General features: G+C 41.0%; 1 protein-coding gene across 1 annotated transcript; it reads left to right on the top strand.

Annotated features, from left to right (window-relative positions):
• Positions 1 to 42301: 42301 nt before the first annotated feature.
• On the top strand, positions 42302 to 70129 carry blacat1 (BLACAT1 overlapping LEMD1 locus). The gene is made up of 3 exons (XM_075461991.1): positions 42302 to 42738; positions 44243 to 44385; positions 67971 to 70129. Exon 3 carries the CDS (start codon positions 68002 to 68004, stop codon positions 68134 to 68136), a length of 135 nt encoding a protein of 44 aa, XP_075318106.1. The 5' UTR covers positions 42302 to 42738; positions 44243 to 44385; positions 67971 to 68001; the 3' UTR covers positions 68137 to 70129.
• The last annotated feature ends 1960 nt before the right edge of the window (positions 70130 to 72089 follow it).

The raw sequence follows: 72089 nt of genomic DNA, 5'->3' as shown, positions 1-72089 counted from the left end.
AGATGGAGTGTCTAATCTCACAAACACTTTTCTAAGACTCTAAGACAGTCCTGGGTGGACTGTCCAGATATCCTTTTAAGATCAGGTCTGTGGAGATATGTTTATGAATAACATTGGACAATTCTCTGGCCAGCAATGAATATTGTATGACACAACTGACTCTGATGTCAATTTTTCTTTTCATAGTCATGGTTGGACATTCAGAAGTTTGAAAGCTTGAGTCGCCCACTCCTGTTTGTAGCCCTTCTATCTGTTGCAAATCTAATTTTTTTCTTCAAAATCAGCATCAGAGCTGCTATTGTGGTGAATGTGATTTAGCTAAGAAATACTTTTCTTTGAGGGTGTAAGATGATACAACTAAATGCTAAAGATCATGCTAAAATGAGTTTCTGTACATACATTTTCTATAGACTTGTTCTGGAATGACATGTTCTGTTGATAATCAACATGTCCAAATTGATAGAGCATGCACCATAAGCCATTCAAGGTAAACACAAGAAACTTGTGCTAAAGAAAAAATGGACCAGAGTCAGTGAATAATTCCCTATAATCCCTATACAAAATCCCTATATTTGCACCATGCCAGCCTGAAATATTTCAACATTTTTTTTTTAAAATGTAGTGTCAGGGTCTGTATCTGTCTCTTGTTTTTCTCTGTCTGTGTGTCCCTGTGTCTTATGGGTGTGGCGGTTCTGGAGACTTAATTGCTGATTTCCTCCACCTGTGGCTCATCCTGTCTGCTCCAGCATTTAAGCTCCAGTCTTCCCTGTGCTCAGTGCCAGATCGATTGTTCAGCTACAGTGGAACAATGCCAGCCAAGTATTTACCCCTTCAGAGAAGCTGGAGACAAACAGTATAACACTTCAGGAAGCCAGTCAGTAAAAACTCACTTGGAAAACCAAATTCATCATTAAAGTAACTCACCTCTTCCCTTTCAGAACTACAAACTTTACAAGGACTTATTCGGACCACAGTTACTTGCAGTCACCATTGGATATATGTTAATTTGTCACTCCTTTGTAAATAAATTCACTTACTGCAAGGCAAGGCAAGAAATGTGATTTAGCTAAGAAATACTTTTCTTTGAGGGTGTAAGATGATACAACTAAATGCTAAAGATCATGCTAAAATGAGTTTCTGTACATACATTTTCTATATAGACTTGTTCTGGAATGACATGTTCTGTTGATAATCAACATGTCCAAATTGATAGAGCATGCACCATAAGCCATTCAAGGTAAACACAAGAAACTTGTGCTAAAGAAAAAATGGACCAGACTCAGTGAATAATTCCCTATAATCCCTATATAGACCTAGCCTGGGCGAAAGCTGACTGTTGACTCCGTCAAACAGTCTGGAAAAACCCAAGAGGAATCCGTTCCCATGGAGGGTGGGACCTTACTCAGCAACTTAAATTCATTGGAGTTCCCTTAACCAATCAGTAATGTTTAGAAATGACGTAGGTTATGCGCCGAGGTTCATGTTTACTCTCGCAAGGCTCTACCTCGCGAATCACGCCAGTTGGAAGGAGAGCAACGACATCCTTGCCACTAACAAAATTGACGAGGCATTCCTCTTGCTCTTGTTTTAATTGTGTAATGCTCTCCAGAGTCGAGACAACTTCATGGATAGCTTCTAGCGTCTGTTCTTCCGTCGCCATGTTTATTTCCGCTGCGGTTGAACTACAATTACATGTACTACAATGGACTCCGCGGGTGAGTTCTGCGTCACCACTCTCAACTGTTTGCTGGCGAAACACTGAGCGAACCGAGGTAGGGGGATTGGGCCAGACTATGTGCGGAGCCAAAATCTTTGGGCGGAAGTACGTAGGATGGCGTTGCCAGGCTAATATAGACCAGTTAGCACTGCTGACCAACATGTCATTGGGGTCATCAGGTGGGAACCTCCTTGTTCCCTCATCATTGTTTTGTCTAGTTGGGCCCACGACACCTCCAGGAGGCTAGACAGTGATCACTGGTGTCCCAGAGTCACTCCCCTAATGCCAGCCATCACTGCTCCTCACACCACCACAACCATTTTTTTTCCCCACGACCACAAGCTACCCCAGCCTCTCACCAACTGCACACCAGTCATGGTGGGGTGGGGATTCAAACCCTGGTTCGGGTAGGGGGTAATGAAATTATAGAGGATGCCAGAGGTGGAGGCAGGACAAGACACACTAGCATATTCAGCAGACAAACTCACCTAAACAGTCCTACAATCACTAAAAATGCCAGCAAAAACAAGGCCATACATGCCAACTCACCTAAAATGGCCACCTGGTTTCAAAAGGCTCACATGGGCCACACCCTCCACTTAAATATATCCTGGATTTCTTCCTTGCTTCTTCCAAGAGTCTGTTTACCCTAAGGGTTCCCCATGCAGGGCCCCCAACTACTATTGCTTCTTCTAATCCAAATCCACTGACTGGACTTTACTGCCTCATCTGACACTTCCTTCACTATTTTCCTCACACTCTGTCCACTTACACCCAGCTCCCTCAACAATGAGACAACATAATTTGCAACAAATCCTCTACATCTTACTTCCACTGGACAGATCCTAACTTTCTATCCTCGCTGCTCTGCTTCTGCCCCCAACTCCACATACCTAAGCTTTTTCCTTTCATATGCTTCTGCTACTAATTCCTCCCAAGGAACAGTCAGCTCTATGAAATAGACCAAGGGTGGCCAACCGGTCGGAGACTAAGAGCAGCATTTTTTACTGTGTTACCACAAAGAGCTGAAATAGACTCTCATTCTACTCCTAAACCACACAACTATATCAGGCCTTAGATTTGTAGAGGCTATTTCCTGAGGAACAACAAGCTTATCTCCTAAATCTGCCTGGATCTCCAATCACAAAAAGCTGCCTTGCCTCCTTATTGTCTTAGTAAGTCTCCCCCTCTTCACCTTAGACCCTCCTAAGTTTACCTGCCTTTGTTTATCTTCAATACCTCCAGCTAAGCTTCTTAATACATGGTTATGTCGCCATGTATACCGGCCTTGTGAAAGACTAACTTTACAGCCTGATAAAATATGCCTTAGAGTTTCAGTACCTAAACATAACGAACATAACGGGTCTCCATTTACCCAGAGTTTTAGGTTCTGGGGAGATACATCATATGTTGCCCTATCAAAAATCTAATACTCATTTCCTCCATATTCCAGAGCTCTTTCTAACTAAGCTTTTTCTTCTCTACACCTTCCCAATTCAACCACTGTCCCTGCTTATCCTGAGCCACTGCCTTTGTACCCCTTAACATTTCCTCCTGTTTACGAACCTGCTCAACAACTAGCTTTCTCTTCTCTTGGGACCTGCTCTACTCCACACTGGTTTGCCTAGGCCAAGCCCCAAGCCTCCCCGGTCTATTTGCACATTACCCACAATCTCTGCATGTCTCAGAGTTGCCGTTCTTGGATTCCACTTCCTCCCCTTGGTTGGGTTTGGAACCACCTTACTAACTACCACATCTTTACTCCCAGCGAACAGGAGCTCTGTCCTAACTTTAGGACATTTAAACTCCTCTACTAGACTAGATACTGGGAGCTGGAGTGTGCCTTTCCCATACAGTCCCACTGTATTTAAGCATCTAGGAACACCTAGCCACTTCCTTATGTAAAAGCTAACTAATATTTTAATTTCTCTACAACAGATAATGCAATCTCATACACAGACAGTGACCACATCAACCTAGGAAACAATCCAAACTGCAGACACCACAGTTTCAATTTTCCTGGAAGCTCTGATTTATCTATTCTATCCAGTCCCTCAGCAACATCTTTCCGAAACTGCACTGCCTGCTCTCCATCATTCATGTCTGCCTGGTACCACCTACCTAAACTTTTTATTGCCTTTTCCCTAATTATTGGGAAATTTTTCTTTAACTATTAAAAACTTTCTATCATTTAATTTCCCTCTACTTACTGAGATACTTCTAGACTTAGTAGGTTTGATTTTCATACCAGCCCACTTTAGATTTTTATTAAGTCTCTCAAGTATTCTCTTCATACATGGCACTGTTGTAGTCACCAACGTCATATCATCCATGTATGCTCTAATTGGTGTAAGGCGCATGCCATCCTGACATCTCTCTCCACCTACAACCCACTTGGAAGCTCTAATAATTATCTCCATGGTCATTGTAAATGCTAATTGTAAATGCGGTAGCAACACAGTGTGTTGCTACCGCATTTAGTGCATTTTCTCACACCTTACCCGAAATACATAAGACTCTTGATGGAAAGCTGATAGTAGAAGATGAACTTCTGAATTTTATTGTTGTGAAAATGAGGACTTTGAGCCAAGATGAAATCGTCACATTGGTGACAAATCATTTCACGTCTGAGAGGATTGAATCTTCAAAGAAAGTCCTATTCGAGGTCTGTACCAAGACGACACAACGGTTGGTCTCGCACAAAGGTGCACAAAAGGACATAAACAATGTTAAATTGTGCTTCAAAGTACTGAATGAATGTGGAGACGATATTCCTAAATTCGTCTCCCACTTCCTGGATGAACTGCCTCCTGTCTCATTCACTAGCATTGATGTGTCAGTGCTGATGGGGAAAATGCAACAAATCAACTGTAGCATTGCTGGTATGCAAAAAGTTATGGAAGCGCAGGTTGACGCCTGCGAAAGTTTGCGCGCAGCTACCGAATCTCTGGACAAACGGATGGTTGCAGTGGAGAGGCCGTGCGGCTTTCTTGGGGACACCGGGCAGTCCAGTGCATCCAATGCAGAGAACCGAAGCCGGCCTCCAACCAGGAATGAAAGTGCTGTTGACCAAACGGACCGTGCACCGTCAAGGCGGACAGTTTCAGAGAAGTACGGCGCTGAAGGAAATTCGGCAATGGATAACCACACTGTTGCGTCTGCGGTGCCCACAGATCATGCACTGGCACTGCCTAACTCACTCCCGTGGAACCGGGCAGTGAGTGAGGGGAAACGGCGGAAAAACGCGACACTGGATAGCAGAAAACTTTCTACGGACTTAACACACCATAAACCCTTACGCAAGAAACCTGGCATCTTTGGTACCGGGACAACGAGTATACAGGCAGTCCAAACGAAGATGGCGAGTGTTTTTGCAACGAAGTTCGATCCTAGCTTTGAAGCTGATACACTCAGTGACTATCTCAAGAGTAAACTTGGGCGAGCAGTAGTGTCGGAAGATAGATACATTGCAGGGAAGATTTAGCTCATTTCAAGTCACTGCGGAATGTAAGGAGGTGGCAGAGATGTATGACCCCAAACTTTGGCCCACAGGCTCGTTTGTTCGGCGCTATTACGAGGCGCGTCAACGCAGAGTGCCTGGCGTTTCGGTGCCAGTGACGCTCCCAGTTGGGTCCAACTGTTCTGAGATCAGAGGTGCAGATATGAAGGAGAGGCCCTTAATGGATTATCGCAAAACACCTGAATGAGGATTGCTTCATACAACTCCCGTGGACTGCGGAGTGGGCATAGCGATGCTGATAAAGCAAGAAATTTCAATGTCAACCGCTTGTTAGGTATGTGTGACATTCTCTGTCTTCAAGAGACTTGGCTCCCCAAACAAGACCTGGGCAGACTGAATGCTCTGCACAAAGACTTCCACGGAACTGGTGAGTCCACCACTGACCTCAGCACAAGGATTGTGTGTGGTAGAATACCGGGGGGCGTTGCAATATTGTGGAACAAAAAGTATGACCCTATAGTGTCTGTTACAAGACTGAATGTGGACTGGGCCATCAGCCTTGATATTAATGTCGATAATAAAAGAATGATCATCATAAACATTTACATGCCCTATGAATCTATCCAGTCAGAGGATGAATTTTTAAGCAGACTAGCCTTTTTACGGTAATTTATTGAAGATTGTGATTCTACATGTGTATACATTATTGGTGATTTTAATGCTGACTTATCTGATAGCAAGGCCTTATTTACCAGAGATTTGACTGAGTTTTGTAATGATAATAATTTGTTTTTAACTAGCTGGCTCTTGCTGCCTGACAGTAGTTTTACTTATGTGAGTGATGCTTGGCAAACTACCTCCTGGCTTGATCATTTGGTGTGCACAGCAGATGCTCATTCCTCAGTGGTTAATATGGAGATTAAGTATGACTTGGCCATTTCTGATCATATGCCTATATCTATGACACTGAATGTTGAAAATGTTCCTGCTTTGGTTCCACACAATGATGTAAGTGATGCTAGAAAATTAGACTGGTTAAAGGTATCTGAGGAAGAATTGTACAAATACTTCTCCTCTACTGACAAGCTGTTGGGTCTAATTGATTTACCTAAAAATTCATTGCTGTGCCAGGACATGAATTGTAAGAATGCTGACCATGGGCGTGAATTATGCTCTTTGTATGATGGCATTGTCAGCAGTCTTACTGCAGCTAGCACCCCTATAACTACCAAGAGAGGTAAAATACATAGTAATGCCAAACCTGGATGGAATGAACATGTTAGGGATCTACATACTGTAGCCAGAGAGGCTTTTAAACTTTGGTGTGATGCAGGTAGGCACGACAAGGTCCCCTGTTTCAAAGTAAAAAGGCCACAAACGCTAAATTAAAATATACTCTTCGTTTTATCAAGAGGAATAAAAGCACCATGAGAGCTGATGCACTTGCTAATAGGCTACAGAATAATGATTATTATGACTTTTGGAAAGAGGTTAAAGCATTGAACAACTGCAAAACCTCTCTTCCCTCTGATATAGAAGGGGTGTCAGGTAGTGTCAATATTGTTGAGAAATGGCGTAAGCATTACCAAGAACTGTTTAATTGCATTAGGAATGATCCCTTTGAAGTAAATAGCATTGATTCAACTGAAAACTTTGTAATTAGACCTGAAGAAATTCTTGAAGCAATATCAGCACTAGATAATAATAAGGCGTGTGGCATGGATCAAATCTGTCCTGAGCACCTTAAGTATGGCAGCAAGAAACTCTGTCCTCTTTTAGCAATGTGTTTTACTGGGCTCCTTATCCATGGAGTGCTACCTGAGTCACTTTTGTCTATATTGCTTGTTCCAGTTCTTAAGGACAAAGCAGGGAAACTGAATAGTATAGACAACTACAGACCAATAGCACTGTCTAGTATTCCCTCCAAGGTTCTAGAACGGGTCCTCATTACAAGGCTTGATGTTTTTCTAGTAACAGCAGATAATCAGTTTGGTTTTAAAAAGAAATATGGCACCGATATGTGCGTATTTGCTTTAAAGGAAATGGTTTCCAAATATGTGAACCAGAACTCCACTGTTTTTATGTGTTTTCTTGATGCCTCTAAGGCTTTTGATAGAATCAATCATAGTAAGTTATTTATGAAATTACAGCAGAGAGGGGTGCCTAAGGTCATCATTAGGATCCTAGTGTACTGGTACAGCCACCAGACAATGCGTGTAAAATGGGGGTGTGGAATATCCTCCCCATTCCACGTATCAAATGGTGTCCGCCAAGGTGGGCTTCTATCTCCTGCACTATTTAATGTGTGTATATGAATGACTTATCAGTCCAGCTGAGTTTGTGTTCTACAGGCTGTCTAATTGGTAGCTCTGTGATTAACCATCTCATGTATGCAGATGACCTGGCCATTGTGAGCCCATGTAGTGCTGGTTTACAACAACTTCTTAAGGTATGCACTCAATATGGTCTTTTGTATGACATTAAATTCAATGCAAAGAAGAGCAATGTCATGATAGTGAGGAGTAAAGAGGATAAGAAGATGACATTCCCTGTTTTCCATCTGTGTGATAGTCCACTTATGGTGTGCAAGGAAGTTAAGTACCTTGGTCATATAATTTCAGATGATCTCTGTGATGATCGTGATATATACCGTCAACGACGTAAATTGTATGCCCAGGCTAATATGCTACTTCGCAAGTTTAGTATGTGTTCTTTTAATGTCAAATGCTCTCTGTTCAGGGCCTTCTGTACACCCATGTATACTGCCCACTTGAGGTGGAAATATAAGAAAAACAGCTACCAGAAGCTCACAGTTGCATATAATGACACTATGAGACTACTGATGCAGTTACCTAGATGGTCCAGTGCCAGCTACCTGTTTGCACACTCCAATGTCCCTGGATGTGATGCAGTCCTGAGAAATGCAATGTATAAATTTATGTGCCGACTGGATTGCTCTCAAAATAGTATCATTGAATCTTTAGTAAATCCAACTAAGAACTCTGTGAGGTTCTCTTCTAAGCTTAGGCGACACTGGAGAGAGTGCTTATATGCCTGATGGTTGTGTACTTGTCTTGTCTTGTCTTTTATTTTACAATTTATTATTATTATTATTATTATTTTACTATGTATTTATATTGTGATATGGACCATGCACTTGTGTCTGATATAAATAAAGAATTGATTGAATTGAACAACTACTACAGGCACTCTAAAATACTCAAACGCTTTCCAAATAAGGCTATGTGGCACTGAACCAGATGCATTTGCTTGATCCAGAAATCTAACATGTCAATCTTTTTTCTCAATCTTTGCTGTCTGAATCTGATGCCTAATCATGCTAGTGTGCTCTAAACACCCTGCAAAACCTGGTATTCCTGCCTTCTGCACAGTAGTATCTATTAAGCTATTCTTTTCTAAATAACTAGCTTATCTCTGTGCAACTACACTAAAGAAAATCTTCCCCCCTACATTTAGGAAAGAGATCATACAGAACTGATTCAGGTCCGAGGACTCTTTCTCCTTTGGAATAAGAACGCCTCCTGCCCTAGGCCAAGCTCTAGGAATAACCTGTTTCTCCCAAACTATTCTTAATTGCCTCCACAAAAACTTTAGGATATCAGGTGCACTTTTATAAACCCGATAGGGGACTCCATTTGGCCGTGGGGCCGATGAAGCCTTTGCACGCCTGACTACCTCCTCAACCTCCTTCCACCTAGGTGGTCAGACATCCATCTTATGAGCCATCTCTCCTAATGGTGGCATGTCAGGTGGAAGGCCTACTACTCTACGCTGCTCAAGATCTGAATATGTATTTCTGAGATACTCTTCCACCTCTGACTTTGTTGCCTTAAGCTGCCCTCCCTTTTCCTGGTTGAACAACCCTTTAACCACCTTGAACAGATCCCTGTAAAACGCATTCCTTACATATTCTTTCTTCTTTCTCTTTTTCCTAAGACATTCAGCCCTTCTGAGTATTGCTAGCCTGCTTCTCAGTTCTTCCAGTAAAACATTGATTCCCTCTCTCTCTTCTTCTGTAGCTCTCTTCCACTGCTTTCTTAAATTTTTTCTTTCCTTCACCAATTTCTCCATCTATCTTTGCCGTTTAGACTTGACTAAACGTACTCTTTCAACCCTCTTTCTGTCTTGCACCCCAAATCTCTCTACACCATAGGAGGAAATTATATCTCCCACCTTCTCTAGCCTAGCGCTTGCATTTCCTCCTAACCTATCTAATATTATCGACAAATCTTTATTGCCTCCCATTCTTTGTTGCTATTTGCCCAAGGGCACTTAACTCTAGCTTTCTGCTCCATATTTCTCTCTCTAACTGGCCTATTCACCTCAGTATCAGCTGTATCCCTTCTTAGCAGCTCCTCCTCCACCTCCGTAGATGTGTTATTGATATCCTTCAGACTGTGGTTTTCTACCTTCCGCTGGACTTCATCCGACTTACTCGATTGACTTCTTAAAAAGTACTGATCGATGCGGCCACACTGCCCTTCTTTTACCGCACATCTCTTTCTTCCCTGATGCATTTTAAGGCCTCTAACTGATGTTACTTTCCAAAATAAACTGAAGATGTTGACCATTGAGCTGATCAAAGCCTTTTAACTGTGGACATCAATAAAAAGAAAATTAGACTTTGTCCACATGACTTCATGTGATTAGCATAATTTGATTTAAGATGGTGCTGCACAAAGTGACTCTATCTAACGAAGAGCTGCTGTGCTCTAAACTTTACCCCGAAGCAATAAAGTAGCCATGAGTGGAGCCTTACAGTTTGTGAGCTGTCTACGGAAACTATGACAAGCTGAACTGTTATCTACACTGCATATGTAACCCTTTTTACAGTGCAATAACAGAGTAACAGGCAATCGATGATTTATGATAATACTGGACCAGTAACAGAAGATGCCAAGCCTTTAAGAGCCGGTGGTTTGACCTCAATAATGACAGACAACAATGATTGGAGTTTGTCGCGGCCTCTTGTTTCAACAAGAACAGTACAGTAACACATAATGAAATACTTTGGTTTGGACAGTGTAAAGAGTAATAACAAAATAATAAAACCGGTAAGAATTTCTTGAAATAAGAAGAAACAGTAAAATAAATAAAACCCAATTCTAAAATCAGTCTTGTTGCTCGTTGGAGCCCTTTTTGGTTTGAATCAGTGCCGTGTCAGTATTGGTTCCAATGTCAGTATGCCAGTGCTCGTTGGTCCTACCACACAATCCGTGAGGGAGGGAAAAGTGAGACTGCAGACACATTTATGCTTGTGGTTCCTTTGCTTCGCCACCCAGTTCGCACTGCAAATCTTTCTAGGTCTCAGGATGTGAACATCCAATGCAGGTCTAGCTGGAAGTACTTCAGCTCTGGGGCGGGTGATGTCATGATCCGTTTACATCACTGAAAAAAAAAAACTATGAATCAATGATTGGGTCTTTCTATGCGCATCATGCTTGATCAGCAGCAATCATCCACTGATCGCACCTATGAATGGCAATCAATTCGGAATCAGCTATGCACCACACAGCCATACATCATTTTCTCCGTCGAGAATGAGCTAACAGGAAGTGAAAGTGGGCTTGATCACCTGAGGCTTTGGAGCTCAGTAATTGGTCAGCTCCTCACAGAGGAGCATGAGAAATGTGCTGACGGTTGTTTTCAGGCTAGAAATCGTTCTTTTTCCATCTTTTTATGCGCTTTATTCTAGATGGCTATTTTTTAACCAACCTTTTTAACCAATGCACATTTATTCATTGTCAACACTCAACTGTTTGTAATGCATAGAAGCTGCACTTCAATTTGTTAAATTGAAATATTTATCTGAAGACTCCAATTAACTTTAATAAAACATTATTATCTCAAGACTTCATTTAAGGACCCAGTTACACATAGTTTGGATTGGATCCACTTTATGTCTCAGTTACTGACTTCACATTCTTCTGATGAAAGCACATTTGTTCAGTTCACTGTTTATGCTCCACGAAGGTGCTCTTTTTAGTGCAGTCATGCACAACACAGGTTGAGCCATTGTAATTAAAGAATTATTGATAATTAAGGAAGCAAAATGAACATTTTGAATGGACCAAGTCAAGTGTTGACCTTAAACTACTAGAAACTTTGGGAAAGTACCTGACATATATAGTAAATTTGGGGAAACTCACCAACATCTGAAAGTTGAAACTATCATAACTGGCGTATAATAAATGGTGTATAATAAATGGCGTATAATTCCTCCAGGTTGAGGTGCAGGACTGATGAGTATCATAGTCACCTGGAAAATATAGTTGCAGCATTTCTGCATGTTGAATCGGTGTCAGGTCTGTAAGTAAGAGAGCTCACTCTGATTGGCTGTTTAGTGTAGGAAATTAATGATGTTATACATAATTAATACATACAATTAATACTTAGTTCCTGAGGTCAAAGCAGTTTTTTCCACAGAAGAATATTACATGTATTTGTGGTTGATTCAAAAAGCTTTTTTTCCAAGTATCCTGTCCTTATGAGTAGGAGATGTTTCAGAAGAAGAACAAATATTCATTCAAAAATGTCAAATTAGCCAACTATATCTGAAGTATGGCCATATTTGACATAATGACATAAAGTGTCACTCTAATACTGATCATTTACAGCGTTTACCTGGCAACACGACAAATGCAGAATGCGCCCTCGGTTATCGCTCTGATCCAAACGGCAGCACAAGCTGAATTTTCTGAACCCGTGCTATCTGATTCCTTTGTGCGTTTTCTCTGCCGCCCCATTATAAAAGGGTCTGCTGCTGGGTGTTATATTTCTGCTTCTGACAACTATGCATCCATGTTAGCTCAGTTATTGTTGTTTGATATCTGAAATGATGGAATTTTTCAGAGTTTTGTGTCAGGCACCATTGCATTACGTGAAAGGAGTCACGACCAATGAAAATGAAACTGTGTCAGGGGTGGTGCGGATGGAGGACACAGATGCGGACTTAAAAAGCAAAAGCTGGGTTTATTGTACAAAACAAAGTTTTAGTGAAAATGACGTGGAACATGGAATAAGGGAATCAGGTCAGGCAGGTCAGGTATGAATGACAAACAAAGCTCCGGCGACAAGACAGGGGAGACAGGAGACTAAATAGAGGGCTGGGAGTGATTGGAGACAATGAAAGACAGGTGAGGGGAATTAACTAATTAACAGAGTGAAGGGGAAAACCAATGGCAAGACTGAAAAACTAAACATGAACTGAAAATCAAAACCTGGACCTAAAACATGAAACTAAAACATAAAACTTAAACAAAGTCCCATGGCGTGACACTGTGTAATCAGTGAGAGTCAAAAGGTTAATGAGACACTGGTTCAAGTTCAGTTCGCATAGATTAAAGGTGAATAAGTTCATGTTACTATTTCATTAGTAATTCTACTAATAACCATGACAATACTTCAAATCAAACTGTGATTAAAGTAAAACATTATTTTATTGTATAGCCTACTTCATTTGACCATTTTTGCACACCAATGAAAGCATATTAGCAGAAGCCTAGTGACAAATGCGTCACTTAACATAAAACTAACATTAGGTCATTTCAGCAGCAAGTAAAGAAAAAATCCAACTCCACAACATTCAACACCAACAACATGTCATACAACTTAAAAGAGAACAGACCAGTGGCTATGTGACAAAATCTGGTATGGGAGAATGATACAAGATAAACCCACATTTATGTTGTTTTCAAACTGACACACACACACTGAAGTCCTGATATGTTCTTGAGATATTTCACCCCAGATTTCTTTCAATGATTGTCAACCTCTTCAACTAGATACTTGGAATCTTTTGGAAGACAAATACATGTCCGTAATTTTCCTAATGAAGTTGCATAAGTTGTACATACAGTAGTTATGCCTGTCACTGGTTCAGAAATCATTGCATGATCTGTGGATTCCACCAATTCAGTATTACTCATTCACTGTCGACACAAACGTCTTCCAATCAAGCACCTCACAATTTCTGAGTTAAACACTGCCTTGTTCATTGTTGCGCATTCATGCAAAACACTGCAGCTCAAAAGGCATTTTGTCCAAGTCAATAGTGTCGACATCATCATGTCGCGAGCGTTAACATTGTTTTGTTGTGTCGCAGTAGTGAACTGAGAAATTGAATAGAAATTGCAACACATTGTCCAGTAGACCGTTGTCAATATTTCATGATCAGTTGTGAGATCAAGTTGGTTGTAGCTTTTCTGACTTGTTTTTAACTAATTTAATGAAAACATACCATGTGGTATTAAGTATTTCACAATAAATCCGTACATAGTTTGTTTTAATCCATTATGTTTTTCACCTGCAGCTTTACCTTGCTTCAATATCTTTTTTCATCTTCATGCTCTTCTACTTCTTAGTCTGGTTTTCATACATTACTATTCCCTAATTCATTAAGCTTCATTACTCCTACATTACCATTCTATCTCCCTTCCATCCCTTTTCCATCCTATATTCTGAACTCTGTCCTTCATCCACCCCCACCAACATTATTTCCTTGAATATCTCTTTCTCTTATGCCTTCCCTCTTTTTACTGTTTAATATCTTTCCTAATGACTCTGTACAGAGATGGTTCATCCACGTTACCTCCCCACACCTAATATCTATTCCAATCCTCCTCCAGCCCTCCTTTTTTCTCCTCTGATGAGCCGGAATGCTGCACTACTCATCAGATTGGCTGTCTCTCCTCCCTACTTTCTTTAACACTTGTAGAAATGACCTGACACATCCAATCCCAGGTTATTACACAGACGTTCCAACTCTGTCTCACACAGAGACACGCGCACACACACTCACAAACATTTAGACCAAGAAAAAGGCTTATTCACAGCAGCTGGCACACACACACAAACACACAGACATCCTCTCTCACCCTATTACAGGGGCCCAAATGAAAATGAATTATGCATGCTGTCCTGCCACTCGTAACAAGTATATGATACATCCTCCTGTTTCCACACAATTGGGCACACAGAAACACATGCAAAGTGGGAAAAGTGGATGCGCGCATATATATATATATATATATACACACAAACACACACAACTACATGGATGTGAAAACAAACGCATGAATCTATTATTGATGCTAATCTCAAGAAAGCACAAGCCCATAATTCACAAACATGTTGCTTTACATTGAGCAGAAGAAACTTTTGACGAGCCCATATTTGATGATGGCCTTTAACACGCTGAGTTTTCTCCGCACACACACACACACACACACACACACACACACACACACACACACACACATACACACACACAACACACAAGGCTATCATTGTTTTCAGCACACAGTTTTGAATGATGAGCCACCCACAATCATCTCCTCCTCCCTCCCAGCCCACGCCAAGGTCGTCGACTTTGCTCCTGCCTTTAGCATTCCCCTCATATCCCCCCGTAATCCTCGCTGTTTAAGCCTGAGGTACAAACACATTCTCTCCAACCCGCACCAAGGGGTCCACTAATACCAACCAGGGTGTGTGTTTGTGTATATTTGTGCATGCATGTGTGCCACTGACTGATATGTGCTCATACACATCTTTATCTGTGTGAGTGCACGCTGGCGTCTGTGCGGGGCTTTGTGTTAAACACCCATCAGTGCTTAGTATTCTCCCCGCCACACGTCCTTGCATCCCCATGCTTATTCTTTCCTTCTCTGTTTCCCCCCTTTCAGATGGGTACACCAACATGGGATGGAGGGAGGAAAAACAAGAGGACTTGAAAATGGAGGAGGCAGACAGATGGAAGAGTGAGCAACAAATGCAGGTGGATAAAGTTTATACAGCTTGACGGATGTCACCTTGGTGCTATAGTGGGTAGTATTCAATAGACAATTAAAGCGGACACAGCTGTCGGGAGTGCCGAACAGGACATTATATTATCCACTGGTGTTGTTGAAGAGTAAAGGCTGTCTTTAATCCTAATATGTTTAAAAGAAAGGGTAGCAGAAGAAAATAAATGACTCACTTTATTCACAGAGCTAAACTGTGTGTCTGGCTCACATCAGATACAAGTTACACAATACACTCTCATGCCCATAGTCTGCAATAAGCTGAGTGATCACAGGTGATTAGCACTATCCCAAAAGAGAGAGAGGAAAAAGAAAGAAAAAGAGACTCAGAGCAGCATAATCAGCAGTTTATTCCAAACAAAATCTCATTTGGAGACTTCTGAGGCTGCTGCTGAAATATGTTCCCCTCCAGATGGTGAGGCTTTCAAGTCATGGTGGGAACAGACACTCCTCAAAGCAAAAAGTACAGATGGGAGTTGGGCTAAAATTAGCAAATGCAAATAAAAAATGTGCAAAAATTCAATGTTACATTATTGGTAGTTACGGCTGAGCTGGTGGACGGTGGAAAAAGCTGCATAACAAACACAGTGGAGGTGGTCAGAGTTGGATTTGAAGGCGTCTTCATCAATATTCTCCTTTATCAAGCTTGAAGGCTTTTAGTTCAATGTGAATCTCGCTGTGACAATAGTGTGCATGCAGCTCATGTAGTGGTGACTCAGCAAATATGTGTCCCTACAGATGGAAGAAAAAAAGTATTGGGCATGCAATTTTAGTTTGCAAATAAAGAAATATTGTTGCAGTGGTATCTTAAAACGTTCTGCATCCTTTGAATAGTAAGGTTTTATGCTTTAGGCAGCGCTTGTAGCGCTAAGCCATGATGTCAACAGCCAGTGGCTATCAAGCAGCAGGGACTGCTGAAGGTTAAAATCTAGATGTGTCGGGAGTTCCCCAGGCTTCTTGAAGGACATCCCAAAGCTCTTCTTTGGATGTTGGCTGTCTTTTGTTTTGTTCTGTCAAAATGATCCCACACTGCTTCAATAATGTTGACGTCCGGGCTCTGGGGAAGATTCTTTACTTCATTAGACCCATTGCCACTGATTTCCCTGCCCAGATATTGTGTCATTTGGCACAGCTCAGCCTTTTCTCCCTGTTTCCCTTCCTTAAGAACGGCTTCTGACAGCCACCCTTCCATCAAGACCATTTCTGATGAGGCCTCAGTGAACAGTAGATGGATCAACTGAAGGTCCATATGCATCTCTCAGGTTATTACTGGAATTTTTCTTAAGGACATCACTTTCAAATCAAATTTATTTGTATAGCACATTTCTTGTACAAAACAATTCAAAGTGCTTTACATAAAATAAAAGCATTGCAGCAGGGAGTGGAAGAAACATTAAAAATACATAAAAGAATATAAAGAGAAACAAATAAAATCATTTAAATGAATTTAAAAACAAGCAACAGTCCAGATAAGTTCAAAGATATCGTGCAGATTTCATGCATAGACACATGAGAACAGAAATGTTTTTAACCTGGATTTAAAAATGTCTCCATTTGGTGAAAGTTTAATCTCCACTGGCAGTTTGTTCCACTTGTTTGCAGCATAACAGCTAAATGCTGCTTCTCCATGTTTAGTCTGGACTCTGGACTGGACCAGCTGACCTGAGTCCTTGGATCTAAGAGCTCTGCTGGCTTTATATTCTCTGAACATATCACAGATGTATTTTGGGCCTAAACCGTTCAGGGATTTGTAAACCATCAGCAGGCTTTTAAAATCCATTCTGTGACTAGAAGCCAGAGTAAAGATCAGATACTGTTCATCTGTTGTAAATTCTTTTTCAGTCTTTCCTCTCCACTCATCCAGTTTCTACAATATTTTCAGAAGACACTGCACACCATGCTGAGAAATGGCAAGTTTTAAGCTAAAAGCTTTGTGGGAATCACCTTGTTGGTTTTTGTATCTGTCATACTGTCTTTGCATTTTTTTGCGAATTGAAACTAAGAAAAAAAGAACAAAGTACGTGTCTTTGTAAAAGTCTGCTTATAACAAAGCAGATTGCCTAAAGATACAATTCAAAATTGGTTCTTTGCAAAGTTCTCTGGTGCCTTTTATGCTTGGATGATTTATACGTCAGTGTTAAGTATCCTAACAAGCAAAGAAAAAGCACATTCCTCTGAAAAAAAAGGGTCATTTACAAGCACTGTACTGATAATGAGTAACAAAAAAAAAAAAAAGCAGCCAATGCTCAAAGAAAATGTTTGAAAGACCTTCAGAAAACCTGATGAACTGATGATCAAAATAAACAAAAACAAGTCTAGCTGATTGGAAGCAAAATATGAAGAGGGGGGGATCCAACTCTTTACAATGAATCTTCAGACTGACTTCATCATACACTGCCACTATTTTCATCAACGGTACCCGGGCCTCATATCATTAGCTTCTCACTGATGATCCAGATGAGAGCACTTTTGTCCGTTCAGCAATGTGTTGAGTTTAAAGCCTGTTTGCTGATCAACAGTCAGAATCTAATAGCAGGCTGACGGGCTATTAACCGTATGTGCAGTGCTTATTTTGGTTTGTTTTGTGTTGAACTTAACAGCTTGGAGTAGCAATACTGCAACATACGACTGAATGGAGGACATGATCAGCACTGAACACCACAGTCATGTGAATGTTGCTTTCACTTGCTGCTGTGCTGTACAAACTAATAAGTGCTCTTGAAGTGCTATGAGTGCCACGCTAGGAGAAAAGTAAGCAAACTTAAGTGACAAGAAATCTTTAAACTTAAGGCAAAATCAGCAAATTATGTTTCTACCTCTACATGTTGGTTTCAAAGTTTAGAGGGTGTAACTCACTTTAATGTAGCAGGTGGTAGTAAAGCACCTATATGCTAGATACCAACTGCTACTGGAAAAAACTAGAGGAAAAATAAAGTATGTAACACATAAATGTCCTGGATACGGAAGCCCAGAGGGGACGTGGTACGTATAAACCTTTTTTTTTTATGGTTTTCACAAGATAACGAGTTAATTTAGCGATGGTTTTCAAGGCCACTTTTTTCTCCCTGTCAGGTTGTGGGTTGAGGGAATGTAGGACACGGATGCGGACTTCAAAAATAGAAAACTGGATTTATTAAGCAAAAACAAAGTACAAACAAAAGGCGCGGCTAAGCCGGATTCAAAAAACCAAACTGTGACAAAATAAACAAAGACCTGGCATGGCATAGATAAATAAATACTTAACTTAGTGATGACGGGGAACATGAGTATCAACGGGAAGGATAGGGCAAGGCAAGGAAAGGCAAGAATCTCACAAAGGAACACAAAGGACTGAGAACTTAAATAGGGAGTGAGAGTGATTGGGGACAAGGTGCAGCTGGTGGGGAATAAACAGGTGCAGTGAATGAACTAATGAACTGGTACGTGACGTGAGGGGAAAAGCAATGGCAAAACTAAAAACCAAGACATGAACCGAAACCCAAAAACATAACCTAAAACACAAAACTAAAAACATGAGTCCATGGGCGTGACACTCCCCAGTCCGCCCCTGTTTATATGTGTTTAAATGTATTTCTGGCAAAGCTGTACCCATTTTTACCCCCCTTTCATTGAAAACTGAATAAAGTAGCCTATGAATCAAACATGGAATGTGGAGCGTTTGTGTAACAGTTCTGCTGTGAAAATGCACAAAGCAAATCCCGCTGGTGTGACAAGCATTTCGTCTTCTCGAGATAACGAGTTATTTATCTCGTTATCTCGAGAAAATGATAACGGCACCTTGTGCATCATTCGGTAACCATGGAGACGGTTATCAGCAGGATCACTGAGGTGTAAACGCCTGTTGAGCTGCAGTCGAGCCGGCCGTCTCCCTAAAGGACGCGGGCTGATATGAAAGTTATCTCTACAAGACAAACAAACTGCGAACACATAAAACACATATAAACAGGGGCGGACTGGGGAGAAAAAGTGGCCTCGAAAACCATCGGTAAATTAACTCCTTATCTTGAGAAAACCATCAGAAAAAAAGTTTATACGTACCACGTCCGCTCTGGGCTTCCGTACCTGGAAAAAGTCTTCTAAGGTTTCTTCAACCTTAGACTTTCCAAAAGGCTCATCCAGCTTTGCTTTTGTAATATAAAGCTCTGAGTGAATTTTCCTCTAAACTTAAAAAAAAATCCAACACTGTGGCTAAAGCTTGTGAAGTACTGGAGCTGTTGTCACGGCATGACCCATGATCTATTTTCTGACTGCATGCTCCCTCCCTCATCAATGTTAAAATCTCCTGCTACCACAAGATTTGTGTTGGGTCAGTCTCAGTCTCAGTGCAGCCCTCCAGCCGGGACCCTGCTCTGGTTTTGAATGCAGAGTGTCAAAGGACAGGGCAGTTTCTGCAATAAAATGTATTTTATTGTACTTTTGAATAACCAACCATGATGCTTTCCTAAACTTAATTTGGTACTTTTTGTCAGGATTTCCTGTGTGTCCTGACTGGAGGTTGGTCTGGAGCTGGAACCAATTACCTGCACACCTGCAATCAATGGAGCCTCGTCTACACCACCTACTCTCTTCACCCATAAAGTCCTGGTTCAGTCCTCCACTCGTCGCCAGATCGTCAGCTTACCTTCAGTGGTATTGTGCTTTGACTCTGGTCTTTTCTGCAGTGATTTATTCACATGTTACTGATTGTTATTTCCCTGTCTTCAGCTCTATCAGACCAGATCTGTCCCTGTTTTCCCCTGGATTCCCCACCTATTGGTTACTGCTCCATCTCCATTGTCCTGCGCCTCAGTTCCCACCTGTTACCCGTGTCTTGGCAAAAACCGGTTTCTCACCACCATCTCTGAGCCTTTTGGTTTTATGTCTGAACTAGTGTGTCCAATTATACAGACTGCCATGACACTTTCAGTGTGTAACAAAGTGAGTAGTAGAGTGAAAGGAGCTAAAATAAAGAAACAGGGAGGGAATAAACAAAAAAAGCTTCTAAGTTGGACTCGAATATGAGTTCCATTCTTGGGAGTCAGGTGTCTATCTCCGTCCTTCTTCTAGAGAGCTAGAAATCCTCAAAACCTAGTTCGATGTTAATAGATTGTCACTCAATATAAATGAATAAAAAACTAATTTTATGGTCTTAGGACATCGAAAAGAATTTGACAAGGACATGAAATTAAAAATGTGTGATGCTGAAATTGAAAGAGTGACAGAGATAAAATTTTTAGGGTTGGTTATTGACCATAAATTAACATGGAAACCACATGTTAATTATATCAAAGGAAAGATTTCGAAGACAATAGCAATTCTGTACAAATCAAGAAACATATTAAATTATAAGGCCTTACATATTATTTACTGCTCACTTATACTTCCTTACACATCACACTGTGTGGAAGTCTGGGGCTCGACATATAAAACAACTGTTCACGCAATAGTTCTCCTACAAAAACGAGCCATACAGATTATTAATAAGGTTGATTACTATGCACATACTCCCCCACTGTTTATGAAATCACATGTTATGAAATTCAATGATCTGGTATATTACAAAATAATGCAAATAATGTATAGAGCTAAATCAAAGTTACTCCCAGTCAGCATACAAAGGTTTTTCTCATCTCAAGAAACAAAGTATAATTTAAGAGACAAATTTACTGTACCAAAGGCCAAAAAAGAAATGAAAAGCAGATGCATATCTGTTGTTGGGGTTTCATTATGGAATGATGCTAATATAAATGTAAGAAATTGTAGTACATTTTTGGTTTTCAAAAGGATGGTTTCTAAAGCGATTTTTGAGGGCTACGAGTATTTATAATTTGTGAAGGATTTTGTGTTTATTTATGATTTTGCTTCATTATTCTTCTATTGTTTTTACTTTATTGGATGCAATTCTGTTTTTTGTCTTTTGTCTTTTTACTCTTATTTTTCTTCTTACTTTAGTATTTGTAAAAATATAGGTTGATGGGTAGCTTAATTTTGTTCAACAGGACAGGCTTAAATATAAGCATTACGCTTCAGCCTGTGCCTTTTCAGTCACTTAAAAAATGCTATGATTGTACTGAACACATTTGTTGTATACTGTGTGACTGAATAAAACAAACCAACAATCCTCCTGTCCAACCTTCTGAAGCGGTCCATGGTAATTCTTGCTAACCCATGACTACTGAATGATGATTTCCTGTTACTATTAACCATGGCAGTGGTTGCATCATTTAACGCCGCTGAAGGATAATTGGCATTATGCAGCTGTAGGGCAAGTTCCCTGTGTGTCGGATAGTAAAGGGGTACCCCACGCATTTAAAACTGCAATATGTGATGAGTAGGGAATAAGAATGTGTTGGAAACTCTGGGACCATCCCGGAGGCTATGGGTGTGCCAATGGAGCAGAGGTGGTTGCACAATAACACTTCAGGAGGGCAGACTGGAAGGATTGCAGTGATATTTAACAGCATTTAAGGAATGACTATAGGTAGCAAGTTTTACGGAGAGATCTCCAAATGATATGGTGACATTCAAATTTTCAAAAGAGCAAAATGAAAAAGAAAATTTGATCCATTTAGAACTGTTATGCAAGCTTCATTATGAAATTACTTGAATTATTTTTTGTATGAAATTACATTTCAGCTGCCACATTAAGTAGATTACAGCACAGGTGCCCTTGTTCCATCAATCACAGAGGGCATGAAACCCTAGGAACTGTTTTAGAAGCTGAAACAAGGCTGACCTGTTATCCAAGTGGACAGCGCACAAGCAAAGTCAAATTAGCAGCAAATCCCTCATTCAATTTCTGGCCAAACAGATCAATTGCAGCACCCTTATTTTCTTATTTTTCTTCTTATTTTCTCGTCTTGTCATTCTATTCTGTTCCTTAGAAAAAAAATCACATGAATTGTCAAGCTAAAAGAGAATTAGTGATCCATCCTTCCATTTTTCTATACCCGCTTTACCCAATTCAGGGTCACGGGCGAGAGGCAGTGTACACCGTGGACGGGTCAGAAATATTGATAAAACATAGAAATAAGCGACACACACATAATCTAAAATTATGATGAAGTTGCATGGGTGTTTTGGGATTATATCACTTGATCAGCTGCTATAAGAATATAATTCAGGACGGAAGTAAAAGAGGACTCCCTCCTTTGCTATGCCACTGGTTAACAGAACAGTTATCTGTATAATGAACTGATACGTTTCACCTCCTTCATCATACCCGACAGCGTATGTGCGTGATGCTTTTCAGTAGCAGCATGACAGAATGCTACTTTATTTTATATGTCACGGATTACTGGCTCGAATAGTAGGATGAGATTCCTATTTAAAACGTTCGCTTGCAGCAAAGCTTCTGATTTGGTCTGTTCTGAGTAACACAAAAGAAGCATTTGTGCTGTGTAGAAAGGAAAACACTGCCCAGATGTGGTTAAATGTGCCTCACTGATGATGCCTCGGCTGCTGTAACAGTGCGAATATGATATCATTTTGCTTTCTTATTCACTAATATCTGTGCATTGTCACTGTGGCATAGTTACAAATGGTCAAGTCAAATTTATTCATAAAGCACATTTAAACGACCACAATTGACCAAAGTGCTGTACAGAAGTAAAAGCAAATAAAACAAAACAACAATAAAAAACAACACAGGGAATAAAAACATACAGTGTACATTAACATTAAAAAGAAAATAGAGAGTAGAGAGAAGGAGAGAGAGCCAAGAATCAACTGGTAGGGAATGCCAAAGAGTACAAATGGGTTTTCAGACACGTCAAGGTTCATCTTGCTTCCTCCACGCCACATAAACAGCAACAGTACCTCCTACACTGGCACCAAAAATCACCACAGGATGTAAATTATGACCTGCAGAGAAATTCAATACAAACATAATTCCTAGGCAGACTGGTCTGTGTGAAAAAATGAACTGTTATTTATCCTCTCTTGTCTCGACCCTCTGAATCTCTGACTCTGCCTTTAACTTTTCTCTCTTTTTGCTCATATTTTAACACACTAATTCCCTCAAAAGCTGAGTTAAGTTCACGGTTTTCTGAAGTAAAAATTTATGCTCAGAAATATTGTGCAGCTGCAGGATTAAAAATGTGTCCATTGATCAATATTGTCAGAATCATGATTATCTCTTATCATAAATAAGTCCAAAAAGTTGGAACACTGTAAATCATTTTACCCTGCTGTTATCATCTGGTAACACACTTTAGGTACATTTGAGTTGGTAGGAAGAGATAAATTTGACAACTGAACTGAAATTGTTGCCATCGTGACCAGTGCCCAGACAAGCAACGGATGGATGGCTGGAGATGGTCTGCTTCAGGCTGACTCTGGGTTGTTTGTGCTGAGAGAGCTGAAAAAGACAAACCAGATGTTGTGAGTAGACGTGATTTAGCATTTCTTCAGTACAGTGTAAAGGTCTTGATCCACACCTCATTTCTTTATATTTTCTTTCCAATCAGCTAGACTTTCTTGTAATCTTTTAAAGTGGTCTTGAGCTACAGTTCCCCTGGCTTTGTGAAGGACTTCCAAAGTTTTCCTTTGAACATTGGCTGCTTTTTCATTCATTTCAGTCCAGTCCTTGTGTAAGGAACAACTTCGGTGATGACACGCTGGTTGTATATATACTGGCCTAATCCTCCGGCCAGAGAAGATGCAACAACTTCTTTCCTTTAGATGATATTTATTGACATGGCCATCGAAATGAACAGGACGGATTGTACACCGAAGTATGTGTGTGGTTCGTGATGTCATCACTGACGCACACTGTTGTACAAAGAATGAAGAGCACTGACGATCGATGGAAGAATAAAGGGATAGTTCGCCTCTTTTGACATGAAGCTGTATGACATCCCATGTTAGCAATATCATTTATGAACATCTTCTTACCCCCTGCTGTGTCCTGTGAGCCGAGTTCCAGCCTCGTTTTGGCGTTGACGAAGGTAGTCCGGCTAGTTGGTGGGGGCCACAAAAATAAAGCGTCTTGCTTCTCAAAACAATATGCGTTCTAAAGAGTAATACATTTGCATCACAAAATCGTTCATCCAGAAAAAGTCAGACCTCATAATCGCTTGGCGCTATTTTCTCTCCCTTCATATCAATGCGTTCAGCCACCTGCCGATAGCCGCGCCTGTTACGGTGTTTACTGCTCGGTTTGCACTTCGGTCTGCACGATCTGCACAGCTCGTAGTGATATTAAGGGAGAGAAAATAGCGCCAAGCGATTGTGAGGTCTGACTTTTTTTGGTGAACGATTTTGTGATGCAAATGTATTACTCTTTTGAACGCATATTGTTTTGAGAAGCAAGACGCTTTATGTTTTAAGCCCCAGCCAACTAGCCGGACTAGTTTCGTCAACGCCAAAACGAGGCTGGAACTCGGCTCACAGGAAGCAGCAGGGGGTAAGAAAATGTTCATAAATGTATTGCTAATATGGGATGTCACACAGCTTCATGTCAAAAGAGACGAACTATCCCTTTAACCCAACAAGTTAACTACACAGAAAGTTTTATCGAAAACACTTTGCATGCGCAAATTTCTCCGCATGAAGCAACTTGCCGTGACGGGATAAACCAGTGTTGTATATACTTATAACTGACAACGTAGCTAAGAACAAATTTAAAATAGTGTCTTCAGCTACTTTGTTACTGGTAGCCTGTTACAAACACACACGCTATTAAATGGAAAAACTGACATATCTCAGCAAAGTGTGCAATGTGTTCTTAAAAAGTTTAGGAAGTGTCAGCCCTTATAAAAAAATTCTGCAGCAGGTAAACAGTATCTGATGTCCTTAAAAAATAGAAAAAAATCTGGTAAACCTGACCTGAGAGATGCCTGTGGACTTTTAGTTGCTCCATCTACTGTTGGCTGAAGCTGTTGGAATTTGCCTTATATACTGTATTTCCAGTTGTGTTTGCAGATGTAATAAATGTCTGTACCTACTTTTTTAAAAAGGATTCTTGGCACTGTATAAAGAAATGAGGGGTGGCGGAAGACTTTTGCACAGTACTGTAAACTGTTAAATGACTTCTATCAGCCACAGAGAGATTTTTACATTTTGGTCCATTTGCAAAGTTGACAAAACTTGAGAAAAGCACCTACTTTGAAAGCTTGTCTCTTTCTAAGCCTGTGTTTGTCTAGATGGAACAGGTTTGCTTCTTAATCTCCAGCTGTCTACAAAGGAGATGAAACACCTTGTGTTACTTTGGCTACACATCAGCACTGTGGGAAGCATAATTGTGGGGCGTTTTGCACATGTGAAGTGATCATGTTCTACTCAGTGCTGCCAAAGCACTGCTATGCCTGAATTCATCCTGTGGAGCACACAGACCGAGCTGCTGCTGCAGACATGATGCTGTACCCCTGACTGACTGTCAGAAATGAGTGTGAAAGCAACACAGATGGTTGTGACAGCCAACAGTCTATTCCTTTCTTTCTAGATTCAGAGTAAGATGACCATGTGAAAGCACTGCTTCTCTAAGGGTGCCAAACCTGGGCTGGGGGCCATGCATTTAATGGCTCCTTTGTGGATAGACATAGCTATTCTCCAAACATGGCCATATTCAGAGTACTGTTCTCTGTCATGTCTGTGGGTTTTTAGCCACGTTTTTAGTTTCTGTTTGAGTTCTTAGTTTTGCCATGTTTTAGTTTTTCATGTCTTAGTTTAGTTAAGTTTTAGGTTCAGGTCTTGTTTTTAGTTTTGCCGTGCAATGCCACCTTTTTCCTCAGTCTTTCTCCTGCCCTGCCATCAACTTCACTTCCTTCACCTGTGTTTTCCCCTCAGCTGTACTCATTCACCAATCACCCTCCATAGTATTTAGTCTAGTTTATTCATGTTCTTGGCCAGATCCTCACTTGTCACTCATCACGCCAAAGTTAAGTACCCTTCTTGTTTCTTCTAAGCCATAGTCATAGCCATAGCCATAGTCATAGTCATAGTCATAGTCATAGTCACAGTCATAGTCATAGCCAGTCATAGTCATAGTCATAGCCCTAGCCCTAGCCATGTTTAACCCCAGTTATGTTTTGTTTTTTAAGGTTTAGTTTTTGGTATCTGGCTCAGCCGCGCTTTTTGTTGAAACCTTTTTTTGAAAATAAATCAAGTTTTGCTTTTACTTCAGAAGTCCGCATCCGTGTCCTTCTACGCCTCGCACCCACCCTCCGTGACATTCTGCACTACAATTGAACACAGTAAACTTTGACCAACTGAATTTAAAGGAATTCAAAGTTTTACATCACAACCCGTTTGCATACGTAAAGGACTGGACCTCAAACTAGAGTGGTCCAGAAAGTCTTCCAGCTTCTCAAGGGCGAGATGACCAAAGTCAGTTAAAGCTTTTGTTGTACACTTTCATAAAAGGCTCACAATGATCCCCATTTACCACTACATCCCACCTGTAAATCATAGAGGTGTATCTGGGTCAAGGAGGTAACAGCCTCTACGGAGAATGTTATGAACCACATGAGTGTTTGGATTGATGGTTGGCGGGGATGACTGATGCTGGCTGGACCAGTTCTAATGCCGTCTGGCTCATAGCATACAGAATGTGACATCAGTTTGGACTGGAGAATATTGATCTCGAACGCTTCTTGCCGAGCATATATATATGGGGGGTTGTATTGATGTTCACCGTGGTTCTCATTTCAGGCTCATCTCACCCTGCCCGTGTGTTCATATGTGTGTGTGTGTGGCGGCAGGAGCGCCGGAGGCTACTCGAGTGTGAAATCGTGTGACGTTTTCTCCATTGCGCTTCATTTAGCCACACATCGCCCATCTCTCATTCCTGACAAGTTTCTTAACTGCTTCAAAATGCGAGTGCCTCGGGGTGGGGTGGCAATGCGGGCCTGTCAGCGTACAATGAGGTGTGTTTGTGTGAAAATGTGTGCGTGCGTGCGTGTGTCTATCTGGGGGGCTAAAAGTGAGAGTCTAATAAAGCCAGCAGCTGCCATGGAAACCAGGGCAGAGGGTAACTCATCCTCTGTGCCTAGGGACCCATCAGAGCTTCGGCCATGGTATAAACGCACACGCAGGCACACAATCGTTTACCATAGGCATGGTAAATGACTCTTAGAGGGAAGCCTTTTATACACACCAGCATACAAACACCAGACGAAGGGCCATGAAATAAGCTGTGGCACCACAAAAAAAAAGAAAAGCAAGCTGCCTGTTAAATAGCCATTGTGACTCCTCACACACACAAACACACATATGTGATAAGGAAGGGGAGAGGATTAAAGCTGGATATTGAGCATCTTAAGCCATCCTGGCTCTCACGTCATGCCCCTGGAGTACCAGAAGGTGTGTGTCTGCTTGTGTGTGTAAAATGGGAAGATAAGAATGACAGCAAGCTCAGGTTGAGGCCATTACAGTGGCATTCTCCATGTGACAGGTTTATTGCATTTCTAATATCTGTTTACAGAAACCCTCACTATAAAGACACGCACACACCAATATATAGGCATGCACAATGCACAATCAGCCAGAGAGACACACACACTTCATCATCCCTTCCCTCACTGTCACTCAGACAATGAAAAGGGCAAAGGAAGCCAATCAAAATGATCTCTAATAAGAATATTATCCCGTCAGGTTGTGTGTGTGTGTGTGTGTGTGTGTGTGTGTGGAGAGGTGGGTGGATGGATGGGTGTGGGTGGAGTGGAGAAGCAGAGGGCTTGCCAAGTTTCATCTGACATTTATAAAATGAATTGCAGGGCATACACTGAGGAAATAGTGACGTGATTCAGGTTCTCCCCCGAGTCCCGTCCTTGACAAATCTCATATTCTCACTGCGGAGCGGCATGCCAGCAGAGAATTAGATGATTGCATTTGAAAGCATGATTGAAAGGAAGATATTGATGGAGGCAACACTGAGCGCCATTCTGGGTGTCACTGAGATGTCACTAGATGAGGAAAGATGACGACAGTTAATATGGACGACTGACTTGTTTCCTTGACTGGACTGCAGATTGGATCAGGTCAGACAAGATGATACTTAGATGACACGTGTGGGGATATGGGCTGGATGTGAAAGCAGGGAATACAAAGAAACTAAAAGTAAAGATGTTTTTAAAATAAAAATGCAAGTGAAAGATTACAAGCTATAATCTATGGAGAAGCCAAAAGTTCGCCCTCTTTCAAAGACAGGATTTGAACTTTTGAGGCATTATGAAATGAATATCATCTGGTTTTTACCAGGTCTTAACATTTGCTAAACACATTCACAAATGAACATAAACACGACATATTATTAACTAAATCAAACTAAATCAAAAACACATAAAGCAGTGTGAGATCAAACAAAGTAAACTATATGATTCAGCAGTTTGTAGAAGCACATTAAGCAGTAATAATATGATCACTTTCTGTATGATCAGTCTCTGATATCGTTGTGGAGGAATTTTGGTCCACTTGTCCTTACAACGCTTTTGGCATTTCAATCAGATTGAGGTCTGGACTTTGACTGGACCATTGCAACACCTTGATTATTTTCTTATTCAGACATTCTGCTGTAGATCTGCTGCTGTGTTTGGGATCTTTGTCCTGTTGATGAGCCAGTTTCAGCAAAGCTTTATCTGTCAGACTGATGGCCTCACATCTGACTCTAGAGTACTTTGGTATCCAGAGGAGTTCATGGTGGACTCGATGACTGCGAAGTGTTCATGTCCTTTGGCTGCAAAACAAGCCCATATCATCAGCCCTCCACCACCGTGCTTGACAGTTGAGGTATTTCTGCTTAAAAGCTGGTTTAGCTTTTCTTCAAACGTGCTGCTGTGCATTATGACCAAACATCTCCACGTTGGTCTCGTCTGTTCCAGGCACATTCTTCCAGAAGTCCTGTGGTTTATTCAGAGGTCATTTACAGACCTAAACTGTAAGAAAAGAAAAAAGAACCATGTTCCTTTAGAGATGAGACTTTCTCCTGCAACCCTTCCAAAGAAACCGTACTTGCTCATCATCTTTCTCATCAATGTAACATTTAACATGCTAACTGAAGGGGTGCACGGTGGTGTGGTGTGGTGCATAGCATCGTCACCTCACAGCAAGACTGTTTTCTGGTTGGAATCCCAGCTGGGGCCTTTCTGTGTGGAGTTTGCATGTTCTCCCTGTCTACGCATGGTTTCTCTCTGGGTACTCTGGCTTCCTCGCACCATCCCAAAACAGGCATGTTAGGTTGATTGGTGACACTAAATTGTCCCTAGGAGTGAGTGAGTGTGTGCATGGTTGTTTGTCTCTGCATCATTCAGAGTGTACCCCGCCTCCGTGTACCCCGCCTCCTGCCCAATGGCACCTGGGATAGAAACGCAAAATGAAAAAGACAACCTAAACCCACCATGTGAATAAGATAAACCACCCATCAAAGCTTTATTAAGCAAGTGATTAAAGAGAAGCTTTCAGGGCAGCATTTCACAAACCCGTTATCAGTGAGAGTGAGTAAACAAGGAGCACAGCCAAAATGAAACAATAATTTTTTTGTGGATTGCTTTTGATTTTCAGATAACAATGCATACAATAGCAGCCAAGAAAACACTAGAGAATAAAAAAAGAATTCAGTTAGTTAGTGTTCATGGGGGCAGAGTTACTTTGGCTTTGTGTCATTTTGTTACTGCTGGTAATTACTATCAAGTCACAGTCATGATTAAGCACCTGAAAGGCATGGACTGAATGATCTTTGCACCTGATTCAGTTGGACGCATAATTCTTGGAGTTTCCCTTTCTGAATGTAAAACTCAGGGAGGATATTATTTTAATGAAGCTTTCAGAGTGCTTTATTAAAGGGATAGTTTGCCTCTTTTAACATGAAGCTGTATGACATACCATATTAGCAATATTATTTATGAACATCTTCTTACCCCCTGCTGCGTCCTGTGAGCCGAGTTCCAGCCTCATTTTGGTGTTGACGAAGGTAGTCCGGCTAGTTGGCTGGGGCCACAAAAATAAAGCGTTTTGCTCCTCAAAACAATATGCGTTCAACAGAGTAATACATTTGCATCACAAAATCGTTCATCCAGAGTCAGACCTCACAATCGCTTGGCGCTATTTCTCTCCCTTGTATCACTCCGTGATTGCCACCTGCCGATAGCCGCACCTGTTACGGTGTTTGCTGCTCAGAAGCAGGGGACTGCTCGGTCTGCACTTCGGTCTGCACAGTTTACACAGCAGGCAGGGATTTGAAGGTAGAGAAAATAGCACCAAGCGATGTGAGGTCTGACTTTTTTTGGTGAGAGATTTTTGTGATGCAAATGTATTACTCTTTTGAACGCATATTGTTTTGAGGAGCAAAACGCTTTATTTTCGGGACCCCAGCCAACTAGCCGGACTACCTTCGTCAACGCCAAAACGAGGCTGGAACTCGGCTCACAGGACACAGCAGGGGGTAAGAAAATGTTCATAAATGATATTGCTAATATGGGATGTTATACAGCTTCATGTCAAAAGAGGCGGACTATCCCTTTAAGCTTTGAGCTACACAATTCAATGCCAAATAGTTTTTTACCAATGAAAAAATAAAGTGTTGAACAATACCAACAGGGTGAGAGTGTGTAGAGGAAGGGATTCTCTGTTAATGTAAGTTTGTTAAGAATGTCAGACGATAACATTTTCAGAACAACTGGCAAAGGCATGCAACACATGTTACAGCAAAACGTGGAACGCAAACGCCTGCAGAGAATGGCGAAGACAGCCGAAAAGATCACCTTGACACCGTTGCCCTCTTTGCAGAGCATCTACCACCGCAAAGTCCACAGGAGAAGAGCTGCCTCCATCCTCAGGGACCACACCCACCCCCAAAACAGAGTGTCCAAACTCCTACCCTCAGGCTGGAGGTACAGGAGTGTGAAATGTAGGACGTCACAGCTCAAAAACTCTTTCTTTCTAACTGCCATCAGACTCCTAAACAGCAGATAGCAGCCATACCACAGATAATATTTAAATATTCCACGACTTCTACCTCAGGAACTGCACACATTGGACTTGATCTCACTGTTGCACCTTGAACATTGCTATTGCACTCCGTTGCCCTTCAGCACACTTGCTCAGTTAGAGAAGTGTTACTTTCATGGACAATACTCCATCTCTTCTCTAACTCAGGGAACTGCACACACTGGACATGTATGATTATTGCACATTTAAGCTATGATTGCACTCTGTTGAACTTCTGCACACATGCACAGCTACAGTAGTGTTATTTCCTATTGTATTTACTTAAAGGGATACGCCACCCCCAGGCCAAATTAAGTGTATCCCCGCATTCCCGAGACATAAATAAGTGTGTGGGATCGTTTTCCTGGCGACCCAGGCATTGTCCGAATCTCACAGCACTGACCACTGCTTGGTTGCGCGTAATACATACATGCTAGCGTCGCCATCGAAATATTTCGCCCAACCGGAAACTAGTTCCCAAACCGACATGAGCAAACCAAGCCTTCCGTGTAGATTTACACAGTCATTTGCACTCGATGTGAAAGTACACCACTCATACAGTAATTAGAAGGTAAATCAAGTAAATTAATTCACGTTGGGCGAAATATTTCGATTGGCGACGCTGGCGACGCTAGCATGTATGTATTACGCGCAACCAAGCAGTGGTCAGTGCTGTGAGATTCGGACAATGCCTGGGTCGCCAGGAAAACGCTCCCACACACTTATTTATGTCTCGGGAATGCGGGGATACACTTAATTTGGCCTGGGGGTGGCGTATCCCTTTAAGTATGTATATTCCTTTTGTATTTTTGCACATGCTGCCCTTTTATTGTGCCTTTTTTACTTTTTGTGCCCTAACATGTACTAACATGTACTGTATATATGACAATAAACGCTTGAATCTTAAAATCCCATACTATAGTTCAGTTTTTTTTTTTTTGGATATGCCATATTTGCGTGGGCAAAGTCAGATTATTTGCCCTTTGGTCATTTTGTAGCAGCAAAACAAGCCTGTTCGGGTTGAGTTGCTCCTTTTTAGTAGTGTAACTCAAACAAGTCGAAGGAGCTTTTTTTTTTTTTTCTTCTTCTCGCTGGCTCAGACACTAGCCCAGAGTAGTCTACTTACAGTATTCAACAAGACAAATCTACAGAAGCCCTGAGAGGCAAGTGAAAAGAAATATCTAGGCATCTCTTTTCTAAGTCCGATAAAAACTTTTTTTCTTCCCCCTCCCCCAGCTTTGAAAGGCAAACGAGGAAAAAAAAGTGACGCTCATTTTTCTAAGAGTTTGCTTTTAGACCACTACTCTGCCACTAGAGGGAGTCACACCACACTTTGGTTCATAGGATGCTCACTCATGGTTGCTCATTGGCAGTTATCCTAAAATTGTTCTGAGCCAAATGCTGAAAACCATTTCAAACGTTCATTCAAATCAAAGTCCATACTAAACCCAACTGCACTAACAATTACTGCACCACTAAACTCATGCACTCACCAGCACCAATCCATGGTGAAAGCCAACTCATCTGCTGCTGCTCAAATACATTTCAAATCAAAAGGAAGACACGACAGAAATGTCACATGACAAACTGACACACAGAGTGTGTAACTTTTGGTCAGAAAATGTGTAAAACACAAATCCTTTTGATTCCATTTAGATGGAATGGTGTAATGGTTTTATGGGTCCAGACCTTTGACTGTACACTTAGGTCTGCCAGATGACATTCAAGGGCAGCGGTTCAGTTGGACTCCCTCCTGTGACAGAGACTATATTACCAAAACTCATAGAGAAAATTATTATTTTTTTGTTTGTCTGAAAACAGACGACCAGGTTTATTTTTTCACTGCTTGCTTTTCAGGTCTCTTTAAGTAAGGAGAAAGTTAATTATGTCAAACTTAGAAAATGGATGCCCAGGAAAAGATTTTCGTAGAAACCTGAAAACCCCACCTTCTGAAAAAGGTAAAAAAATTAGGGCTGGGCAACGATTAAAAGTTTTAATCTAATTAATCACATGATTTCCCTGATTAATCGCATTTGTACGCAAAATCAAAAAATTAATTCAAAAGTAGTGTGTAGCTTTTAGCATTTAGCTTTATTTTAAATGTGCTGCCATATGAATGAAAGTGCCATAACATTTGTTGTGCAAACACACTTTTAACATCAGCATCTTTCTGTAGTTTTTATGTAGAAGCCTCGCTCCACTGTCTGTTTCCTTGAATGACTTGCTGCTATCAGTTGTGTGTTTTGCCTTTAAGTGATATTTTAGACTGGAACTACTACGCTGAGAAGACAATTCAACTTGGCTGTAAATGCAGGAGTTTTTAAAAAAAAATTTATTTTGAAATGCGTGCTTTTATGTTGAAACAAGTAAAACAGGAAGTAGCGCCGGTTAGCTCCGTGAGCTTCACACAGAGACCAAGGAGCACCTGTAGGTGATGTTACCTGCTAGTTTATCTTTATTTTATTCCTCCATGCTTCGTGGTGTTTGCTGTAACTGTAAATGTGATGCATTCAATAGACTTTTACAATAATAAAACCTGCGTTAATGCGCGATAAAATATCTATCGGCGTTAAATAATTAACAAGTTAACGCGATAATAACGAGTTAACTCGCCCAGCCCTAAAAAAAAAAATCTAAAAAAGTATTGTTTTATCATTACCCCAACACTGTCATTGGTTTACAATAGAAGTGAGAGTTTGGATGCGAGGGTGAGGTTGGCAACGCTTGGCCCATTTTTAAGACGATAGAAGAGGTCAAGTAAAGACAATAAGAACTACACAAAGTGGGGGAAATAATGAGTTTGTGGCCAATCAGAATGATCTCTCTCAGCAACCTGATGCCAGTTCAGTTTGCTAAACCTGCTGAAAAAGACGCTGAAGGCACATGCATAGTATCGATGGTGAGGGGACTGCAGCACCACCTTCCAGCAGGCTTTTGTACAGACAAAAAGTTTAATATATTTAAAGAAAATTATTTTGTATAAAAACACTGCAAAACGTGATTGCTTGTGAAATATATTTTGAATTTAGCATTTGCTATTTTTTACAAATCAGTGTGTTTTCAATGTAGCATGCGTAGGCTCAGTGCCATTTACTGCATGAGCCTAAATGTAGAGAATGTGATGTAGATAGGAGCGATAGATCACAGATACCAGCGGTTAGTAATGGACCGTCAAGTTTATTAGCATCACACCTCCACCAAGAAACTAATGGGGTGTTTTTAGAGTTACCTGCTGCACAAGCTGTGCTGCACTATGAGTTGGTTTACTTTAACTCTCTGTTAAAGCTGTAACTGAGAAATAAATTTAGAATAGCATAGGAACTTGTTTCCGAGCAGTTTTTATCAGCTCTGCTATAATGCGGTGAATCTCAGGTGCTTTGTATTTCCACTGTTTTAAACTTAATACGGTGGTGCTGGATGATAATGAAGCTTGCTGACTGCCTCACAATTTTTTGTATGATTTGTCACAGAGCCCATAAAGCTATTTTATCATTATTCATCTATTTGATGATAATATTTCTTATTTCTGTCACGGCTCTGGTGGTGTGATATGTTTTGAATGAGAGCGAGAGTTTGTTTCAATGTAATGAGTTGTGTTTTGGATGTGGTCTTTACAGAAACCTTCGGCTCAGCTCACGTTTTTAGATGTGTCAGTGCTCTGTGTTTATGAAGTCAGAATGCATTTTTCTGTAGACACCCAACATATACGGTGTAACTCACACAACATAAATTGTTTTGTGACTATGACCGAACATTGATTTATGGTACAGCTCTGGTGGGTTTTTTTCGACTAACTTTTCAGTGGTATTTACGTTTGCTGTCTCCTATAAAGTAAAATAGTCCAAAAATGACCTTTTATTCTATCAAACTTTGTGTCTAGATAAAGTTAGGTTTGAAAGCTCTGCTGTAGGTGACAGTTTTGGGATGTAATGCCAACGTAACTCTGTCTGGCTCAGTGGTTAGAGTCGGTCATCCAATAACAGGAAGGTTGGCGGTTCAATTCCCACTCTCGCCACTCAAAAAAGATTGGTGGAACTGATAGCTGGAGGGGTGTCAGTCCACCTCCTTGTCACGGCCGAGGTGCCCTTGAGCAAGGCACCGTACCCCCATGCTCCCCGGGTGCTTCATGGCTGCCCACCGCTCCAGGTTGGCATCTGTCTCTGAGTGTGTGTGACCATGTGCATGTGTGTGTCAACAGGTGCCAACCTGGATGGGTTAAAAGCGGAGGACAAATTTCGTGTGTATGCATGTATACATGACAATAAATCTGATCTTAATCTTAAAACATTGTGTGGGTATTCTGTATGCTTACTCATCAGGTGAAGGTGACTGAGACCGATCGCAGCTCAAGCATTCTTACAGTCTTTAATAAGTGCTTATTAAAAGCTTTCAGAGCACATTTTACCTCCTAAATTGATTAATTCTACTTAATTGGTGTTTGCCTGCCAGCTATGTAATCTTATTAAAATGTACCCCTACAGTACAACTAAATGAATTGCTCTGGGTGCTCACTGTGTTGCTAACTGCTAACATTCTGTAGATGGAGTGAAAGCATTTTATGCCCACCACAGTGCAGTCGTATTAAAACACTGCAGCAGTCCTCTGTCCAAGTGGATATATGACATTAACTATTTTACCATGACCTTTTCTAATGTCAATGGGCAGTTAAAGAGCAGAGCACATTCATAATGAAACTGGCTGCTCTGACACTTTCTTCTTCTAGCTCTGCTGTTATCTGTTTTCATTGTTTCATTGGGTCAATAAAATATGTGTCAGATTTGATGAAGACCTGTGGAGAGACGCATATGGTTACTGAGGAGTTAGATGGAAGGAAATCTATGTCATTTAGCTGATAAGCCAACTGTAGCACGGAAACCTGAAATAAGCCAGCCTTTTTCTTTTTTTTTTAAAGAAAATGAAAGAGAAAAACTCTTTGTACAGCAATAAAAAGAGTGACCATTACAGATGATCTGTTTGGTTGGTAAACAGCGGCATTTGTGTGTCATCTCAGCACTTGCATTATCCTTTGTTCAGCTCTTTGGATGTTTGCTTCTCTCCTACTCTCTGCACTCACACGTACAGTCAATCATTACGGTCAAAATCCCAATATAGAAAACAATAGAAAAATACTATCCAATGGGGGAAATTCAAATTAGTCAAGTAGCTCAAAAGATTATAATATAGTGGTTATAATACAGCGGATATAATACAGCGGTTATAATACAGCGGATATGATACAGCGGTTATAATACAGCGGATATAATACAGCGGTTATAATATAGCGGTTATAATATAGCGGATATAATACAGCGGATATAATACAGCGGTTATAATACAGCGGATATAATACAGCGGATATAATACAGCGGTTATAATACAGCGGATATAATACAGCGGATATAATACAGCGGTTATAATACAGCGGTTATAATACAGCGGATATAATACAGCGGTTATAATACAGCGGTTATAATACAGCGGATATAATACAGCGGTTATAATACAGCGGTTATAATACAGCGGATATAATACAGCGGATATAATACAGCAGTTATAATACAGCGGTTATAATACAGCGGTTATAATACAGCGGATATAATACAGCGGTTATAATACAGCGGTTATAGTACAGCGGTTATAATACAGCAGTTATAATACAGCGGATATAATACAGCGGTTATAATACAGCGGTTATAGTACAGCGGTTATAATACAGCAGTTATAATACAGCGGATATAATACAGCGGATATAATACAGCGGATATAATACAGCGGTTATAATACAGCGGTTATAATACAGCGGTTATAATACAGCGGTTATAATACAGCGGATATAATACAGCGGTTATAATACAGCGGTTATAATATAGCGGATATAATACAGCGGATATAATACAGCGGTTATAATACAGCGGTTATAATACAGCGGATATAATACAGCGGATATAATACAGCAGTTATAATACAGCGGTTATAATATAGCGGATATAATACAGCGGATATAATACAGCGGTTATAATACAGCGGTTATAATACAGCGGATATAATACAGCGGATATAATACAGCGGTTATAATACAGCGGATATAATACAGCGGATATAATACAGCGGTTATAATACAGCGGTTATAATACAGCGGATATAATACAGCGGTTATAATACAGCGGATATAATACAGCGGTTATAATACAGCGGATATAATACAGCGGATATAATACAGCGGTTATAGTACAGCGGTTATAATACAGCGGTTATAATACAGCGGATATAATACAGCGGTTATAATACAGCGGTTATAGTACAGCGGTTATAATACAGCAGTTATAATACAGCGGATATAATACAGCGGATATAATACAGCGGATATAATACAGCGGTTATAGTACAGCAGTTATAATACAGCGGTTATAATACAGCGGATATAATACAGCAGTTATAATACAGCGGATATAATACAGCGGATATAATACAGCGGATATAATACAGCGGATATAATACAGCGGTTATAATACAGCGGTTATAATACAGCGGTTATAATACAGCGGATATAATACAGCGGATATAATACAGCAGTTATAATACAGCGGATATAATACAGCGGTTATAATATAGCGGATATGATATAGTGGATATAATTTCCAAATAATATTTTCATATTTCCTCTGTCACAAGGTGAAACGGGTTTGACATTTTTACTGAAAAGTATCCCAATAAGACACTCGGTCACTCTGAGAACCGGACTGTCATATGGCTCTAATAAAACGAGAGCTTAGACAGCTGGCAAATGGCACTGGGAAAATGATATGCAGTGATTTTGGAGATATTTACATGTACTATGATGTACTGGAAAGAAAATTCGAAGTGACCGAATATCTCCAATCAGTCAACGAAAAAACATCCCACAACCGACCGCTTTTTCCACTAACCCGCCCGTTAACTCAGACCGCAAGAAATATTTATGAAAAAATGTTGACCCGACCCGCTTTTAAAAAAAAGTAGCCAATGGTCTTAATGAACATCCTAGCGTCATTGGCAACGCACAACGGACCTCATATAGCCTACCTGCATTCATTTTTAAGGTGTTAAAATTGTGAGATGGCATTGCTTGTAAGTTTATGTTGACAAACTTGCCCCGCTTCAGCATTCAAAAGTTAAATTAGCGCTCAGCATCTAAAAGAATACATTCGAGGTAGCCTTCCCACAACAATTGGCAACTTCGTCACATGGATGAATATTAAAAGCTCTCACATCACATGCACAATATATGTCTTTATTAACGTACGTCTGTGAACGCGTGTCTCATTTTAGACAACCAAAAATATATGACCAGGTCGCATAAAGACATCTATGGTCTGTTTACTCTTTGGCTGCGATGGCTTCCCGGTGCCACACTTGTGACGGGCCATGTTGGTCGTTCCAGTTTTGTGGCTATCAAATGCACATATTGCTTCACAGGAGGTGCACATGACAAAGCCTGCACTTTGCTCATCATCTTTGATGATCTCGGCGAATGAGTCCCAAACCTTACTTTTTCTGCTTGTGTGTTTGCGGAGCTTCCACTCTCCCAACTTGACCTTCTCTCTTGCCGTCTCCATACCTTCTGTACCTCTGACCACGTACGTCATCTCTGCGGAAGTTATTCAGCCAATAAAGTGTATTTATTTAATAGAACATTGAGTCTACTGTTTGAATTACAAACGTTTACCACGTTATTTTTTAATGTTTATCTCAAACAACAAAACGACCCGACCGATTGCAACCCGAATATCATTAAAAATATTTTTTATGACCCGCAACTGCGGGTGACCGCGGATGCCTGCAGGCGCCCGCTGGCTTCGGGTCAGCCCGCGCATCACTGTCTCCAATGTTTTCTCACGCTGCGGACCAGAGATCTCGCTTTGGCAGGTGTATGAGTCACCAAGTTGGCATGACTAGGAATATTTGTTATCTTTCATAAGTTTGTTTTTTTCACTGTGAGAAATAAATTTGTGGTGTGACAGTGTGTGAGTGTCATTTGTGAGTCTCACATTCAATACAGACTTTTTTTTGGATTTACAGTCATAGTACATTTGCTAGGACGTGCCAGCATCGATAGAGGAGCTAAGCTCACGCGCGTACGCTTGTAATGCTTTGGAAAATTTGGAAACCAAGCAAAGGATTGTAGCTGTTAATGGCAGAAATCCATTTGGGTCTCTTCTCTTTACTTTTTAGAAGCTTGTGAGAAAAAAAAAATAAGACCATTGCACATTTTCTGTGCTTTCCAGCCTGTCGAACAGGCTTTTTTTTGCCACTCAGTGACAAAAAGTGGGCTTAACCCAAGTGCATTCACATGTCTGATGACGTCACATATATTCCTGCTATCACCTACAAAGCAAATAGTCGGGATGCATTCCTTGAACCGACCTTTTACAGTCATTTTGCACAAGTGGTGTCCTGTAACACATGAAAAAGCTTGTGAATGTGGTAACAAGATTAAAAACCTCATTTTCATTTCATTTTGAGGAGTCATTGTTTCATAAAATTTCAAAAGGCATGAGAAAGTGATATGGAAGCAGCCTCAGGTATGATGAGCATGGTAATTACGTCGTACAGAAAACTGATCTTGGACATTATGTTTATGCATTTAGCAGACTCATTTATCCAAAGGGACTTACAGGCAGGTAGGGTAATGGAGGTGTTGCCTAAGGACCCCTACACTGGAAAAAATCAAAGTCTTACCAAGTATATTTGTCTCATTGAGTATCTCATTACACTTGATATAAGACACCACTGCCTAACAAGTACCATTTCAGCCAGATATAGGGACTTGTTTGAAGACAATATATCTGGAATATCTTGTTAAATGAAAACAAATTGTTTTGAGTCACGTAAAACAAGCTTTTTTTTTTTACATTTGAAGAGGTTTTTAAGCTAATTTCAAGATCACTTTTATCTCAAAAGTCCTAAATATCACATCTTATTTCAAGAAATCTTGACAAGCTGATTTTCACTAGTTCCATTAGCAGATTTATTTTGCTTATTTCAAGCAAAAACATCTTGTATTTGTTGTTTTTTTAACTTATTTTTGGAGGGGCATTTTTTCCAGTGTACTGCAGGTAGTACCTTTCAAGCAGGGGATGTGAACCCATGTCACCCGCATGAAAGGTGGCAATCTTACCACTAAACTATCCAGTCCCTATTACATTACATTTACAATCTCAGCTGACATCTCCTGAAGCCACTCGTAACCTATGACAGTGTCATGGTATCATTTATGATACAGAAGTATTTACCTGTATTTGTTTGCTTACATATAAAAAAAATGTATCTCTGTGGGTAATGATATTTTGTGAAGCACAGCACAAACAGCAGAAATGTCACTGTTGAGATCAAACAAAGCAACAGTTTCCATAGAAAGACGGATTCTCCGTGGCTTTTCTTTAAACTTATCACAATATGTGAAGTCTGTGTCACAGAAAAACTAGTGTTGCATATTTGAAAATGGCTTTTGAACTGCTTCTTACCAAGCTGTGTCAACCTGATCTCACACAGACCTGAATCCATGTTGACTTGCTTGGTTTCAGCTTAAAAAAAAATGACCTGACTGAAACTGAACAAAAGTCAACAAATTTAAGAAGTCCCTGTCAGAAACGTAGAGACATTTTCTCTGCATGTGAGGCAAATTCTTGGGGAAAACGCTGAGTCCTTGTCACAGTTTTTTTTTTCTTCTTTTAAAGTTGAAAAGTTTTGGCTGGAGGCAGTTTTTTCGGGTCTGAAAATAGAAGTGGGGCTCTGAGCTGAAACAGATGTCGTTCGAGCTACTTTACCAGCAGAAAAGAAGCCTGCGCTCAAACGTGTGCCCATGCATACACTGGAAAAAATGCCCCTCCAAAAATATGTAAGAAAAACAACAAATACAAGACGTTTTTGCTTGAAATAAGCAAAAAAATCTGCCAATGGAACTAGTGAAAATCGGCTTGTCAAGATTTCTTGAAATAAGATGTGATATTTGGGACTTTTGAGATAAAAGTGATCTTGACCATTTAAAGAGTGGTTAGGAGAAATTAAAAAAATAGCGAGCTACGAGCAACTGATTTTCAGGCTGAACAATAAGGAGGAGATATTCATGAAACTATGGGGTCCCTTCATAAGTGTGGTGCGAGATGGTTGATTGGTGGGGAAATGTTGATGAATCTTTATGTGGATAGCGAGATGTGTCCTAACTGTGACAAAAGTCTAATTTGTTGTTGGACGTGAGTGAGGGAGCCAGGTGAGATGCTGGAGATGTTAACCCTGTGTATGTAGATGTATGTAATTATTTTTATGTTTGGATTAGTTTAGTTTATGTAAGCATTTTTTAGCGAGTAATGTTTTGTGTGGGGGTTTTTTTTTTGTTTGTTTTTCTCATGTTATGTTGTTTTATTCCTGTCATTGTTCATATATGTTGTTCCTTTTGTCGTGCTGTTGAAAAGAAATAAAAAAGTGATCTTGAAATTAGCTTAAAAACCTCTTCAAATGTAAAAACTCAACTCAAAACAATTTGTTTTCACACTTTTTCATTTAACAAGATATTCCAGATGTATTGTATTAAAACAAGTCCCTATATCTGGCTGAAATAGTACTTGTTAGGCAGTTGTGTCTTATATTAAGTGTAATGAGATATTTTGACTAGAAATGAGACAAATATACTTGGTAAGAGTTTGAATTTTTTTCCAGTGTAGACACTGGAAAGAGCCGAACACACAAACATGCGCACATAGAGACACACTGGAAAAAAATCAAAGTCTTACCAAGTGTTTTGAGTCATATTTCACATGAAACAAACTTTTTTTGACATTTGAAGAGGTTTTTAAGCTAATTTCAAGATCACTTTCAACTCAAAAGTCCTAAATATCACATCTTATTTCAAGAAATCTTGACAAGCCGATTTTCACTAGTTCCATTGGCAGATTTTTTTGCTTATTTCAAGCAAAAACGTCTTGTATTTGTTGTTTTTTTTTTTACTTATTTTTGGAGGGGCATTTCTTCCAGTGCACACTGACGGGGAACAATAGATGCAGAGGGGACACCTGCTTGTCTAATACACCCCCTCCTCCTCTTTATCAGCCCCCCCCTCAGCTATTAGGATTCAGTTCAGGGCTCAGCTCCGTCTCCGTGAGTAGGTTAGCCATGCATGTCATGGCGAAATCCAGTGAATGATAATGAACCAAGCAAATTTGTTTCTGTCCGTGTGTGTGTGTGTGTGTGAAAGGGAGGAGAAGAGGAGGTGGCATGCTTGTTGAATCACTCCCTACTTCCATCCTTCCGTTCACATATCTGTCCTTCCATCTCTTCCTCCTCCTTCTCCACCTCCTCCTCGCTGGTGGTGTGTTGGCTGGAGGGACGGCCCCCGCGCTCTGACACACACACACACACCTCCGCGATGTGTCACTACCCATTGCACCTGCCACATCCCGTCATTCCCCACTCACTGCTCCGTCTACCTACACTTGTTATTTCCCTCCCTCCATCTCCCAGTTTCTCCTTTATTTAATCATTTTTTGGTTTCTCTCTTTAGTCTTTCTCTCCACTCCTCCATGTCCTCAACCCCCGCTCTGTGGTGTGTCACCACCGCCGAGAAGAAAGAAAAATGCTCCCTCCGACAAGTGAAAAGAGACCAAGTCAAAGAGGAGAAGATAGTGAAGGCTGGAGTGTGTTTAGAGCTCAGAAATGCCTCTATCCACCATGAGCCTGACTCTTCTTTGATGGAATATCCCGGACGGCGGAGGGCAAAAGGAGGGAGAAGAAGAAGAAGAGAAAGAAGCAGAGAAGATTAACGGGACTGAGGAAGAAGGACGTCCAGTGATCGCCTCGAGAGGGTATGGAGACACAAAATGAAATGAAAGAACAAAAAAACATATGTGACATGCGCTTGCCAATCATTTCTCTAACAACTTCAGCTCTTCTGTGCCTTCTGGCGTTTTTCATTTGCGTTTCCATCTCCGTCTCTCCAGCTCTCTCTCTGTCTCCCTATCTGCTGAGTTGTGTCCACGGGCTCTTTTTGGGACTTTGACTAATTGTGAAACCATTTTCCAGACTCGGGCAAAGACGAGACTTTCTATTCCCTCCATTTCTTTTTCATTCTAATTAATTCCCCCCTGCGCAGACCCTCAAAGAGTCCCCCCCTCTCTTTCACTTTCTGTAAAGTCGAACTCTATCTCTCTCTACCCCGCGCTCTGTATTTCCCCGGCTCACTCCATCTGTCTGCCTTTGAGAGGCAAATAATTGGACGTGGAGATTGGCTTTTCTGTGGCTGAGCCAGAGGATTGAGGCAGCGCGGCTCTTCACACATACAAAAACACAATTACACACACACACACACACACACACACACCTGGAGTCTGGGGTGTGAATGCTTCCGAATGGGAATCTTGGACTCCTATTTTTAAACAAAGGGCACAAAAGAAGCGGGGTTTCAAGACGTTCCAACTTCTGTGCTTTTCTTCAGTTTTAAGACGCCACAAATCTTCACAAGTGTATCACAACGTTCTTTAGAAAGCCTAAAAAAAAATCCTTGAATCCATAGCACAATACCATTTTTAGCAAATATCCATCAAAGATTAGAAAATAACTACTTTTTGTATCATTAAGTCTCATTTGATGCTCTTTTTTTTTACAGGTTTTACAGAATTTAGGATAGCTGCTGAATAGGTTTAATAGTATTGAAATAACTCTTTAAAAGTTTTGAACTACCTTGAGTGCCATTATGGCACAGATAATATTTCACGATTATTATCTATATTATAAATACATTAAAACACATGTATTAAAAATGCTGCTTTAGCTGCTTTTTTATAAACTTGCTTCAGTTTGCGGAGACAAACTTGTTTGTCTATTGAAAGCATATTGAAATCCCAATTTGTTTTTTTTACAGATTTTCAGTTTTAGAAGTCGCTCATTAACAACAGCGATTTGAGTTTTCAGCGACTGATTGTAAGCTGAAAGAAAGAGAGAGATGTGGAAGTTTCAGGGACCGAGAAACCCGCGAGGGGGGATAAGTGTCTGAGGCAAAGATGCTGCTCGGAGGCAGGGCGCCGGGTCTCAGGGGACGGACAGACTTTGACACACATAAAAACACACACATTGTTACATTAACAGACTCTACACACACTCTCGACAAAACCCCAGATTGAAAAAGAGGGTCTCTGCTCCAGTGGAACTCTTTGTGATTCCCCTTTTCAGACACTTTTTTTTAACCTTGTGCTGTGTTACATTATTCACTGTCTCTCTTCCTCTCTCTCCTCTTCACCTTCCCGCCCAACCACTCGTCTCCCTCCTCTTCCTCCTCCTCCTCCTCCCTGTGCTCCCTCTCCTGCTGCTCAGCTCCATCCAGTCCAGTCTCATTGTCCTCACACACACACCTCGCTGCCGTGTGTGTGTGGGCACTTGCGTGCATGTGTGAGGACGGAGGTACAGCCGGTCACTTCTACACGACGGCGCGCCGTGGCCCCGGGTCCCGCTCTGAGGTGAGTGTGCATCATCTTTCCCTTCCGTAAAGACTCTTTAAAACTTTTTCTTGTGGTGTGTGTTTTAGCTTTCAAAGTGTGTGTGTGTGTGTGTGTGTGTGTGTGTGTGTGTTTAAAGCGAGTGTCAGCGTTGCAGAGAGAGTGCGGGTGTGTGGATGTAAGTGTTTGCGTTAACAGGGGTCAAAGGTGTTGGCGGTGACATTTGGATGGCTGTGGAATTGGATATGGAGCTGAGATTGTGTCTGACACTGTTGGTGTGTGTGTGTGTGTGTGTGTGTGTGTGTGTGTGTGTGTGTGTGTGCGTGTGTGTTGATCCATGCATGTGCCAGAGGGTGAGCTCGGCTCAGTCCGTACGTGCTCTGCTTATGAATGATTGACCACGGTTTGAGTCTCACTCACCCACCGGATCACAATGAGCCTGCACACCCTCCTTTTGGATTTTTATCCCACTTTCCCATCTTTTTGTTTCTTGTTCTGTCCACCTCCTTTCCGACGCTATCTGATTTCAGCTCAGCGACTTAATTCCTGCACCAGTTCATGTTCAACCAAACCACCAAAGCTGTGCACTTCATGCATATTTTCACACAAGTAGTTTCAACATTGAAAAAGAATGATCTCTTCTTCTTTCGAGCTCTCTCTTTTCTTCAGTTACACGCTTATACACATTCCACGGCAGATTTGAATTTTTCCCAGCGGGGTTGAAGGGTGAACAGAAATAGATCTAATTCTAAATCAGGACAGAGGACTCGGCTCGGGCAGGCTTTGCCACCCTCCCTCCCGTCTCTACAGCCAGCAGCGACTACACTTTCTCTCCAAAAGAAACCAAAAAAAAGTCTGAAAATTTAGTGAAAATATACATGCCATGTAGAATCCCAAATGCACACTTCATCCCGCACACACACCCGGGTAGGGGGACAAAAAGGTGTCTCGTGTGTTGAAGTGAAAAACCTTTTTTTGTTGATTTTGACAGCACCAATTCTGGCGCCGCAGAATTGCTGAATTATTTAATAGAAACTTGACTTTCCAAAGATTTTGGACGGTTTAAGCTGTATGGATTTGTCTGTTCCGCCTCTTGGCTGCTGCAGCAGCTGGGTGCAGAAGGCTTAAGACTCTAAGGCCGGAGTTAAGATACAGATCTGAAGCTGATGGGTTTCAAACCACATATCTAACTGCCTACCTGCCTGTCCAGTTGCCCAATCTATACGACAGGCTTGATTCCAGAGCAGTGATGGGATAAGTCGTAGCCCACCAGCTGCCTCCAGCAATCCTGGAGAGACAGAGATAGAGAAGGATGGAGAGATAGAGACGGGGAGGAAGAAAAGAGGAGGAAGACGACAGGGGGGAGCAGGTTGAAGGAGTGCGTATGTGTTCAAATGTGAAACTGTGAGTTTGTGACAAGGATGTGGAAGATAAGTGGGATGGGGGGGTGGCCAGGTAGGATAAGATGTGCTGAGGGCTGGATGAGCAGCACCTGGCTGAGAGAAAATAAAAGATAAAAAAGCAAAATGAGAGAAACAGGGAAGCGAGGGTGGGGTTGTCCTCATGAATGTACCTACTGTTAGAGTGTTCGCCACACCAGGACCCACTCTTCCTCTTCCTTCCTCTGTACAATTTCCTCTTTTTCCTTTTTTTTGGTCAATGAGCTGGCAGCAACGAACAAATAAAGACATGATACATGCAAACCCTCCTCGTTCTACAGTCAGGAGGAAGAGGAGGAGGAGGAGGTAGGAGAGGGAGATGAGTAAGGCTAAATGTACAAAGTGATTGCAGTCATCAAACTGAACAAAAGAAATCAAAATAAGCTAAAATAAGTGTTGTTATTCAAGAAAAGTCCAACTTGTGAACCTCAGGTTTGAGTACCAAAGGATTTAAACTGATGACCACATTCTACCTTAAGAAAAGTGAAGAACCTGTGCTCAGCTTAACGCCGGTGGTAGCTTCCTTAACCTTGTACACTCAAGAAAAATCTGAAAAGGTGAGATTTTCTTATAGCGTCATGGTAAACTCCACGTGAGGAAGGTTATGTATGTGATTTACACCAGTCGAATACATTAATTGTGACCCATAATTTTTCCCACATTTTGACATGGTAGTTTAAGTCAACTAAATTAAAGAAGTAATGCGCTGGATTCAGTGACATGTGCTTGTACCACAGCTGCATTTTTGCAGCCAGCTGAATGTTCAGCCTCAGAGCGTAAAGGTCTGTCTCTCTTAGCGTGTAATGTGCTGTTGGACCATGTACACTGGAAAAAATGCCCCTCCAAAAATAAGTAAGAAAAACAACAAATACAAGACGTTTTTGCTTGAAATAAGCAAAAAACCTGCCAATGGAACTAGTGAATATCGCCTTGTCAAGATTTCTTGAAATAAAATGTGATATTTGGGACTTTTGAGATAAAAGTGATCTTGAAATTAGCTTAAACACCTCTTCAAATGTCAAAAAAAGCTTGTTTCATATGATATGTAACTCAAAACAATTTGTTTTCAAGACTTTTTCATTTAACAAGATATTCCAGATGTATTGTCTTCAAACAAGTCCCTATATCTGGCTGAAATAGTACTTGTTAGGCAGTTGTGTCTAATATTAAGTGTAATGAGATATTTTGACTAGAAATGAGACAAATATACTTGTTAAGACTTAGATTTTTTCCAGTGTAAGTATTTTCTTTCAGCCGATTCAGCATGTTGAATCAGCGTTGGGTTTGTCGATGAAAGAGATCATTCTGATTGGCTTTTCAGCGTAGCTGAACAATCCTCGATCTTCCGCTTCCTATCTTCTTAGACACTCAACAGACCGAGTGTTGCCATGCAGCTCCCACAACAAACCACCCACTAGTCACATCAAGAACTACATGCAAACTTATATGGTGGTGTGATAATTAGCAATCAGTGTGCAACAGTTTTTATCAAAGCAGTATTCTATTCACTTGTTGAAGTACAAATAAAGTACAGCTCCCTTCTAGTTGGAGAATTACATCTTCTTGCGCAGATGATACATCCCAGTCGGCAGTTGGACATGGTCTTTGTGGTGCGTTCAAGTGTTAACTGTTTGCTCAGTAATGTGAGGTGACCTGCAGTACACTGGAAAAAATGCCCCTCCAAAAATAAGTTAAAACAACAACAAATAAAAGACGTTTTTGCTTGAAATAAGCAAAAATATCTGCCAATGGAACTAGGGAAAATCGGCTTGTCAAGATTTCTTGAAATAAGATGTGATATTTGGGACTTTTGAGATAAAAGTGATCTTGAAATTAGCTTAAAAACCTCTTCAAATGTCAAAAAAAGCTTGTTTCATATGATATCGGACTCAAAACAATTTGTTTTCAAGACTTTTTCATTTAACAAAATATTCAAGATGTATTGTCTTCAAACAAGTCCCTATATCTGGCTGAAATAGTACTTGTTAGGCAGTTGTGTCTTATATTAAGTGTAATGAGATATTTTGACGAGAAATGAGACAAATATACTTGGTAAGACTTTGATTTTTTTCCAGGGTAGGGGGCCTTTTTGTCGCCCCTGGTTCTAGACATTAGTTTGGCGTATAAGAGCACTTTGAGAAACAACAACGATGCTCTTTCTGTGTAAAACACGAAAGGTCCTGATAGAGACAGTATTGGTCCTGGGTAAAGGAGAAACATGGTGATGCAACACGAAAGACTCCAAAGGCTCGTATATGGCTGTATATGGCTTCTAAAGTGCAGGCAATCATAACGACTCTTATTTTCATGTGACTCCACATTAATCAAAACACAGTTATTCATGTTACATTGCATTCCTTCCAAAAGATACCCTTAAATATTACACAAACATTTGAACCAAACTTCAACATTTTATCTTTATGCTTTCTCAGCTTAGGATATCATTTCTATTGAAATTGTCAACTCTCAGAAGTATTAAAACTGTGCCCTTGGAAAAAAAAATGGCCCCGGATATGGTTATGGGACTAAATAAAGGCAAATGAGAAGCTGGCAAACGCTATTGCCTTTCCAAAGGTAGCTACAAATTTGGTATCAATAATCAGACGCCGGTAAGTGATTCTGAGACTGGCTGTGGGAAACGATAAAACATCCAATGAGCTGTCTAATACAGAAAGCCATTGTGACAGTGAGTTAATAGCATGCACAAGCTAGCAACTAGCATGCAGAGACTGGCAACCCATCAGGATAGCTATTGGCTTGATGGGTCATAGGCATATTGGCTGGTAACTAGCATGCTAAGGCTAACAACCCCACTGCCTTTGCTGGTAAAAACCACTTGAGCCGCTACTGTCTATGCTACATTCTTAGCTTAAGAATCTAGGTTTTGAAAATTTCAATTGGTTGTGCACGTTTTTTGCACATAAGTAATTGTATTTCTAATATGTATCACAATAAAGTTGAGCATGAAAGGAATTCAGTTTTAGTTTTATTTCTCTTTCTCCATAGCCTACTCAGTCATTCCTATGGCCAGCATGACTAGCATGCACAAAAAAAAAACCGATGTTCAGTTCAATTACCATTCTACCTGTCAAGAAAATTTACATTTAATAAGTAAGCCACAAAATTTAAAGTAAGAGCCCCTTATATGTGAAATGCTTTGGTCCAACGAGGTGTAACTCAAGTCACACAACGTCATGTCTACAGTTTGTCCGCACAAATGATAAACATCCTACCTAAAGCATCATTGGAAAAATATCAAAGTCTTACCAAGTATATTTGTCTCATTTCTAGTCAAAATACCTCATTAAACTTAATATAAGACACAACTGCCTAACAAGTACTATTTCAGCCAGATATAGGGACTTGTTTGAAGACAATACATCTGGAATATCTTATTAAATGAAAAAGTCTTGAAAACAAATTGTTTTGAGTCATATCATATGAAACAAGCTTTTTTTTTTTTTACATTTGAAGAGGTTTTTAAGCTAATTTCAAGATCACTTTCATCTCAAAAATCCCAAATATCACATCTTATTTCAAGAAATCTTGACAAGCCGATTTTCACTAGTTCCATTGGCAGATTTTTTTTTTGCTTATTTCAAGCAAAAACGTCTTTTATTTGTTGTTTTTCTTACTTTTATTTGGAGGGGCATTTTTTCCAGTGAACAAACATAAAATCAAGTTGTTTTTTTTTAATCCACATAAGTTCAGTTTGTTATGATCACATATCAACGGTCAGTTTGAAAGAGACATGACCTATTTAGCTTCTCCATGCCACTGCACAAGCATTAGGATACAGTATTTATAGTACTTTTTCTGATCCTTATTAAGTCAGTGTGAACTGAAAAGTGGAACTTTAGAGGTCGGGCTGCAGATTTAAGGAGAAGTGATTTTGAAAAAAGAGACATAGTTCAAAATGGAGATCATTTTAATGAGGCAAAATGTGAATGCTGGGATTGCATTGCATCTACAGGATTGTCTGACTTCGGCCTCACTTCTCCCTACAGTTCTCCCTACAAGGTAATTAATTGTTGCAGAGTATCACACATATTACGGGGTCTCGTACACATACGCAGTCATCACACTGGGCCAGCAATTTCAGCTGCGATAATTAAAGAAGCATTAGCGGTGAGTGAATAAAACGTGCATCGATTTTTCTTCCTTGTCATTTGAACTCCCCCGCCTCTGTTCTCTCTCGTGGTTGTTTGTTTCCTCCTATTCCTTCTTTTATCTAATTTTCTTTTTTATTTCATCACCCATCCCCATCTTATCATCCTTCACCTTCTTTTTTTCTCCTGTTCCTGCGTCCTCTTTTCTGCTATTTTCCCCCTCCTATTCTTTCCTGTTGCTTTTTTTTCTTTCCTTCTACCCTCATTTCCTCCTTTGTCATTACCTCCCTGCTCTTACACATCACCTCCTCCCCTCTAATTCCAGCCTCTTCTTTTCTCCTCTCTAGTATTCCCCAGAGATGAGCCAGTGTTTTAAGCAGTGCTGTTGAATATAGCTACAGTGGCTGGGGCGAGATTAACAGTGTGTACATGTACATATGAAGACATTTGGGAACACACACACTCTCTCCAGCACACACACACACACATCTTGTCAGCACCGCAGGTGCTGCATCAAGATAAATGAGCCGTCGTTAGCCAATCAGGTCAGCCAGTGGGAGGGTGATGGAATACCAAGGAGCGAGATCAGCGAGTGGAGGTCAAGCCACCGACAGGGGAGAAGTGTATTTATGTGTGTGTGTGTTTCTCTTCTCACAAGTGTTGCAACATACTGGGATTTTAAGAGGGAGGATTCCCTGATTAGATCTGAGCTTTTGCAAAGTTTACTCTTCCACCTCCTCCTCCTCCTTGCTGCTCATGCTTCCCCTTCCCTTCCGTCCTCACTGGCTGTTTCTTCTTTGTTTTCCCCACCAGCTCTCCTCTGGGAAGTGGAGGAGTGCTGCAGATTGTTCTGCTGCCATTTGATGGCCTAATTGGAATCTCCAGCATGTTGTTTATCCCTTCATCAGTGACTCGTCACAGTGAAGGAGACAGGTTGAACAGGAATTAAACTCTGCTTAGTTTCCACCTCTGAAAATCGGCAAGAAGGAAAAGGTGGACTTGATACTTTTTTATCTTATCAACTTCTCAAGAGAAAAGGCTAAACCAATTAGAAAGATGTCCACATGTTATCATTACACCACTATAATCAATCAGTGGGCATGGCCATGTGTGTGTATGCCCTATTAACATTTATCTATGGATATTAATGCTCCTCCTCACAACTAACATGTCGCTGGGAGAGTGGAAGGAAAATAATTAACCCCACAGAAAAATGGAGCTTTCATTCTCTACTTCTCTCTGTGAATCGATGTGTGCATGTGTGTGAGGGCAGAGGATTTTCAGGATGGCTGCTAGCTTTCTTTGATCACTAATCCTTTTTCTGGCCTGACTTTATGTCCCTCATTCTTTTTTCCTCTGCCCATCTCTCCTCTCTCGTCTCATCTCGTCTCCCGTGCTGGCCTCACACTCGTTGCCATGTCTGCATTATGTGCAGCTTACAGGCAGATATCTGGGGCAGGGTGGCCTCTCTCTGTATTTCTGACTCTGTCGGTCTCCCTCTTCCCTCTGCTTCACTGTTCACTGACTTTTGAGCGTTTAAGAAAAAGGTTTAGATTTCTTATCTAAATTGTACCATCATTTACTCAATAAACTGTAAGGAAGAAGACTTAAAAGTAGTGATAGAGACCATTAACTTGCTGCGAAAAAAATGTTAACAAGGGTAATTCACTCTGTAAGAAGGGCCATTTTCTCAAAGACTACCTTGCAACCAAGTGGATCCTTACAACACTGGAAAAAATCAAAGTCTTACCAAGTATATTTGTCTCATTTCTAGTCAAAATATCTCATTACACTTGATATAAGACACAACTGCCTAACAAGTACTATTTCAGCCAGATATAGGGACTTGTTTGAAGACAATACATCTGGAATATCTTGTTAAATGAAAAAGTCTTGAAAACAAATTGTTTTGAGTCACATATCATATGAAACAAGCTTTTTTTTACATTTGAAGAGGTTTTTAAGCTAATTTCAAGATCACTTTTATCTCAAAAGTCCCAAATATCACATCTTATTTCAAGAAATCTTGACAAGCCGATTTTCACTAGTTCCATTGGCAGATTTTTTTTTGCTTATTTCAAGCAAAAATGTCTTATATTTGTTGTTTTTCTTACTTATTTTTGGAGGGGCATTTTTTCCAGTGTATCCATATCTTCTGTGCAGCTACTGTTACGGATGCACAGATAGATCAGCTAAACATCAGTATCAGCCAATATTCAGATCGCTCACCACAGTTGGTGTTGATAACATCAACCGAAGGCAGTGATAGATAATGTGTGTGGATAATGAACTGAGATGAATTTACATTTCATTTTGCTGGGCACAGAAACATTATGTTGGGTCATTTAAACACTGAAAAGCCATTGAGTTGTTCATAGTTTAACATTGTTTCCCTGGCATTAAAGATAAAAAAAAAGACAAAAATATTCAGTACTACCTAACAGCCAAATTATTGTCTTTGCTATCACTATCGAAATTGAATGAGAATTTTACAGCAAGTGCATCCCTTCCCTATGTAATGTACACAAAGTCCGAGAATCAGACTTACGCTAAATGCATTCAAGGGCCAAGTTAAAGGGATGTTAAGAGACTATACATATATTTTAGAGTCTCCTGGGATAAATGGATAAAATGCTTATCCTGGTTAACATGAAAAAATTAGGGCTGGGCAACGATTAAAATTTTTAATCTAATTAATCACATGATTTCCCTGATTAATCACGATTAATCGCATTTGTACGCAGAATCCAAAAATGAATCCAAAAGTAGTGTATAGCTTTTAGCATTTAGCTTTATTTTAAATGTGCTGCCATATGAATGAAAGTGCCATAACATTTGTTGTGCAAACACACTTTTAACATCAGCATCTTTCTGTAGTTTTTATGTAGAAGCCTCGCTCCACTGTCTGTGTCCTTGAATGACTTGCTGCTATCAGTTGTGTGTTTTGCCTTTAAGTGATATTTTAGACTGGAACTACTACGCTGAGAAGACAATTCAACTTGGCTGTAAATGCAGGAGTTTTTTTAAAATTTATTTTGAAATACGTGCTTTTATGTTGAAACAAGTAAAACAGGAAGTAGCGCCGGTTAGCTCCGTTAGCTTCACACAGAGACCGAGGAGCACCTGTAGGTGATGTTACCTGCTAGTTTATTCTTATTTTATTACTCCATGCTTCGAGGTGTTTGCTGTAACTGTGTGAATGTGATGCATTCAACAGACTTTTACAATAATAAAACCTGCGTTAATGAGTGATAAAATATTTATCGGCGTTAAATAATTAACAAGTTAACGCGATAATAACGAGTTAACGCGCCCAGCACGAGAAAAAATACAGATACTTTTTTGGTGTGCTTTTGTTGGCCACGCAGTCCACAGCTGGATTGGCACCAAAACATTTTGTATCTTCAGTGGAGGTTTGTGATTTCATATCTAAGCTGCGAGGAACGGCTAAAACAGACTCTGTTGTGTTGGCTTAGTACGGTTCATCTGAGCTGGTGCTGTGCAGACAACATTGCTGACATAAGTGAATTCTGATGAGGATTCTGATGAGAAAAAGTTGTCACTTTGAAAGCAAAATTTCCATAAAATACGTATCCAACAAGATCAGCAGCAGAAATCACTGTGTACAATTAACACTTTTCTAATGCCAAAACAGGATTTGCACTTCATTATTTGGATAACCAAAACATCCCGTGATTTATTTCAGCGTTAAAAGGCCTTTGTCCTTGGTTTCTTTGTGTCACTGCTCCAGAGATAGCTACAGGAATTATTACAGTGGATGACCAATAAGTCTTTCACCTATGAAATGTGACTACTTTAAGTTATTCCCAAATGAACATCTTCCCTCCCTCAGAGGTCTTTCCCTGGTATGTTTCTTTCTGTCTCCATCTCCCCTTTGCTCTGCCTCTCCTTTTCCTTCCTTTCTCTCCACTGCTCTGAGATCAATGTGACCTTTCATTCCTTTTTTTCTTTCATGTTTTCTGTCACTCTTTCTCTCATCTTTTTATTTTTTTTGGTCTCCTCTCAGTTTCAGGTAATCTGTCCAACCAGCTGAGGCGTGAAATCTAGCAACAGAAGCACACACACACCCTCTAGCATGCACACAACCCTTCAGATTTGCCTCGGCTGCTGTGAGTGCCTTACGGCATCACTGTTCAGCGTGCTCACAACTTTACAGAGAGGCTCAGTGGTTGGCCAGTCAGTTGTAGTGTAACTGAAACGTTGTAATCTCTCTGCTCTGTGAACACACTGGAAAAAATGCCCCTACAAAAACAAGTAAAAAAAAACAACAAATACAAGACATTTTTGCTTGAAATAAGCAGTAAAATCTGCCAATGGAACTAGTGAAAATAAGCTTGTCAAGATTTCACTTAACAAGATATTCCAGATGTATTGTCTTCAAATAAGTCCCTATATCTGGCTGAAATAGTACTTGTTAGGCAGTTGTGTCTGATATTAAGTGTAATGAGATATTTTGACTAGAAATGAGACAAATATACTTGGTAAGACTTTGATTTTTTCCAGTGCAGGTCTCTTTTGAGCCTTATTCTCCACATCGAGGTTATGATAAACGTGCTTCCACCAGACTTCACAACATCCCTCTGCCAAATGCTGCTCGGCTGTCTTTCACTAAAATAACATAAAATAGCACAAGGACGTACTATTTTTGCACCCCCTTAATTTCGGGATACAAACTGAATATAAACTAACATGGAAACAAGTGCAAGCTCACTGCAACTTCCAAAAAAAAGTAGATTTTTACTTCAAGTATCTGCTGTAAAAAAAAACATAGACCAGCAATGTCCATTGGTGAAAATATGCAGCTAGCTTTCCATTTAACATGTGTTTATGATGCAGAGGTGTATAAATGACATATCTATCGTGTAAAATGTGTCTTCATTTGCTGTTATAATTACTTACTTGAAGAACTAAACATTCAGTCTGGCTGGCTCTGAGAAAATCAAATCAAATTTATTTGTGTAGCACATTTCATGTACAAAACAATTCAAAGTGCCTCACATAAAATAAAAGCATTGCAGCAGGGGGTGTAAGAAGCATTAACAATATATAAAAGAATATAAAGAGAAACAAATAACAAATTTTAAATGATTAAAAACAAGCAACAGTCCAGATAAGTTCAAAGATATCGTGCAGATTTCATGCATAGACACATGAGAACAGAAATGTTTTTTAACCTGGATTTAAAAATGTCTCCATTTGGTGAAAGTTTAATCTCCACTGGCAGTTTGTTCCACTTGTTTGCAGCATAACAGCTAAATGCTGCTTCTCCATGTTTAGTCTGGACTCTGGACTGGACCAGCTGACCTGAGTCCTTGGATCTAAGAGCCATGCTGGCTTTAGCCAGGAGAAACAGAAATACCCTCATCACCTGAAAACAATTACGTTTTGCACTGTGTGAAATGTATCACATCATAACCTTCATTCAGACTGCTATGATATTTTTAGTTCCGAGTTTTTTGAGGTGGAGAAAATATGTTATTTTGTGGCCCACTTGAGAATAGCCGCCTCGAACTGGCTGCCACATCAGAATTCCTACTTACCTCCACCAAACTAAGAGCGCTCTGACCACTGTCTACAGCAGGTAAGAAACTAACTAAGTACTACACACAACCCCGTTTACAAAAATGAAAACAAAAAAATATAACCACAGAAAAAAAACATCATATCCATTTAAGTAGGTGACCAGCACTGGAAAAAATGCCCCCCCAAAAATAAGTAAGAAAAACAACAAATACGAGACGTTTTTGCTTGAAATAAGCAAAAAAAATCTGCCAATGGAACTAGTGAAAATCGGCATGTCAAGATTTCTTGAAATAAGATGTGATATTTGGGACTTTTGAGATAAAAGTGATCTTGAATTTAGCTTGAAAACCTCTTCAAATGTCAAAAAAAGCTTGTTTAATATGATATGTGACTCAAAACAATTTGTTTTCAAGACTTTTTCATTTAACAAGATATTCCAGATGTATTGTCTTCAAACAAGTCCCTATATCTGGCTGAAATGGTACTTGTTAGGCAGTTGTATCTTATATCAAGCGTAATGAGATATTTTGACTAGAAATGAGACAAATATACTTGGTAAGACTTAGATTTTTTCCAGTGAGTTAAAACAGATATTTTAGCATTGAAGTGAGGAGTACGGAGCCCTCCCAGGGAGATGGTGGGCAGGACTGGGAGCAGGTGAAATGGTGTTGTTTGAGTAGTTGTGTGCCTGTGTGTGTGTGTGTGTGTGTGTGTGTGTGTGTTGGGAGTATTTTTAAGGTGTGTGTGTGTGTGTGCATTGGCGGTTGTGGGGTGGGGGCAAGCACAAAGCTGTGGCCTGTGGAGAAGAGAGAATGGTTCTGTGTGTTATGGAGTCAATAGGCTCTTTGTTTGCTGGGCCTGGGAGACAGTTAGCCATGAGGACAGACTACTGAGACTCCACCACACCAAAGTGCACCTAAACACACACACACACCAGCTCACTCATCTCAAATACCAGAACCTTACATGATCATTCAATCTAGAATATACACTGGAAAAAAATCTAAGTCTTACCAAGTATATTTGTCTCATTTCTAGTCCAAATATCTCATTACACTTAATATCAGACATAACTGCCTAACAAGTACTATTTCAGCCAGATATAGGGACTTGTTTGGAAACAATACATCTGGAATATCTTGTTAAATGAAAAAGTCTTGAAAACAAATTGTTTTGAGTCACATATCATATGAAACAAGCAAAAAAAACCAAGCTTTTTTTGACATTTGAAGAGGTTTTTAAGCTAATTTCAATATCACTTTTATCTCAAAAGTCCTAATATCACATCTTATTTCAAGAAATCTTGACAAGCCGATTTTCACTAGTTCCATTGGCAGATTTTTTTGCTTATTTCAAGCAAAAATGTCTTGTATTTGGTTTTTTTCTTACTTATTTTTGGAGGGGCATTTTTTCCAGTGTACATACCTCACCGTCTTTACTACCTTATTAGTTTTTTCCACTTTTAACATGAACCTCTTCTTCTTTGCACCCTCAGCACCTTTGAAATAGCAAAAACTTCTTGTTTTATTCTTGTTTTTAAGCCCGGTTGCTCATCTGGGCTCAGGAGAGAGGGGTGTGAGGAGGGTTTACCTGAGAGTTGGACAGAGGGCATTTTGTGTTGGACAAGGGAGTGAGGAACAACGAGAAGGAGAAGGGAAATGGAGAGTAGGAGGAGGGGAGGTAAAATGGAGGGGGGAGGGCAGGAATGCAACAGATACAGGTGAAACCTTTGTGCAGGTAGCAAAAACAAGTGCTTCATTTCTAGATCCATGCTGGTTTTAGTGGTCATGTGATGTGGTATGGGGAGGGTAAAACAGGGGTTGGTTAACTCAAAAAGAAGAAGGAGATGGAGATGGAAGAGAGAGCAAGAGATGATTTGCACAATGACTGAGAAAAGTGAACAGGGAAAAGTGCAGGAATGTAAGTAAAAACAAACCTTTTCTCATTCTTCACTGGAAAAAAATGCCCCTCCAAAAAAGTTAAAAAACAGCAAATACAAGACGTTTTTGCTTGAACTAAGCAAAAAAATCTGCCGATGGAACTAGTGAAAATCGGCTTGTCAAGATTTCTTGAAATAAGATGTGATATTTGGGACTTTTGAGATAAAAGTGATCTTGAAATTAGCTTAAAAACCTCTTCAAATGTAAAAAAAAAGCTTGTGTCATATGAAATGTGACTCAAAACAATTTGTTTTCAAGACTTTTTCATTTAACAAGATATTCCAGATGTATTGTCTTCAAACAAGTCCCTATATCTGGCTGAAATAGTACTTGTTAGGCAGTTGTGTATTATATTAAGTGTAATGAGATATTTTGACTAGAAATGAGACAAATATACTTGGTAAGACTTCGATTTTTTCCAGTGTTTATGACCTCTCCTGCTTTTGAAAAATAGTCTGTGGATTCTGTGAGCTGTATTGCGCCTCCTCTGAAGCGCAGTCCCCCGCATTTATTTTGTACATGGAAGCAAGCGCTTCGGGATTCAGGATATTCGAGGTGATTGCAGAGCCAAACTTGTTGTTTGTACACCCGTTTGAGCAAATTGCCTGATGGGAAATTTCGGGGACATGTGTTTCGCAGCGAATACTTAAATGCCATAAGAAGAAGACAGGCTCTTGTCAGAATGAATCAAACTCACATACCGTATTTCTCCTCTTTGCACAAGTGAATCTGTTTGTGTTCATGTCTGAAGGCAGGTTCGGTATAAATAATGGATAAAGGTGCAATAAGCTATCTGTGGAAAGTCTCTGGGCTGTTGACCATTGGGATCAGCATTAAGGATTCTATCATTCAAATTCAAAGGCACAACACGCAGCTTATCTATGCGCTTTGTACACACACACTTAATGCGAGTGTACACACAGTACGCACACACTCGTCGCCACGTGTGCACTTCTGCAAACACTGATCGCCTTATCTTGTCGTCCAAATAAGAAGAAGATAAATAAAGCACATTGTCTGTTTCCACAGTGGATCGTGATAACACACAAATCAGCTTACACACATAAACCCACTTCTATGCATATAAGCACATACAAGAGGGCAGAGTTCACAGGGATGAGCTGGAAAAGTTTGGATTAAAACCAGGATGGATGACTTTGACATTAATCCTTACTGCTTCAAAACTCTTAGTGCCCATTTTTCTTTATTCTCAAACCCCGTTCTCCTTATCTCCCATTTCTTTTTATCACTGCATGTCTTTCCCATCCCCATGTCTGTTACCAGACCAGCTTCTGGAAAAGAAGGAACTCCCCCTCTGAACAGCAAAATGGCTCTTTGTTCACCTGATTAAGAGAAATGTCAACCGATAGTTCATGTTTCTTTGATCAGTGAACTGAAATGTGCGTACGTTGTATGTGTGTCACCCCCTTAAATTAAAAGTGGTAGCTTGGCATTTTTTTTAGAAATATGCATTGTTACTCTCCTGCTGACATTTACCACTCTGCATGACAATGATTCTAGCAAAAAGCTGGCTAGACTTGCATAAAAACAAGAAAAAGATTAAATTGCTAATGCAAAGAACTGATACTTTGCCAACAACTTTTGACTAAACTTGATTTATAATTTGTTTTCTCTTGATCCTTTCTACTGAATGGCACAGTTAACAGAGAGAGCAATAGCACATAAAGTGGTGGCAGCAAGTGCATTGTAAGTTACAATTAACACATAGAGTCATGTATGGGGACATTTTTGTATTTGAATGGGATGATTAGGACCAAGTTATGTACAACTTGAAGCCAGCATGCAAACGGTGTCGCAAAGCTTTTCGAATAGGAATAAAAAACACCTCACAATCAGCAGCACAAAGTCAGACATCTGATCTGCACAAAGAATGCAAGAGTCTGATTTGCTCACTTAATACTAACCTATCCCAGCTTTCATTGGGCGAGATGCACAGTACACCCTGAACAGGTCGCCAGTCCATCACGAAGAACTCATCTTACATACAACCATTTAAGGCAAATGGCGGTTTCAACACTAATCAGTCGAGAAACGTGTCAATTACTTTGCTTTTGGTGCTGGTAGATAAATGTTGTTACGTTAGAACAGAGAAAGGCCAACTGCTATTTATCTTAGCTAAATAGCAAAGCTATTGGATTTTATGGACATAAAAACTCCCGTGAAGCTAAACAGTTACTTTAGATTAAAACCATTCTTGATTTTTGATTTTGATTTTTTTTTTTTGGGAATGGAGTTTTACTTTAAATGATCTACCCAAACATGCCATAAACTGGCTGATTTCTCAGCACAGACACACAAAAACAAATCTCACCCACCATACATTGCTGTGAAGAGTTCATTTCAATTAGAAGGACATTATTTGCAAGACCTTCAGTGGTAGTGCCTAACCATCTCTCTTCAGGACACAGGGCTTTTCCCAGTTTGATCACACCATATCCAAACACTCAACTCTCTGAGCTGTACACACGGCCGTCAGTTTACTGTAACTGTGTCTGATATTTATATACACTTCAAAGCGCTCACACACAACCAACATATAAGTCTAATGAATGTCCCAGAAAAGTCCTGATGTCGCTAAAACAGGTGGCGAAGGAAGAGAATGTTATCTGGGGGTAAGGTTATTTGAATGCTCGATTTATGTCTTCTTCGGGACCAAACTCAGACTTTTAACTGATTTCAGAAAAGTCCATAAAACCTTTTAAAAATGTTGTCCCAGCAACCAATAGCAGATGTCATGCATGTCTTATCGATGTCCAGGGGACCCCCATTTTTTTCTAGGTTGGATTGTCGACCAAACGCATTATTAAGGAAAAAAAAAACACTTTATTGGGGAGTAAAAGATGGTTTTAATGCACGTACTGTATTACCCAAGACACTACACAACTTCTAGACACAACCACTAATGTGTGAAAATCTTCTTTACTCATGTTTAGTTTGGTAACTTCAGCAAAGGGCTCAATGACAATGATAAGAAGATGTACTTTTCCACTTACAACTACAAATATGAAAAAAAAAAACACACCAGGAACAGTGTTATTAGCACTGTCAGGTGGACAGTCAACATGTTTATGTGATATTAGAAAAAATGAACTTACCATGTTAATTCCCAATAAAGCTGCTGTCATTCACATATTTTTCACAAACTTTTGTTAGACAATTACACGCATCAGAGACTGATTGAAAGCAACCTACCAATGGTGAGGGAAGCTGTCAAGCTGAAGAAGGAGGCCTTTTAAAGTTTGGTTGTCAGCTTGGGTCACCTGAGGCAGCTAACTGAATGGCCAAGAGGGCCACAGCATTGGTGGGAATGCAGAGTTAAACTAGGGCATGAGTGGACTTTGGAGAGGTCATTAAGTAGGACTGGCCTCCAGGATGTTCTTGCAAACCGTTAGGTGGCTCAGGAAGTGAAAGCAGAGCTTTTATTGGGTCTCAGGGAGAGATTGCTGACCCAAACCGTGGATAACATTGAATGGTAGAAGGGACACATTTCACAGAATCTTCTTAATCCAGCTACCATGTCCTCCACTGAGGAGACAGGGGAAGACATGTTCATCACCTTAGCAGAGGTTGCCAAGATAATTAAAAAAGCTTCTCATATGACTGCTGGGGTGAACGACATTTACCCTGAGATGCTGAAGGCTCTTTACATTGGTTGGCAGCCTTGGATTTGACGCTTCAATGTCGCATGTAACTCTAGGACAATGTCTAGTGGAGGGGCAGGTGTCCCTATTCATTTAGTTTTTCTCCAGGTCCCAGAACAGTGGACCAGATCTCTACCTTTGCGGAGCTACTGAGGGGGGCATGGGAACTTAATCCTACAGTCCACATGTGTTTTGAAGAAGACTTACACCCATGTCCCTCAATTCTGTGGAGTGTGTTGGGTACCAAAGTTGCTGTTGAAGGCTATTAGGTCCCTGAAAAATCACAAAAAGAGCTGTGTCCACATCCATGGCAAAAAGTCCAGCTTGTTTACAGTGCGTGTCGGACTTTTCATCTTTGCTCTTCGTGGATGATGTATTTCTTTAGGCCTCTTCAGGCCAAGCCCTCCAGCACGCACTGGAGAGATTTGCAGCTTAGTGTGAAGCGGCCTGGATGAGAGTCAGTCCCTCCAAATCTGAGTCCATGGTTCTCAACTGGAAAAGTGTGGACTTCTTCCTTCGGGTGTGGATGGGTCTTTGACTCAAGTGGAGGACTTTAAGTAGATCTTTAGCTCTTGTTCGTGAATGATGATAGGATGAGCAAGAGATGGAGAGACGGATGGGGATTTCAACGACAGATTGATGCCGTTGAGGTAGCTAATCCAAAAGGGGAAACTTTGGTCTTATTTGTCCATTTGTGTTTTCAGCCCTTGCCTATGGTCATAAGATTTGGGTAGTGATCGAAAGAATTAAATCGCGGGTAGAAGTGGCTGAAATAAATTTAAATGGGAGGGTGGCTGGGCTCAGCCTTAGAGATAAGCTCAGGAAGGAGCTACTCGTAGCTCTCGAAGTAGAGCTGCTGCTCCTCTGCAAAGAATTAGGATGAGAATGTTCAGGCATCTGATTAGGATGCCTCCAACTAACACTGTCAGCTTTCAACCATCAGTCAAATTATTCTGCATATGTATAGCTATCGGCCCACAAGTTCATCCCAGACTGTGCATCCCTAACTATTTTAAATACACAGCAACAATAGTATCTTAACATCTATTTTCAGTCAGGCTTTTCTGAGAGTCACTAAAAATCTCCACTTAACTCCACTAATTACACATTTATTGCAGGAGTTACTGCTCTTTAGAGTTGACTGAGCCAATTAGCCGTTCGGTGGTTGGGAAACTTGGGCCTTAGAATGAATAATTCACAACTGAAAGTTTTATCAGAATATTAAATAATTTAGACTCACTCCTGATCGTTTAAAGTTAAGTTAAAAAGGATCAGTCTGACAGTGTATCAGATCCCACTGTGGTTGGTCCATGTGTGGTGCCGTGCTGTTCTCAAGCATGTGGCAGTTAGTTTTGTGCGTATGTGTAGACGCACATGGGCTGCTTTGCCTCCCTTCTCTGTTAATGTTGACTCATCCATTTTCGGCCAGTTAATAATTCAGAGTGTTTGCACTCTGTGTTTTCATCTATCTCATCTCTGCATTCGTCTGTGAAGAAATTACATGCGGCCAAAACAAGACACCAAGTAAAATGCCTTGTAGCATGGCAGCCATTGTACAGGAGGGAAAAGGAGGAAGAAGAAAGGTCAGAGTGAATGGAGGAGAGATGGAAGGACAGGAGAGAGGAATTGGATGGTACATGGGAGACAAGAAGGATACACATTGGAGAGAGGTGTCTCAGCCCTGTTGTAAATCCTCTGCAGGGCCTTGTAAGCTGTCAGACAGGCTGAGGGTATTAAAGCCATGAAGTGAGAAAGCTATACACACTCTTGGACACACACTGATCATTGTGAGGAGAGAAAAGTTTGCCCCTGCCACCAGTGTGACTGACTCACTGCTGTGTTTTATGGCTTTCTATTCCTATGTGATTTAATCTGGCATGTCACATAGGGTCTAAAGCCATTGGGTACAGAGTGGGAGATCTGCTGACGAGGATTAGGTGGACATATGGAATAGAGGAGTAGGGACAAAAGAAGAGCCCATGCAGGATTAATAGTAAGTGTAGAGATACACGAGAAAACACACACACACATCGGTATACATATATATATGTATACACATATACTGCATGGCCTGAGGTGTTTTTGTCACTGCTTGCAGGAAGCTCATAGTGTAGCTCTACTAATTGCCCCCATATGAGACATGCTGGAGTGTGTATCAGTCCCTAAAGTCACATCCAAACAAACACACACATGAATGCAGACACTTTATGTTTGGTCTGTGCCTGTGTTTTTGTCACCCACTATCTCCTACTTGTATTACACCCACCCACACGCACACACACACACACACACACACACCGTACACTCGCTAGTCAGGCCTGCTGGTGCTGCTGACTCAGGTTGTTATTTAATGAAGCTCTCGGTTTCACCTCATGTCTCCTAATCTTTGCACTCATTTGTGATTTGCTGCAACACACTAGCAAAAACTGTTAACGTTGGGAGTTTAGAGAACCTTAAGACTACTTCAAAGTGTGTGTGTGTGTGTGTTAGTGGAAGAAAGAAAGAGCCAGAGATGGAAACATGGCAGGAGAGAGGAAGAGAGTAACTGAAGTGCTGATATGTGGTGATGTGGAGAAAAATGTCAGAAAAAGCGTAATGGTAAAGAACATTTTTCTCCATGTTGAGTAGCAGCGCTCAATAGACTGCCAGCCATGCCACACTGCAGTGTGTGTGTGTGTGTGTGTGTGTGTGTGTGTGTGTGTGTGTGAGGAATGACCTATCGACTGAACCTCAAGAACTTTCTCTGCATGGAATTTCTTGCTGAAAGCAGTAAAAAAATGTAGAGGAAAAGCTCTCGCTCACACACATATGCAGGCACACACATACACACACATTACCTTGAGAGACGCAAACCCCTCAAGGTTTGTACCTTTCAAACCTCCTAAGTTTTCAAAGAGGCTCGGAAGTTTTTCTAAAATAGAGCAAAAACTTAAGTCTGTATATATTTTTTTTATCCATGAGACTCTTTATTCCTCAGACACAAATGAAAAATGAGATTATTTTTGGTGTGTTCACAAGTTCATTGTATCTAGAAAATATTTTTAAAAATCTGAAGTTTGCTTTCTACAAAATCCAAAAGAAAAAGTTCCTCCATTTAACAAGACGTTTTAATGACATGGAAACTGAGGAAATACCAATTGTTTCAGTTTTACAAGAGGACTGTGTTCATTCTTGTTGACTTGAAGATTTCTGCTGCTCAACAGTATACGGTCGTCTCATTCTCCTCTTCATAATGCTCCAGATGTTTTCTATGGGAGACAGATCTGGACTGCAGGCACACATAAGCAAAGTGGTCCATGACATGGACACTGCTGCACCCCCATACCATCACAGACCTTTCCCACCTTTCTCTCATAACATCCTGGATGATTTTCTCATAATTGGTGCACAGAACCACGTTTCAGCTGCTTTTCTTTCCTAAAAGCATCTGAAACGTGGACTCCAGTCCATCTGAGATGAGCTGTCTGGAGAACTCACATGTTTATCTCCACAAGGTTGATATATGACTTCCAACCTGTGTAAAACAGTTTCAGGTTACGGTTTTGGAGGCAGCAGCGGACTGTGTTGAATAAAAAATTGGAAAACCATGTGGTCATATTGGTCATGGTGGTTTGAGGTACTCATGCAGTGCCACCTGAGGGTTGGAGGGTTGTCTAACTGTGGTTTCTGTCCTTGGCCTTTTACACAGCCAGATTTCTCCAGACTCCAAAAACTTTTCCTATTATTATGCTCTATGAAGTTGAAAAACTAAAGTTCTTTGTAATTTTGCAGTGAGAAATCTGTTTTTAGACCGACGGATGATTCTCTGACAGAGGCGTGAGTCATTACCCGTCCTTTTTTGGGAAGACTAAGGCTGTGTTCGAAACCGCATACTACATACTACATACTACATACTTCCATACTGCATACTGCATACTGCATACTACATACTACATACTACATACTTCCATACAGCATACTCATCGATCAGACAGTATGCAGAGCGTTTACCCACAATGTATTTCGCTCCTGCCCGAGCCGAAATCAGCCGGCCTGAAGCTGATTTCACTTAAGCTCTAAACTCTGTAAACTTAAGCAACATTTGAAACATTTTCAGATGAGAAAGTAGTCGTTTAGATCCCCATCGTGTTGAAAACCTGACAAAATACCGGCTATTTACAATTTTGTTCCCACGAATTCGGCGCTACTAAAGCTAGCCGCACTGAGCAACGCACTTCCGGTTATTTTCACAAAATAAAATACCCGTTGCCTTTTATCATAGGGAAAGCCATTACGATACAATTGGTGCTTTTGTTTTGAAAACAGGAAGTGAACCTACCCTCGTTGTAGCTAGCTTGAAACTGCCGTTTTGACAGGAAATGACGATCGGCGACGTGACGTTACGTTGCATCTTGGGTAGTTTGAGTATGACTAGTAACCTCATGATGCATACCCAACATTTCGGAGAATCTAGTATGCATCCGGGAAAAAAGTCAGTATGAGTAGTAGGAGTAGTATGCGGTTCCGAACACAGCCTAAGACTTTGTTGGATTCTCCTTTTTTGCCCAATCCTGACACCCTCACCTGTCCCCAATTAACCTGCTGATTGTAAAATCCTCCAGAATCGTGTTAATTGTGTTTTTGTTTTTTTCTGTCTTTGTTTCTTCACTTCCAACTTATTTTGAGTTTTTTTGCTGGCATCAAATTTTATATTTGTTTATATTATCTAAACACAAGTAAGTGGGTCAGTGCCTTTCAGAAATCGTTTCAACTTGTCTAATTAAATATTGACAGATTTTATTTTACAGTTTTACTTTGTTGCTCTAGTTTTCCAACTGTAGACCTTATAAGTGGTGATGAATCTCAGTTGAGTACAATTTAAAGCCATGTGCATTGAAAGAACAGCGAACGATCCCTGACCCTACGACCGTCACAGTTAATAGGGACAGTGATACTATCACATCCAGAGAGCTTTCATTTTCAATTTGACTTTCACAACTTCTAGTTCTATAGCTGAATAAGTCATTTGTGTGTCTAGGGAACCGTGACTAGATGCATGGATGCATTTAAAGTCACAACCATGTAGACAACTGTTTACATCTTAAGAACATCTATCAAAAGAAAACTGTCCATTCACAGAAGGGAAGCATTTTGTCATGAGCGGCATCTCCTTCAATGTAGCAACTAAGTAGCCATTAATTTTTCAAAGGAATGTGCAAAGATGTCAGATGTCTTCTCACAAAAAAATAGCTCGTGATCAGAAACACCACATTGTCTCAGTTGATTCTATCTAGCTTTACAGACTTAAGCTATTCAACTGGCTGCTTAAATACCTAACCATGGGAGGTGGCTTGCAAGAAAACTGGCATCTTAAATTAAGATGATAACTCAAGTTGAGCCCAGACAGGTCAACTTTTCATTCACATAGTTGATTTGATAGACTGCAGGAATGCAAAGTCCTGAAACACCGTGGTAATCATTTCAGGTTGTTTGGTGAAGACTCACAGGTTGTTGTTTCTTTTATGTTCAAAGCTGCCGACTAAAAAGTTCACTTCACAAGTTTTAAGGCAAACAGGAAGTGAATTCAGTGAAAACAATTTCTTAATCATCGAAATCAATTTTGAAGTTTCAGTCAGGTTTTTCACTCGGTCTCTACACGCATAAAAGAGTGATGATTTTCCTCTTTGATTCCAGATATCCGTTTGCTTTCATTGACTTCTTGGCAGAAAACCCCTCATCAGTGGTTCCGTGTCTCATCCATGTTATCATCTACTCCCATAACTTTTCCTACCACTGCTATGCAGATGACACCCAGCTGATTCTGTCTTTTCCCCCTTCTGACACCCAAGTGGAGGTCAGACATCTCGAGGTGAATGTCGATGCACCACCTTAAGCTCAATCTGGACAAGACTGAGCCGGTGTTTCTCCCGGGGAAGGGCTGCCTGTTCCGAGCCCTGGCCATCACCATGGATGACTCCATGGTGACGTCAGCTCGGACTGCGAGGAATCTGGGTGTGACCCTGGACGACCAACTGTCGTTCTCGGCAAACATGGCATCAGTGACCCGTTCCTGCCGATTCCTCCTCTACAACATCCGGAGGATTCGCCCCTTCTTCACCGACAAGGCAGCACAGGTGCTCATCCAGGCCCTTGTCATCTCCCGCCTGGACTACTGCAACTCCCTCCTTGCTGGCGCCCCGGCTTCTGCCATCAGACCTCTGGAGCTGGTTCAGAAAGCTGCTGCTCGTCTGGTGTTCAACCTCCCCAAGTTCCCTTCTCCGCTCTCTACACTGGCTCCCTGTAGCTGCAGCATCCAGTTTAAGACTCTGGTGCTGGCCTACAGGGCAGTGGAAGGAACAGCTCCTTCATACCTCCAGGCTGTGATCCAGCCCTGCACCCCCGCCCGACCACTTCGCTCTGCGGCCTCCAGGCGGCCGGTGGCCCCCGTCACTCAGCGGTCCCTGCGCACCATCCACACGGTCACGGCTTTTCTCTGTTCTGGCGCCCCGATGGTGGAACGATCTCCCGACTGATGTCAGGACAGCTGAGTCGCTGCCCATCTTTGGCCGCAGGCTGAAAACCATCTCTTCAGGAAACACTACCCAGATCCGCCCTCTTAGGACATCACTTGTCCCAGCTCCTTACGCACTTATTTGTTTCCTAAATTGTCTTGGTTTCCTAAATTGTCTTCCCATTTGTCTCGGTACCTAACTTACCGCACTTACTCTAGCACTAGTTATGCTCTGAGCTGTTTGGTTTTGGAAGGAAATGCACTTATGATTTCTTGTGACCTGAAGTTCTTTTGCGAAATGATGTGGAACACACTTATTGTAAGTCGCTTTGGATAAAAGCGTCTGCAGAATGACTGTAATGTAATGTCTCATTAGATTGTTAGATGAAGGAGTGTTTTAATGCTTCCTATCCTGTCTGCAGGTTCACGTGGATGCGGCGTGTCAGATAGGCCATGCCCTTCACCTGCGCCTGCTTCTGTGGCCTGAACGGCTTCTGCCGCAGGAAGAAGAAGAAAAAACGGGACCGAGAGGTGGAAGAGGAGGGTGAGGAGGAGGAACAGCAGAGGGAGGAGGAAACAGAGGTGTGACAGCTGTGCTGTCAGCTGAACTCTCCCCTCCTTCACCTTTGTATTAACAGACTGTGAAGTGTGACCCAGGCTGCAGCTGCTCAGTACAGCCTGTCTGATTTCATGTCTGGAAATATTAAAAAACGGAGACGGTAAGAGGGAGAAAACTCAGGCTTTTATCAACAGTTCTGAATGTGTGAATTAAATAGGCCTTTTTAATCGACATATTGTATTTTTTCAGCAGTCTATGACTAAGGTTCGACAGTCTACTTATTTTCTACTTTTTGACTGCCTGGAATCAACAACCACAGGGCTGTCTGGATCCATACTCCCCGAGATGAATCAGACTGATGAAAATAAAAAAAACGTGTAAACTCTTAGCTCGTTCCCATAACCAATCCCAGCGGTGCTCTCGTTTTTTCCCTGGCAGCTGACAGAAAACGGGACTTTTACCGATCCGATTCAAAGACGCTGAATGTTTCATCTATATGTTGGTATAGCTGGTGTGCTGTACGAGGTGTGAGGAGGCGAGCCTCTCTGGAAATCCATTATTTTGTTCAGTCACACCTCTCAGCGATGCCCCGTCTCTCCGTTCTCCACCATAATTGCACCTCCTCAATGGAGGCTGAATTGAAAGCGAAGCTCAGTGGAGCTCTGCACCTCCTCGTCTACCTGCTTATGTCAGATCAACTTAGTGCAAACTTCAGCCAAGTGAGAAAGTGTAAAGTAATTTCCAGAGTCACCCATGGAGGGCTGGAGCCCATCTCAGATTTTCACGCTGAGCTGGGCTCGATCTAAAGCCAAGCAGCTGTCCAATCAGCAGCTTAGCTGGAGTGTGAAGATGGGAGTCAAGGTTCAGAATGAGAAACGGACAAATCCCGCTCCTCATTCTGAGCCGTCCTTCTTCTGATGGTTTAGCGTCTCGGTCGCGTTAATAGCCATTACAAGTAATTACTAATACATACACATACTCATGCAGATCCGCCGATTAACGTCCCCCCGGCAGATCAGAGCGTCTGGAAATGCCACCACAGTCCACTTCCAGCTGTCACCTGTTTGAGAGTATTACTTGTCCGTGCCCATGTTTCTTCTTGGCTGCAACAGTAAACTTTCCGAGCTGAAACAAGTGGTTGAGATATCTTCAGCCGCCATGCTACAGCCTCTCCAGAGCTCGCATGGAAGCGCAAAGACAAAGGCGCGCGCACAGGTCTCATTAGCATGCGTGATTATGCCTGGCGAGTCCAGTCAGGCAGCGGAGATGTAATTAACCTTTTCCAACAGGAAACAGATGCCGGGATGTCACACACAAGCACGCACAATGAAATACGCACACGCGTGCGTCTGCTGTCAGGGAAACAAAGCCAACGTCACGGTGTCACAGAAACAAAGCCCCCAAAGCACCGCCTGGCACTCTGTGATAATCCCCTCACGCAGATTTACATTCAGGGCTTAGGATATGTCTCGGTGCTGCCATCTCCACCCCCTGCCAGCTCCGTTCACCCTCCCTAAGTCCCACCTCTGCCATCCTCCATCATCTCTGTCTTACCTTTCGGCCTTCCACTTCATCCCCCCATTTCTTTCCGCCACCTTACCCTCTCCTCCATCTTTTACATCATCTTAAACTCTCTCCTTGGTCGGATTCATGCATTTATTATCAGTGGCTTGTCCATGGCCTTGCATGGCAGCTCCCATAGATTAGCCCCCACTCTCTCTGACTCTGACTATCAGGGATTTCTTCAGGCGGGTAAAAAAAAAAAAAAAGCTGCTTTACGGCATATTAATGGACGGCCCTGTTTGTGTCTGTTGGTGTGAGTGCGTGCCTGCGCGGAATAGATTGTCTGTTTGCTCATTCTGCCGCTATACAAGCGGTGAAATGAAACAAAGCTGAAGCCATTCCACAGCAGAGCACCTTTTGTGCATGATTCAGCGTGCTACGACGCAGTGCTAATGAGAAAGAGAGAGAATGAGAGGAGGAGCTGGAGGAGGAGAGGAAAAGACAGTAATGAGAGTAAGAGTTGGATATTTGGGGGGGGGGGGGGGGGGGGCGCTAGACAGAGCAGTCACGCTAATTGGCTTCAGTGGATAACTGTAGGCGGGGGATGAGATGAGATGTTTGGAATGGGGGGGCGCAGCAAAATGAACAGCGTGATCTGTCTGCATTGCAATCAGACTCTCCCTCCATTTCACCTCTTTAATGAGAGGAATACTGATGCTCACACACACACTGTGTGTTGTTGGCATGGGGGGGGGGGGGGGCTCTGGCAGTGGTGTGTTTTCCCTCAAGCTCCACAATACAGTCCTTTATAGATCATCGCAATTTTAAGGGATTGTAACTCAAGGACAAATGGCTAAAAATAGAGGGGTGGTGCGCGACTCCTGTGATAACGGCGAAGGGGGGGGGGGGGCGGCTGGGAGGAGGTGAGCGCGTGGGGGCCGCGAAAACCAGTCCTGTCGCATCAGATTTGGGTCAGAAACATGGGGAAGAGCCGGCGAAGCGGAGACTGTTACAGACGGAGATTCATCACTCGCCGCTCCCTCCTTCTTCTCCTTCAACACCTTCCGTCTCTGCTGCGCACACCTGCACAACACCGAGGGGGAGGGAGGGGGGAGGAAAGATATTTAGCGAGTGAAAAGACAAAGCAGTGGTAGCAGGGTGGAAAAAGAAAGAGATAAATATACTTTGTGCGAGAAAATCTTAAATCACAGCTTGCTTTTGTGATATAATATTAATATATCCCGTTCCAAGCAAGACCCAAGTTGCTGTATAATGAGCTCATACATAAATTCATATTCGGTGGGTGACGAAATCTAATGGCAGGGACTTACTCTTGAATTGCGTCAGAATACGCATTCCCAGTCTGAAGGAATATTTGACATTTTTCGATTTAGAAAAAAAAAAGAGGTTATTTGCTTTTGTGTTAAAAATGTGACACTCGCCAAAGTAATGGGCCTCGACTAGAGGTGTGAGGACTGAAAACACATCAAACTATTGGCTTGTAGGTGAATAACTTATCCTCCAAAAGTTTGAACTAGTCCTTTAATCCAGTGAGTGGGCGTTGCGTGTCTGTAACCTTGTCCGTAATGATGCCTTTCTCATGGACATTAAACTGCTAAACCAGACCTAAAATCTGCTCTGTGATGCTGGACACGAACCTGCCGACTATGCTGACTGAAAGATCTAAAATCAGCTCAAAATCAGCACCATACAAGGCAAACAGAGTGGTGTTCATTTTAAACTAGCCAAACTGTTTAAAATTCAGAAACCACATTGCATATTTAAAAAAATATGAAGCCGGTGAGGAAGGTTCTTCACAACTCTCCATCCCTGTGTTGCTCAGAGTTTCCAGTGGTTACAGTTACTTCTTTAACTTTGGTTTTCCCACTAAAAGCATGCAAATACAGTCCATTATCAACAACAGTACAAGACTGTTAGTTTGACCATTCAGTCCTTTGAGCATTAATCTTATTCTCTTCAAAATCCCCATTACTGTGTTTCCGCCTCTCTGTTCACAATATTATCTCGATTCTTCTTCATGTCAACGGTCCATTGCAATTTAAGTTAACTGCCTAAATTCAGAAGATTCTGGTAACCAGGAAGGATGCAGTTCCATGGCGAGTTCCAGGGTCGACGTTTGCCTCACCTAAATGCATCATGAATCCCTTATAGTAAACCAGCCTTAAAAATCTGTTAAACGGTCTAATTCCACTATTCAGCAAAACACAGTTTCCGCTCGTTTAACATGTTTAACCCCTTAACGCCTGAATTTATATAGCTGTATATAAAAAAAATGTTTTGTGTGTGTTTTAGCCTTTAAGTAGATGGTAAATAATGCTTTTGCACAAAAAATAAATGCAAATTTGCGACAACAGGCATCCTGGTCAATTTGGAGTCAATTTGGTATGTAATTTGGTATGTTGCTTATTTGCAACACCAGGCATAATGGTCAATAATAAGATAACAACAACACAGTAAT

Source organism: Odontesthes bonariensis, chromosome 3, assembly GCF_027942865.1.
Source record: "Odontesthes bonariensis isolate fOdoBon6 chromosome 3, fOdoBon6.hap1, whole genome shotgun sequence".
NCBI lineage: Eukaryota > Metazoa > Chordata > Actinopteri > Atheriniformes > Atherinopsidae > Odontesthes > Odontesthes bonariensis.
The sequence above is the reverse complement of the archived record's forward strand: the minus strand, read 5'-3'. Positions and strand labels throughout refer to the sequence as shown.

What these genes read in the sequence shown, in the direction of transcription:
- blacat1 (XM_075461991.1), top strand. Translation starts at nt 68,002, where the DNA reads ATGCCCTTCACCTGCGCCTGCTTCTGTGGCCTGAACGGCTTCTGCCGC.